This window comes from Hylobates moloch, unplaced genomic scaffold (genome assembly GCF_009828535.3).
Source record: "Hylobates moloch isolate HMO894 unplaced genomic scaffold, HMol_V3 SCAFFOLD_14, whole genome shotgun sequence".
NCBI lineage: Eukaryota > Metazoa > Chordata > Mammalia > Primates > Hylobatidae > Hylobates > Hylobates moloch.
This window is the reverse complement of record NW_026652289.1, coordinates 84,947,529-85,019,617: the sequence shown is the minus strand read 5'-3', so window position 1 is coordinate 85,019,617 and position 72,089 is coordinate 84,947,529. Positions and strand designations below refer to the sequence as shown.

At 39.6% G+C, this 72,089-nt stretch overlaps 1 long non-coding RNA gene across 1 annotated transcript; it reads right to left on the bottom strand.

The window, feature by feature from the left end:
- Positions 1-27,584: 27,584 nt before the first annotated feature.
- LOC131381086 (uncharacterized) lies at positions 27,585-42,263 on the bottom strand. The gene is made up of 5 exons (XR_009209536.1): positions 42,192-42,263; positions 31,498-31,603; positions 30,544-30,640; positions 29,291-29,394; positions 27,585-27,690 (listed from the first exon to the last, which is right to left on the bottom strand). It is a non-coding gene; the product is annotated as an uncharacterized LOC131381086 (long non-coding RNA).
- Between the last annotated feature and the right edge of the window lie 29,826 nt (positions 42,264-72,089).

Here is a 72,089-nt window from a genome sequence, read left to right as displayed (position 1 = left end):
GGAACTTAAGCATTAGCTGCGTGATTCTCCTTTCTTGACACCATGCACATAAACACCTCTTTTTCTCCCACTGCAAACATCAGTGAAGATATCTGGGCTTGCTGCCCTGTGTGAACAGACCCCAGTTCGGTTCTATAACAATCCACTCACTTTGTGTATGAGCAATATCCAGTGGGCTGAGGGCCCAGAAAGAACGAAAAAGGAGTGAAAATGATTTTGCTCTCCCTCTCTCCTGGAGCTGGCACACTCTCTAACTCCTGCTCTTGGGCATCGTAACTACAGGCTCTCTTCCCTGGGACCCCAGAACTTACTTCTGCATCCCTCCACATTCTCAGGCCTTTAACCTCAGACTGGGAATTACATTGTCAACTTTCCTCATTCTGAGATTTTCAGACTTGGAATGAGCCATGCTACTGGTATTCCAGGGTTTCTAGCTTGCAGAAGATCTGCCTTAGGTTCCATAATCATGTGGCCCAATTTCTGTAATTAATCTCCCTCTATCTGTCTGTCTATGTATGTATCCTATTTGTTCTCTCTCTCCAAAGAACCATAATACAGATTTTTTTTTAACCATGAATGGGTTATAGGGAACAAAACTTTAAGGATAAGTTTTTTTCACTGGTTTAGGGGTTTCTAAAATTTTGGATCAGTAATCTGGTGATACCTAGAAATGCTTAATAGTCTACTTCTAATAGTAAAGAGAACACACTGCTAGTCCATTTCATGAACTGCTTAAGAGACATGCAAACATCTGCCTTTGACACGCAATCAACCACTGATAAGAGGCAAGGAACTTGGTGACTCTGAAAGCATATCTTTAAATATCAGTGGAAAATTTAAGGACTCTGTTTCTAGTGTTGCTGAGCAAAGGGATGAATAAAAAAAGATAAACTAAGAGATTCAAATTTCAGAATCCAGCTCCACATAAAAAGCCTTACAGTGCTCTGAGAGAGAACTGTATCTCCTGTAGTCATAGGGCTGAAAATGCTGAAAATGAAACACAAGCCATCACCAAGCAGTTAGCTGAATTACTGTGAAAGTTGTGTTTGCAGCCTAGCAAGGTGTCTACTGTAAATTTATAGCACTGTTCAGGAAAGAATGAAACCCTGTAAACTGGGTTAGGAACATGTTGGGAGACTGTGTGGAGGTTGGAGACACTGAGCTCTGAAATTCTGATGTCTCTGCCAGTGAAAATGGCCCCCTACACCCATCTCCACGGCAGTGGTCTCCCCACCCACATTGGTATATGCAGTTCCACCTCTGTTTGAAGGGAGTAACCCAGCATTGCCTGAGGAAAATATAGTGGACTCCCCTGAGGCAGTTGCTGAGGAATGCAGTGCTGCTTCTCCTCAGGCCCCATACCCACCACTCCCTTTTTACTTCTGGACCTGTAAGTAGACTCGAATTCCAACAGTCCCTTAAAAATGAGATATAAAGTTTGACCCATAGGAACTTCATTACAGTCCAAGAAACCTATTTGACTTTTCTAATTTATACAAGCAGAAATCTGGGGAACACATGTGGAAAAGGATATTAAGAGTTGGGATAATGGGTGGAGAAAACATAAAGTTGGATCAGTCCAAATTTATTGATATGGACCCATTAAACAAAGACACTGGTTTTAGTGCTGCAGTATGGGGAGTTAGAAAGGGCTCTAATTGTTTGGTTGGCTGAACCATGAATCAAAAGATGGCCCTCCTTTATCCAGTTGGATATGTGTGATCTCCCTTGGCCTAATGTGGACGAAAAGATTCAAAGGCTTAGAACAAATGGGACTCTGGAGTGCATTTGTCATTTGAAATTTACTCACCTACCCTGGGAGTGTCCAGAAGACACACCTTTCAGCAATACTTTGAGAAACAGATTTGCGGGGGGAGCCCAGCATCCTTGAATAACCTCGTGACTGCTTTCTCTGCAGAATGAAGCTTATAATGAGAACCACAGTCGCTCAATAAAAAATTTAAATACATTGAGAATAATTGGATCTCAGGGGTCCCAGGGCCAAATGGCAGCTGTCAACCTTCAAAGTCAAGGTGGGCATAGTTACTATAATGGTCAGCAAAGGTAAACCAACAGTCAGGTTAGTCTGACTCAATTTGATCTATGGTGTTGGCCAGAAAATCCTGGTACTCTTAGAAGTGAAATACGTAAGAGCCTAATAAGTTGTTAATTGATCTGAATATACTGAAAACATTCATGTTAAGTTTACAGAAGTTTAACTCAAAACAGAAAAGTAGAGAATCACAGCCTCTACTCAAATCCCAGATTAGAGCCAGTTTACAGTCAAGAATTCCTTGAAGGAGGGAGCAGCCAGGTCCCCTTGATGAAGGACCCGGGTATACCACAAAAACTTTTATTCTGTTCATCTTTCTCCTATCCTTCCTAAAAGGGAAACTACAGCCTTTTAACAGGCTGTGTTTCAGGGAAAGGAATATAGTTAAGAACTTTGGGGAACTACTAGACACCGGCTCTAAGCTCACATTGATTCCACAAGACTCAAAAACATCACTATGGATGCTAGTCAGAGCAGGGGCATATGGAGGTCAGGTGATTAATCAAGTTTTAGTCAGATCAAATCACAGTGGGTCTAGTGGGTCCAAAAACACATACCCTGGTAATTTCCCCAGCTGCAGATGCACAGCTTGATAGACATAGTTAGCACCTGGCCCATTTCCCACATTGGTTCCCTGACCTGTGGAGTGAGGTCTAGTATGATGGGAAATCCTAAATGGAAGGCACTAGAGCTACCTAGGGAAACAGAAAATCAAATTCATAACCACATCTCTGGAGAAATTTCAGAGATTACCACCACTATCAAGGTCTTGAATGATGCAGGGGTTGTGATTTCACCACACACCTGTGTAATCTGGCCTGTGCAAAAGACAGATGGATCCTAGAGAGTGACAGTAGATTCCCATAAGGTAAACCAAGTGTTCCCTCTAATTGCAGCTACTATATCAGATGTTATATTATTGCTTGAGAAAATTAACACATACCCTGGTACCCTGTATACTCCTATTGATCTAGTGAATGCTGTTTCTCTATTTCTCTCCATATGGTCCATCAGAAGCAGTTCAATTTCAGCAACAATGCCAGTAATATACCTTCTCTGTCCTACCTCAAAGGTGTTATCAACTCTCCTTCACTAAGTCACAATTTGCAGGGAAGTTGATCACCTTCCCCTTTCAAAAGGTATCACACTGGTCCACGGCATTGATGGCATTATGCAGATTCAACCCAGTGGATGTGCAGTAACAACTACTCTGAAAATATTTATAACATATTTTCATTTCAGACAGCGGGAAAATCTCTTAAGAAGACAGCTTTTGCCAAAAGCAAAAAGCAGTACTTCGTGGCCCTATGCCAGAATAAGGGACTGCAAAAGAAGTGTAAATTGACTTCCACAAAGATAAAACCCAGAGAAGGCAAGCAAATATTTCCTGAATTAGACTCTCCCCCTGAAGAACCTTACGATACCTGGTCTTTCCTGAGACCCACAGCCTCCTTAACACCAGCAGCTGCTGTATCAGACATGGTATTATACAGCAGTTGCTGTAGGTGACACACCGGCTCCCTAGCAGTAACCCCCAGAGAAGTCTTCCTAAAAAGAAGAGAATATCCAGGATGGCTTGAAAACTCCCAGGGACAAGTGATTTCTCGAAAAGCCATAGCCACCCAGGTAGTTAAGGAGGCCCAGGAGAGCTCAAATTATGGTAGAGAACCCTGTACAATTGGCTCCTTCAAATGATGACCACTCTCAACCTTGGAGAGACAGCACAGCAAGTGATCAAGGGTTACTCTCTCTGCCAGACTAACAGCCCACTAACAGACCACCCCCAAGGCCTCATGTTAAGCCAGTACAACTCAGGGAGTTTACCCTGGTGAGGACTGACAAATACACTTTACAGTCATGTCCCAAACTTCCGGGAACTTTAGATACCTTCTAGTTGTGGGTGATATCTTCCCAGGATGGGTGCAGGTGTTCCCAACTCACTCCGAGACTACCTCCTAGGTAGCATGCCATCTCTTAAAAAATTTTTTTCTGGCCGGACACAGTGGTTCACGCCTGTAATCCCAGCACTTTGGGAGGCCGAGGCAGGTGGATCACGAGGGTCAGGAGTTCAAGGCCAGCCTAGTCAACATGGTGAAACCCCATCTCTACTAAAAATACAAAAATTAGCTGGGTATGGTGGCATGTGCCTATAATCCCAGCTACTCAGGAAGTTAAGGCAGAAGAATTGCTTGAATTGAGACCTGGGAGGCGGAGGCTGCAGTGAGCTGAGATGCAGCCACTGCACTCCAGCCCCGGCTACAGAACAAGACTCCGTCTCAAAAAAAAAAAAAAAAAAAAAAAAATTTCCTGGCTGGGCATGGTAGCTCTCACCTGTAATCCCAGCACTTTGGGAGGCCAAGGCAGGTGGATCACGAGGTCAGGAGTTCAAGACCAGCCTGGTCAAGATGGTGAAACACCATATCTACTAAAAACATAAAAATTAGCTGGGCGGGGTGGCAGGCACCTGTAATCCCAGCTACTTGGGAGGCTGAGGCAGGAGAATCGCTTGAACTCGGAAGGTGGAGGTGGCAGTGAGCAGAGATGGTACCACTGCACTCCAGCCTGGGTGACAGAGCAAGACTCTGTCAAAAAAAAAAAAATTCCTATGTTCAGACTGACTGAAGCCATACAGTGACAGCAGGCCAGCTTCTATACCTGAACTTATGCAAAAGTTAGTCCAAGGCCTAGAAATCCCCTGAAAACTCCACACAGCATGGAGATCCTAGTCCTCGGGAGAAATGGAAAGAGTCAACTAAAGCTTAAAGAGAATGTTGGCTAAACTGTGCTGGGAAACCGAGGAAAACTGGCTTCCTCTCTTGCCATAGTTCTCCTTAAAATAAGGACTGCACCCCCCAGAATAATTTTAACTGAGTGCATTTTAACTCGGTGTTCAATGGATGGGAGATCAATCCCAGAGGCAACCACAGGGAAGTGGTTGAGGCTACAGGAACTGGAACAACTAAAATATGTATTATGTATTAGGAGCGTGGCCCATGTTCTTGCAGCTTATAGAAACCAGGATTCTCCATCACTGATAGACCTGGTTCTGCATCCTTATGTCCATGGATATTGGGTATATTTGAAAATCTGGAAGGTTCAAAGTCCAGAGAGGCAATTACGTCCAAAATGAATGGGGCCATACGTGGTGATTCTGACAACACGTTCTGCCTTAAAGCTTCAGGGAGTCACCCTGCAGCTTCATCACACATGAGTGAAATGAGTGGATGCACCAGTGCAGTAAATTCCCTCGTACAAGGCTGAACCCATCTCAGATTTAAAATTGCTGTTCTGAAAAACCAACCTGACTCCCAAAAATATAAGTACAGGATACTTTGACCCATCTAAATGGTCGCTGCTATAACACTTAAATGTCTCTACCCACCAAGAGTGTTCTTGATGGCACTTTTGGGCCGTCTGATTGCATTAGGGCTTGTCCTGTAGTCCTCAAAGCTGGTCTCTGGCTTAGAGATCTGTTTCCTTTTATTCCAGATAATATTGATCACGTATCCCTGACTTGTGGCCCTCCTGGCATCTTGATAGAAAATTACATGTATCTTAACTATACACCTTCAGGATTCCCTGATAGTCCCATGGTGTTTCCTTGAACTGTCTTGCCCTCTACCTCCTCATCTCTTAGCAAACTCAGGATACTTAAGCTAGGTAAATAAAAATTTACTCTGACTTTGTTCTTGTATCACTTGGTCCTTTTAGTCCTCAGCATCCAAGGGTCTCTGGGACACCATCACAACAGTCAAATTTTCCCATGTTATATAGCCAGTTCGAACAATCTGTCTGAATGCTATATAACCATAGCTACCCCAAGATTGGGGGAGCAGGGCCCAGTATGTACCTTCGGGAAGGTGGTTTCAACCTCACAATGCTGCCATGAAAATCTAACCACCCACACCTGTTGCTGTCTACCTGAGAAATTCTCAGCATATGGGGTGCATGGATCCTGCTCCTAAAATCAACTACTTTTGTAGTCTAGTACTCACCTCAGGAAATGAAAAATATTGTTGACTCTACTATGCACCCCCTCCTCCAGCAATATTTCCAGCTCCAATAAGAAATATAAATTTCACCTGAACTCAAGAGGGTCCTCTGTCATTGTCAGAAGACTTCCCCTCCCCCTTGAGGCTCTCAATTACTTTATGGGCTAAACTTCCCCATTCCCACAAGAGTTTGTGCATCCCCAGAGTATGTGGTCATTTGTGGCTCTCCTCACCACCACCTCCCTAACAGCTCCTCTGCTGCTACTTTTTCCTCCCCATTGCTAGTGGTAGATCACCCTTCTGTAGATAATGAAATACACATAGGACAATGTACAACAGGTGTTATGGAATACAGTGAGATAACCATTCATAATACAACTTGCCATTACAGTAAGCCAAAGATGAGTCTTGGGCTGCTCCTGGCTCGAGGACTTGCTGTAGAGTTGGCTGACCCATGAGTGGGGAAAAGCACTGTACCTACATGAGGATACCCTAATAAATACAACCCAAACAAAAAATCTAGCAAGTAATACCAGCAAGGTTATTCAAAATATACAAACTTCTTTCAATTGGCTATCCAATGTAGTGCTGGACAATCAGTTAGCCTTAGACTAGCTCCTAGCAAAATAAACAGGAGTATGTGTGATCACCAATACCACCTGTTGCACCTGAGTTAAACCCTCTATGGAGACAGAAGTTAAAATAAAGTAAATATTCAAACAAAAATAACGGCCTCATTCCTTTGTGGTGACCAAGAGCAGCTCTAAGGACATCTGGAGTGCAATAAAGAGTCTCCTGTTCAACCATACTTTGTTCCTGAACCTCCTTGGCCTGCTGGTGATGATCCTGTTTTTATTAATTTTTGACCCTGGTATTCAGGTTAAGAATGAGACTGGAAGCAATGAAGCTGCAGAGGGTAATCACCCAGGGATATGAGCAATTGGGGTTGCAGCCTAGAGACAATCAGATCTACCTTAGAATAGCAAGGGAAAGGTTTGACTCCTCTAATTTATCAAGTGACAATACCCATAAACTTCAGGAAGTAGCTCCAAAAGTTGGACCCCTGCCCCTCAGCAGCCCTCAAGAATGAGGAGAAAATAAACAGAGCTCATCTAGGACAGACCTGATGAAATAACTGGGAATGTTCCTTTTTCCTACTGTTTTTTTTTCTTTTATTATTATTATACTTTAAGCTTTAGGGTACATGTGCTATTTATAGGCACAGCTGCTGAAGGAAACCAGATGGCCTAGGAAGATGCCAGAGCATCCTGACCCCTGACCAGATACCAGAGAAAGATAAGACTGTGAAACTGAAGCAGTCTGGAACATGTGACCTTAAGTTATCTTCAGGTCATTAACATATCATTATAATGCTAAAATTCCTACCCGTAAGAGTATCTCTGCTATTCCGTGCACATGTGATGTATGAAGACATATGTTTACGAATTGAGCCTGCACATCTGAAGTCCCACCCCACACATGCTAATATTCCTTTCATTCCCCCACAGCTAGTCCTTAAAAACCCCACGCCTTTTGTTGTTCATGCATTTAAAGAGCTTGTCTTCTCCAGTCGCTGGCCATCAAATAAAACCTAAGTGTCTTTTTCAATTAAATGTTCTTTCTGTACAACTGATAAAAAGTGAGGAAAGAGCTCAGTTTACCAGTGATACGTACAGGTGAATTCAGAGGCGGCCCTTCAGATTTTGCAGCAAGGCCTTGCCATCATCCGCAGATAACTACTATTATTTTCATAAGCAGCTCTTGGATTGTCACTGGGTCTTAACAAAAATGAAATGCATGACTGTGGGCCATTAAGTTACCAGGCAGCCTCAGCTGCCCATTGTGAACTGGACATTGTCTGTCATACCAAGACATAAAGTTGGATGTGCACAGTACCATCATCACATGAGAGTAGTATATACAAGATTGGTCCCAAAAAGGCTGAGGAGGCACAAATAAGTTACATGAAGTGTCCAAATGCCCATGGTCTCCACTCTCATTACACCACCTTCTCTCATGGCCTCAACTACAACCAGTTGAAAGAAAAAGAGAAGGCTAGAGCCTCACTTACTGATAGTTCTGCACAATATACAGGTTATCACTCAAAACTGTACAGCTGCAGAACTACAGCCCCCATCTGGGCCATTGCTGAAGTTTAGTAGAAAAGGGAGATCTCAATCAGCAGAATGTTAAGGACGGCATATAGTTGTGCACTTTGCTTAGAAGAAAATCTGGTCAGAAGTATAATTATACAATGATCCAAGGGTTGTAGCCAATGGTTAGGCTAGATGGACAGGGTCTTTAAAAATACAGATTGAAAAATTGGTGACAAAGAAATTTGCAGGAGTGGTACAGGAATAGACCTCTCTGAGTGGCCAAAAATTTAAAACATCTGTGTCCGATGTAGATGCTCACCAAAGGATGGTCACCTCAGCAGAGGAGGACTCTAATCATCCAGTGGATGGGAAAATGCACTCTATGATACTAGTCAGCTTCTTTCCCCACCCACCTGTGTCATCACCCACTGGACTCATGAATAAAGCAGCCAATGTGGTAGGGACTGAGATTATGCATGCACACAGCAACCTGGAATTCCACTCACCATAGCCAACCAGGTTACAGCCCCCTCTGAGGGCTCACACTGTCAGCAGCAGAAACTAACACCCACTGAGCCTCTCATGTGGCACCATTCCCCAGGATGATCTGGCAACTCCCTGGTGGTAGGCTGATTACCTTGGGCAGCTTTCATCAAGGAAGGGGCAGCAAGCATTTTGTCCTTCCCTGAATAGTAAGATAGTTACTCTTTCTATAAATTAGAAATTGATAGAAATAGCACATAATTATTCTGTGAAAACTACCATCAATAGATATACAGAATACCTTATCTACCATCATGGCATTTCACACAGCATCACTTCTGAACAAGGAACTCACTTCACAGACAAAGAGGGGCAGAAGTGAGTTCATGCTCAGAAACTTCAGTGAGTTTACCATGTTGTCTGTAATCCTGAAGCAACTGGCTTGATAAAATTACAGAGTGTCCTTTGGAGGCTTCGGTTCCAGCACTTGCTAGGTGACAGTACTTTAGGAGACTGTTGCAAGGTTCTCTAGAAGGCTACACATCCCGTGAATCAGCATCCATTATATGGTGCTGTTTCTCCCCAAACCAGAATTTACATGTAGTTCAGGAATCAATAGATTATAATGAGAATGGCCCACCTAGCCACTTTCAAATCTTCAGGTCCCTGAACCAATGGCCTAAGAAGGGGGGCTGCACTGTTGTTTGGGGTAATTGATCCAGATTACCGGGGGGAAATTGAACAAGTACTCCACAATGGAGGAAGGAAAAGTATGTCTGGAATACAGGAGATCTCCTTGTGTCTTCTGTGTTTGAAATATCTGTCCCCTACCGAACTCATTTTGAAAAGTAATTCCCAGTGTGGCAGTATTCAGAGGTGTGGCCTTTAAGAGGTGTTTGAATCAATCAGGACTGACCTGCCCTCAAGGATTAATCCATTCATTCATGGATACATAAATGAACGGGTTATCATGTGAGGTCCATTGGTGGCTTTGTTAGAGGAAAAGAGACCTGCATTAGCATGCTCAGTCCTGCCAGAAATGGTAAGTTCCTCTTCAAAGCTTCCTTGGTCTTTCTGGCTCTGTATATAGCTTTTTCTGCTTGATCTGTAACAAGCATATTTCTCTGCTTAATCTTTAACTAGCAAATCTATTACTCTGTAAACAAACCTTCGCTGTGCCCACACATGACTTGTATTTGTTCTGTAAACAATCCTTCCCACCTTAGCAAGGAACAGCCTCTCCCTTCCTGCCTAATTAACCGTATTCAATTTCCAACAGTAGCCAATCAGGTTAGCTTAGATTGTGTGGTCCAACTCCAGCCAATGGGGAAAGGACACAGAAACAGGAATTGCATTACAGATAAAAACCCCTGCCCTATTCCACTTGGTGTGCTCTTGCTATTGGACGGACACAGGCAGCACCCTTCTGCAGAAGTAAATGTGGCTTGCTGAGAAATTTTCTAAGTGCTGGTTTTTCTTAGCAACACCAAGCACTTGTTTCTAACAGCTCCCTAACCAGCTGATATCCTGCGTGTCATGAGGACTCTTTAGAGAGTCCCCACCAGCAAGAGGCTCTCACCAGATGTGGCCCCTCAGCCTCGGACTTATCAGCTGATACAAATTATCAGTGTATTATCGTAAGAAATACATTTATTTTCTTTATAAATGACCCAATATTTTGTATCCTGTTATAAGCAGAAAAAAGAGACTAATACAGAAAATTGGTAATAAGAAATAGGTTGCTGTTGAAACTGAATATCTAAAAATGTGAAAGTGGCTTTCAAACTGGGTTGTGGGCAGAGGCTAAAAGAATCTTGAGAGGCAGACTGGAAAAAGCCTGTGTTCTTGTGAGGATTCAGAAGATAAGAAGACTGGGAAATATTTGGGAGTCCTTAGAGATTGATGAAGTGGTTTTGACCAGACTGCTGATAAAACTATGGAGACTAAAGGCTATTCTAACAAGGTTTCAGATGCAACTGTTATAGAAGTTATTAAGCAAATACAGAGAAAAAGGGGTCCTTGGAAAGTTTTTGTGTCTTTTAAAGCAGCTCCAGAAATGTTTCTTGTCTAGCAGGAAAGCCCTGGCTCTTAGAGCCAGGCCTGCAACCTTTGATATGCAAATACCGGCCATTAGAAACTGGGTCTACCCAAAGATGGTGATTCCTGCCCTCTTCTTCCTTGCCTCCACATCTGCCTGACAACATGGCCACCCCCACACATCCCCACGTGTTTAGAACATCATGGTGCCCTGCATTTGCCTATTAAAAGGCTAGGGTGGGAGGGCCAGTTTTTTTGAGGGCTACTTGAGTGACTTGCCTGGTCAAACCAATCCCCTGAGCCCTATGCAAATCAGACACCACCTCCTCCAGCCTACTCACATAAGCAGCCACTTTTCCATGGCACATGGGGTCTCCTCTCTTGGATTTGGAGTCGCCCTCCCTCTGTCTTCATTCTTTCTTTTCCCTTCTTGCCTATTAAACTCTCCACTCCTTAAAACCACTCCACGTGTGTCCATGTCATCTTATCTAAGTCGGGTGAGAGAAGAGCCCTAGTGTTCCTCCACTCATCGGAGCTGTATCACAACTAAGGAAAACCAATATTGGAAACTAAAGAACATCTCTATTAAAAATTGGCAAGTAACTTTGCTGAACTGTGTCCCATGCCAAGGGCTTTGTAAAGACACTGACTTCTGACTGAAGAACTAGGTAATCTGGCAGAAAAAATTTCTAAGCCACAGTGTTCACATTACTTCTAAGCTGTGTGTGCGGTTACTTCTAACTGCTTAAGGTGAACTGCTAGAGGAAACACACACACACACACACACACACACACACACACACACACACACAGAAAAATTCTAAAAATTTTCAGCCTAGCCATGTGGTAGAGAATGAAAGAGCATTTTCAGGAGAAAAATACAAGGATGTCACAGAGCCATAGCTTGCCAGAAATTACAATGGCTAAAGCACAGTCAGCTGTTAGTAGTCAAGACAATGGGAAAGAGGCCCTACAACCATTTCAGTCATTTTCCAGGCTGCCTCATCCATTGCAGGCCAAGAGGCCTAAGGGGACAGGGTGGTTTCTGGGGACAGCCTGGGCCACTGCCCTGCACATTGTTAGGATGCTGCTCTGCTCATTCCAGATGCTTACCATAAACCCAGGTAGAGCTTATGTCCCAGAGCTCTGGGAGGCACAAGCCCTAAACTTTGGAGGTGTCCATGTGGTGCTAATTATGTAGCCTTACAGAAATGAAGATATGTAGAGGCTTGGCAGTCTCTACAAATTTCAAAGGATTTCTTTGAAAGCCTGGAAGTCCAAAAAGACACTTGTCACAGGGCCAGATCCACTGCAAGAGAGTCCCAAATAGAGGGATGCCAAACACAAACGTGGGGTTAGAGCTGCTGCAAAGAGTCCCCACCAGGGCAATGCCAAGTGAAGCCACAGCAGTGAGGTCACTGCAGAGAGTTCCATGTGGGTAATGCTTAGCAAAGTTGAGGAAGTGGTACCACTACTGGGACCCCCCAGAAATGTGTAGTCACCTACAGCATGCAATGTCTGCCCAGGAAAACTTTATGTACCTGACTGCGACCTGTACAAGCACCCACAGAGAATGTACCAGGCCAAGCCATAGGAGTGATAGTACCTGAGGGCCTGTGAGTCCAACCTTTACCCCAGTGTGTTCAGGAGTCAGAGACAGAGTCAAAAAAATATTCCCCAGCTTTAAGATGTAATGGTTGCCCTGCTCGATTTCGAATTTGCTTGAGGACTGTTACTTTCTTTTTGTCCATTTCTCTCTTTTCGAAAGGAGATGTGTACATTATGCTTATCCTGAAATTGCCTTGCAAAAATGGTAACAGTGAGAAAATTATGACAGTAAAAGAGAGATGACCTAAGTTGATGCCATCTTGGCTTTAACCTCTAAGCTGCCCTTGTTCATTCCTGGGCAAAGGCCAAACTAACTATGGGAGGAATTTAGTTTCTAACTTAACTTTGAAACAAAGATGACAAGAGAACCTCCCTGAAACAAATCCCCTCATTGTTTGGGGACTAGACCACCCCTGCAAACACACGAAAATAACCACAAGATTACAAAGTATTACTCAAGAGTCATAAAGCCAGAGGCCACAACATTAACCTCCCCAGCAGCTCCTATAGATAACCTATTAATACAGTAAAACCTAAGACTGGTGTTTGAGGGATTTTTTGGACCTCGTATTCTGATGAATCAGCTGGTGCTTCCCACAACAGTAACCTGGCTCATCTGGACTTGTGGCCCCCACCCAGGAACTGACTCAATGCAAGAGGAGATGTCCTCCTGTTGCCTGTCTGTCCTCCTATCTGCTTTCTATAATTTCATCTCTGACCCAAATAATCAAAATTCCCCATTCTCCAGCCTCCTGCATCCCAAATTATCTACAAAAAAATCCTAACCTCAGATTTTTTTCGGAGCTTGTTTTGAGTAATAATATAAATCTTGTCTCTTATTTACCTGGCTCTACACGCATTAAACTTTTTCTCTATAGAAATTCCCCTCTTGATAAATTGGCTCCATCTGGACATCAGTCAAGATGAACCCATCAGGCCATTACAAATTTAGGAGCTCATAATGATATATCCCTGTGTTTACCAATCTCTCACTAGTGGCAGATCTGGAGAACAGCCCAATTTTCTGCCTAGTTCTCTTCAAATAAAGGCTGTCTCTGGCACTGTATCTACCAGCAGGGGTGCTACTTATCCACAGTGTATGGATCTAACTGGAATAGAGAAATAATTCCTGGATGACAAATGTTACCCTGGTTTGGTGAGTATTCCACTTCTCCTGATCCGTTGGCCCCTCTAGAGGCATTGCAGCTCTATCATGGGAACTGTCCAGCTCTCCCTAGACTGTAGGAAGAGGCTCTGTTGGCCTCGAAGGTACTGTAGCCCCATCATGGGGTCTGCCTGTATCTCCCTGAATTGTATTAAGAGTCTTGGTTTGAGGAGATTTATCTCCAGTTGGAAGGGAATAGGGGACACGTTTGGAGGAATACTCTTCTGTTTTGGATTTGACCAGAAATTTGGTTTGGAAGGCCTTCTGTTTTTCTGTATTTCGAGAGAGTTTTCATGTATGGAGGAGATCTCTGAAGAAATTGTTGATGGAATTACTGCAGGCTTTCCTAGTTTGTCTGATCATTTGGGTGTAGTGAGCCTTAAAGGAACTGTTAGCAGGAGCTGAACAGGTCTAACTGAGTGTGACCATCCACCCTTCCATGTTACCTGGGGAACACCCATTGAAACTACTTTTCAGAGGTCATCTCTCCCTATCTTGAGTGGATCAAAGATGACAGGGGCCAATGGCAACAAGTTAAAGCTTTGCCAAATCAATACTTTGATGGTGAGTGGGGTGATTAGTATCTATATTTTGTCACATGCATTTTGCTCCAGCCAAAATGAGAAGTGTTAATTTGGTTCCCATTGCAGCCCACTGGGTGGCATCTTCCAACATTTTGTAACACAGCTTGGCCCCCACAGATGTGGTGCAGAAAACAGGGTCATTAAAAGTTGCTCCATTCTCCTGGAAACTGCAGACAAAGGGAACTTGGAAAACTGGCAAGCTAGCAAAAAAGTAAAAATTTCTTACCAGCCAAGCTCTACCTGTGCAAAACCAGTGGAATGAATTGTAAAAGTCACTGTTTGTCTATTGAGATAATCATGTGGGTTTTGTCTTTGGTTCTGTTTATATGCTGGATTACGTTTATTGATTTTCATATGTTGAACCAGCCTTGCATCCCAGGGATGAAGCCCACTTGATCATGGTGAATAAGCTTTTTCATGTGTTGCCAGATTTGGTTTGCCAGTATTTTATTGAGGATTTTTGCATCAATGTTCATTCCTTTGACAAAATTCAATAACCCTTCATGCTAAAAACTCTCAATAAATTATTGATGGGACATATCTCAAAATAATAAGAGCTATCTATGACAAACCCACAGCCAATATTATACTGAATGGGCAAAAACTGGAAGCATTGCCTTTGAAAACAGGCACAAGACAGGGATGCCCTCTCTCACCACTCCTATTCAACATAGTGTTGGAAGTTCTGGCCAGGGCAATCAGGCAGGAGAAGGAAATAAAGGGTATTCAGTTAGGAAAAGAGGAAGTCAAATTGTCCCTGTTTGCAGATGACATGATTGTATATCTAGAAAACCCCACTGTCTCAGCCCAAAATCTCCTTAAGCTGATAAGCAACTTCAGCAAAGTCTCAGGATAGAAAATCAATGTGCAAAAATCACAAGCATTCTTATACACCAATAACAGACAAACAGCCAAATCATGAGTGAACTCCCATTCACAATTGCTTCAAAGAGATAAAATACCTAGGAATCCAACTTACAAGGGATATGAAGGACCTCTTCAAGGAGAACCACAAACCACTGCTCAATGAAATAAAACAGGATACAAACAAATGGAAGAACATTCCATGCTCATGGATAGGAAGAATCAATATCGTGAAAATGGCCATACTGCCCAAGGTAATTTATAGATTCAATGCCATCCCCATCAAGCTACCAATGAGTTTCTTCACAGAATTGGAAAAAACTACTTTAAAGTTCATATGGAACCAAAGAAGAGCCCACATTGCCAAGCCAATCCTAAGCCAAAAGAACAAAGCTGGAGGCATCATGCTACCTGACTTCAAACTATACTACAAGGCTACAGTAACCAGAACAGCATGGTACTGGTACCAAAACAGAGATATAGACCAATGGAACAGAACAGAGCCCTCAGAAATGATGCCGCATATCTACAACCATCTGATCTTTGACAAACCTGACAAAAACAAGCAATGGGGAAAGGATTACATATTTAGTAAATGGTGCTGGGAAAACTGGCTAGCCATATGTAGAAAGCTGAAACTGGATCCCTTCCTTACATGTTACACATAAATTAATTCAAGATGGATTAAAGACTTACATGTTAGACCTAAAACCACAAAAACCCTAGAAGAAAGCCTAGTCAATACCATTCAGGACAAAGGCATGGGCAAGGACTTCATGTCTAAAACACCAAAAGCAATGGCAACAAAAGCCAAAATTGACAAATGGGATCTAATTAAACTAAAGAGCTTCTGCAAAGCAAAAGAAACCACCATCAGAGTAAACAGGCAACCTACAGAATGGGAGAAAATTTTTGCAACCTATTCATCTGACAAAGGGCTAATATCCAGAATCTACAATGAACTCAAACAAATTTATGAGAAAAAAACAAACAACCCCATCAAAAAGTGGGCGAAGGATATGAAAAGACACTTCTTAAAAGATGACATTTATGCAGCCAAAAAACACATGAAAAAATGCTCATCATCACTGGCCATCAGAGAAATGCAAATCAAAACCACAATGAGATACCATCTCACACCAGTTAGAACGGTGATCATTAAAAAGTCGGGAAACAACAGGTGCAGGTGAGGATGTGGAGAAACATGAACACTTTTACACTGTTGGTGGGACTGTAAACTCGTTCAACCATTGTGGAAATCAGTGTGGCGATTCCTCAGGGATCTAGAACTAGAAATACCATTTGACCCAGCCATTCCATTACTGGGTATATACCCAAAGGACTATAAATCATGCTGCTATAAAGACACATGCACACGTATGTTTATTGCGGCACTATTCACAATAGCAAAGACTTGGAACCAACCCAAATGTCCATCAGTGATAGACTGGATTAAGAAAATGTGGCACATATACACCATGGAATACTATGCAGCCATAAAAACGATGAGTTCACGTCCTTTGTAGGGACATGGATGAAGCTGGAAACCATCATTCTCAGCAAACTATCGCAAGGACAAAAAACCAAACGCCGCATGTTCTTACTCATAGGTGGGAATTGAACAATGAGAACACATGGACACAGAAAGGGGAACATCACACACCAGGGACTGTTGTGGGGTGGGCGGAGGGGGGAAGGATAGTATTAGGAGATATACCTAATGTTAAATGACAAGTTAATGGGTGTAGCACACCAACATGGCACATGTATACATATGTGACAAACCTGCACGTTGTGCACATGTACCCTAAAACTTAAAGTATAATAATAATAATAAAATAAAAAGTCACTGTTTATCTTCTCTGCAAGTTTTGATTCGAAGGAAAAAAAGATCTGTGTGACTAAGCTTTTTGTCATTCTGTGTCAATCTGTCTGTACCGCAGAATAGAAAGTAGGCCTAAGACCCCTAAAAGCTCGATGTCTGAGCTGGCCCTGCAGACTGGTTACAAACTTTGCTGCAGGTTCCTGAAAAAAAAAAAAAAAAAAAAGAATGTGACATTTTCCTCTTTTCTCATTTTTTGTCCAGGAGAACTTGACTTTGTAACCATGTGAGAGTACTCTCCTTTTTTCTCCCAAATATGGAGGGTTGGAATTTTTTGATTCATGTCAGGCAGCCAGTCTGAAAGGACACATTAAAGTCACAGCTGCTCTATGTCTATTTATTGATATGCTTCATAAGTATAGCATTTCACTACCAAAATATTTAAAAGAGCTCTAACGAATTGGCATGTCTATACAATGCACTTAAATATTTTATCAGAAAAAAATTAACTACATTGTCTTTTAGTTCACATGACTCTAATAATCTTTGAATAATAATGACAGTTTTACAGATTATTGGTAAAATAAAATTAAAATGTCTTCAATATTTAAATATTCGGTCTAAATTAGGCAGGTCAGATACTGTCTTTGCCAAATGATTTAAGGTTATAAACTGCTTCTAAGACTTTTTATAATTGCCTAAACCTGCCTGCCTTAGAGGCATTAGCTTCTCGGTAAGGACTGGGGACATGTTGAGTTAGCTATGCCCTGTAAATATGCTGGAAGGGGTCAGATATTATCTAAAGTTCTATCCTGTGTCCTAGGCTCTGCACTTGGTACAAAATTAACATTGCATTCACTAAAAATAAAAGCTGTTAAGACTCTATGTTGTAATATACATAATTGAGACTACTGAAAAAAGATTTACATGAAAGGTATACAAAAATTATTAAATGTATTTTGGTAAAAAATTATACAAAGACATAAAAATGTTAAAATAATTTTGTCTAATTTAGAGGATTTTAAAAAATTGTCTCAAGTTAAAAAAATAAGAAAAAACTGAAGGTTTAAGCAACTTATAAAAGATTTATAAAAGATTGAACTTGTAAAGAAAGTTCTGTGGATGAGCAAGCTGCCAAAATTTGAAGGAGATTACTTAGTTTTTCCTTTTTTTTTTTTCTTTTTTTTTTGAGACGGAGTCTCACTCTGTCGCCCCGGCTGGAGTGCAGTGGCGTGATCTTGGCTCACTGCAAACTGCACCTCCCGGGTTCATGCCATTCTCTTGCCTCAGCCTCCCCAGTAGCTGGGACTACAGGTGCCCGCCACCACGCCTGGCTAATTTTTTTATATTTTTAGTAGAGATGGGGTTTCACCATGTTACCCAGGATGGTCTCGATCTCCTGACCTCGTGATCTGTCCACCTCAGCCCCCCAAAGTGCTGGGATTACAGGCATGAGCGACCGCGCCCAGCCAGGGATTACTTAGTTTTTCTACAGACTAAACATTAAAATAAAATGTACACTGATATAGGCCCAGAGTCTGCAGCCCTGTGTGTGATAAACGGAGTTTTCATGGAACATTAATCTACTCTTTAGCATACAATTGTAAAACGCTGTGAAATATTTATGAAACTCTTACTTTATAATCAAACTGATTTAGATTGGATAATGTGTTTATAAGGTTTTATATAAAAATTGGGTTTAATATTAATAGTACACTAATGAAGTAGAGAGAATAATAATAATAATAGAAATAGTTAAAATGAAACAGTAATGACATAATAATAGTTTCTTCCATAGAATGCTGTCTAAGCCTGGGCTAAGAGGGCTATAGTTAACCCCCCACCCCGAAAATGGAGTTAAGAAAGAATATTAATTGCCCGTCTGTGAAACACTAACCATATCTACCCTCTGCGAATTTTGTAAGTTCCTGTTTTTCTAGCTGTGCAGCTGCAAGGCCACAAGATAAGCACAAGCTGCAAAACATGTTTTTTCCCAAGATGTAAGACATGTCATAGGATGATTAACTGCTTTTATTCTCACTTCTGTAAACCTGCTTCCCGCTTCATGTTTTTCCTGCCCCAAGATACATAAAAGGCACGTGCTTTCTTTGTTTGATGCTCAGACGTTCTGGATGCAAGTCCACTGAGCTGGTGTACACCTTAAATAAACCCTCCTGAACACCTTCAGTCTCTCCAGTTCTCTTGATTTTCCCGCTACACTAATGCAAAGGTAATTTTTTTTTTTCTTTGAACAAGGCTTCTGCCTAATATTGAAGGATAATAAAATATTTTTGTTTGCCTTCTAAATAAACTGAAAAACAGCAAGAGAGAAGAGACAGATGCAGTCAGCCTCATGCTGTCTTTATTGGGTCTTGTTTGGAGAGATGAGTCTCCCCCTTCTCTATCAATGAGTAGAGATTTTTGCCTTTTTGAAATTGAGTTATCGTTTTCTAAATAAATGATATGTGGTTATCTGGGATTCCATTTTGTGATATGAAGTGTTTTAAACCTTTAATATTTGAAAAACTTTGAAATATCAAATTATAAATTAAGTCTTTTTTTTTTCTACCTAATTAACCTTTTAAGTATTGGGTCCCCTGAAGTTCAAGAGATGTATTTGCCTTATTTGGTATATTAACCACACAGAAAATATTGTCAAATACTAAACAGTGTTTAATTTTTCCTGGATTATATTTATATAAATATAAGTATGTATTCCAAAATTATATGATTCCTATAATCCTCGTATGTTTCATTGTATGTGATTAGTAATAATTATGATTATGTTAAATTATTATGTGCCACAGAGATGACCAGATTTTCTTGTTGACTGTGTCTTTAACAATGGCTGTCCACATTAGGCATGGTGGCTCATGCCTATAATCCCAGCACTTTGGAGGCCAAGTATGGAGGATTGCTTGAGCCCAGGAGTTTGAGACCAGCCTGAGAAAAATAGTAAGACCTTGTCTCTATGAATAAGTATAAAAATTAGCTGGGTGTCACCAGGCGTGGTGGCTCATGCTTGTAATCCCAACACTTCAGGAGGCTGAGGCAGATGGATCACCTGAGGTCAGGAGTTTGAGACCATCCTGACCAACATGGAGAAACCCCAGGTCTACTAAAAATACAAAAAGTTAGCCAGGTGTGGTGGCGCATGCCTGTAATCCCAGCTACTTGGGAGGCTGAGGCAGGAGAATTGCTTGAACCCAGGAGGCAGAGGATACAGTGAGCCGAGATCGCGCCATTGCACTCCAGCCTGAGCAAGAGCAAAACTCTGTCTCAAAAAAACAAAAACAAAAACAAAACAAAAATTAGCTGAGTGTGGTGGCACTTGCATGTGGTCCCAGCTACTCTGGGGACTGAAGTGTGAGGACTGCTTGATCCCAGGTAGTTGAGACTGCAGTGAGCCATGATTGTGCCACTGCACTCCAGCCTGGGTAACTAAGTAAGATGCTGTCTCAAAAAAAAGTAAAAGTAAAATTAAAAATCAATGGCTGTCATTAAACGTTTGTCATCCACAGATAATTGTTGTATTATTTTGATCCTTTTCAAAAAGTGATTTGCTTTGTGAAAGGTTCTTTGAATACAGGTTTCTGATAGAGACTGTGCCAGTGAAACAGAAAAAAACATACTTTCAATAGAAAAACATAGCTGATATTTTCCTGATGACTACTGGCCCAGTGTCAGGCAGTACAAGAGTTAATTACATGGACTGAACTAACAGGAGACTGAAGTAATCCTTTCATGATTTGTTGCTTAAAATGTTGCTGATCCAGCCGGGTGTGGTGGCTCACACCAGTAATCACAGCACTTTGGGAGGCCGAGGCAGGCAGATCACCAGGTCAGCAGATCAAGACCATCCTGGCCAACTTGGTAAAACACTGTCTCTACTAAAAATACAAAAAAAAATAGCTGAGTGTGGTGGCAGGCACCTGTAGTCCCAGCTACTCGAGAGGCTGAGGCAGGAGAATCGCTTAAACCCGGGAGGCAGAGATTGCAGTGAGCCGAGAAGGTGCCACTGCACTCCAGCCTGGAGACAGAGAGAGACTCTGTCAAAAAAAAAAAAAATGTTGCTGATCCTTTTTTGTTGTTGTTGTTTTTCAGTGTCAAGGAAGCTTTTTTGTTTGGAGAGCCTTTTTGTTGTTTTTCAGTGTCAGCTGAGCTTTTAACAATTGAGTTTTGTTCTGAGCTTTTAACAACTGAGTGAAGTATACTCCTGTGAGTAAAATTTGAAGCACATTTCTTTCTCTCTCTGCCTGATTTCTCCAGAATTTGAAAATTATTTATTTTTTTAAACTTATGGATAATTCATTATTTACATTTAAGAATTTGTTTTCTTTTATAACAGGAAACAACTGGATACGCTGGTTATTTTACAAAAATATGCTTATTTTACCAGTGGAATGACACACTTTCACATATAACAGAATTCAAATTGACTAATAGAGATGATGAAAGCCCTGAGGGGAATCTGGCCTCATACCTCATCTGTGCAGTCTTTGTATGGGGTTCCTAACCAGAGGTAGGGAAAAATGTTACTTTCTGACAGGTCTAGGATCCCCATGTTTTCTTGGGATGTCAAGAAAAGAGGAATTCATCCAATCCATACACGCATTTGTAGGCACAGATAAATCCATGGGTTGACTCAAGGCTTTTAAAAAAGTCTAATCTAAGATTCCTTATGGAACAAAGTTCCAGCAAAGCCAATTTAGAAAGAGCTAATATGGCAAATAATTATTCTTGCTTCACTTTGTGCAAATAATAAGGCCAAGTATAATAATGCCAAAACTTATTTTGTAAATAAGTGTGTCCTACTATGTGTCTTTAATAAAAATGAGAACTAGAACAAGAAAAATTGTATTTCAGAAAAATACTATGGCACACCTATTGTTAAGATTCTAGTCTTGCCAATTGTTTTTGAGCTTATTATTTTCTGCATTTTGGGATGAATCCTGAACTCTTTCGGAGCCAAATATCCCCAAACTAACACTTTCCAATTTTTCTTCCGTTTTTACTGACCTGGACTCAATGAAATTACTAGTACCTCTTTCCTGAAGCCCTGCATGCAGATGCTTATTTCTTGTGATACAGGTGAGAAAATATGTCAGATTGCCATTGCCTTAACAATACTTGAGTTTATCATGTGGATACACTGTGCCCAACATTAACCTTTGTAGTTTTTTTCTATTTCTGTTCAAATGCCTGTTATTAAAATTTTTTCTGCCTTCATCACAGATACAGGCCTAGTCCATCTGTAATTCTACTCTCTAAAATGAAACGTAAATATTTAACTGAATGAATCTATTTGCAGGACTAGGAAATTAACTAAAAAGATGTGGAATGGTATATATAAATTTACTCTTTACTATTTATTCCAATTTGTCTTTCTAACAACTTATGACTCAAATCTATCTTGACTACTGACCCCATGTCTGACTGGTTCTTGGGGCTATTCCCCTGAATCCCTCAGGAATTTAGATGAATTATATAAGGACTTATGAAGCTCGGACTTCTACTTCTTGTATTAGGACTCATTGTCCTACAGTTTGCTGCTCACTTAAGTGCTGTACTAAAACCGTGGATGACAGTACTAACATCTTTGTCATGCAAGCCTAGGAACACCAACCAGGCACCTGTGAATACATCCAGACAGCTGCAAAGCAGTTCTATTCCATTTACCCTGGGGCCAAACCCTATCCCAAGTACAAGCCCTGTTGGCAGGAAGAAGTTATAGTAGTCTTCAGCCTTTTCCCAACTGCCTGCCTCACACCTTAAGAATAATGTGCAGTAAAACCCCAAAAAGGGAATTAAAATCATCTTTGTAAAAACTGTAACACTGACAAAATTGTGACAGTGAGAGAGATGACCTAAGTGACTTCATCTTGCCTTCAACCTCCAAGTTGTCCTTGTTCAATCCTGGGCAAAAGTCAAACTAACTTTGGGAGGAATTTATTTTATAGCTTAACTTTGAAACAAAGATAGTAACAGCTCTTTCCTGAAACAAAACCGCTCATTGTTTGGGGGACCATATTGCCTTTATAAAACTCACAAATTAACCATGGGGTTATAAAGTGTGGCTCAGGAGTCCTATATCCAGAGGCCACAATATTGCTAACCTCCCCAGTTGCTCCCATAAATAGCATTACTATTGTAAAACCTAAGATTTGTGTTTGACATATTTTTCTGACCTTGCATACTGATGGATCAGCAGGTGGCCACCCAAACCAATAAACCAGCTCATCTGGACATGTGGCCCCCATCCAGGAACTGAGTCAGAAAGAGAAGATGACTTTGACTTCCTAAGATTTTATCCCTGACACCCACCAATCAGCCTTCCCCTTTCCCTAGCCCCTTGCATGCCAATCTATCTATAAAAACCCTAGCCTCTTAATATTTGGGGAGGCTGTTTTGAGTAATAAGAAAACTCTGGTCTCTCCTTTAGCCAGCTCTACATATACTGAACTTTCTCTACATAGCAATTTCTCTGTCTTTGTAAAGTGGCTCTATCTGGGCAGCAGCCAAGATGAATCCATTGGGCCATAACAATCTAATCACTGAATTTTGTATGAAGATAACTTGTTTTGATTTCTTAGGCTGACAGATGAGAGTTTGGATTTTGGAACTTTTAGTTGGTGCTGGAACAACTTAAGCCTTTGAACTACAGAAATGGAATAAATTTTTTATAAGTGACAGGGCATGATTTTTAGAAAGCCAGAAGTAGAGGGCTCTCCTCACAAACTCATGTTTAAATTTCATTCCTAATGTGACAGTACTGAGATGTGAGACCCTTAAAAGATGACTGGATCATGAAGAGTTTGCCCCTATGATTAAGTTAATCCATTCATGGATTAATACACTAATGAGTTTTAGATTAACAGGTTATTATGAGAGAAGAACTGATAGCTTATAAGAGGGGAGACCTGATCTTCCATGTTAGCAAGCTCTACCTCATTGCCATATTATACCCTGGGTGGCTTCAGGACTCTTGGAGATACCCAAGAAGCAACAGGACCTCACCACACGTGGCCCCTAAACTTTGGACTTTTCAGCCTCCATAACTGTAAGAAATACATGTGTCTTCTTTATCAACTACTCAGGTTCCAGGTATTCTGTTGTAAGTAATAGAAAATGGACTAAAACAAAGTCTCTTAGTACTACTATGCCCTGTTATTAAGTTCAGTGGAAAACTACAACCATTCCCGGCAACAGTACAAATGGTCCAGATCTTTCAGGAATGAAGGTTTGCATCATGCTTCCAGGTAAAGACCTCAGACCAGCTGAGCAGCTTGCCGAACACAAAGAGAATACACAGTGGGGAGCAGTGGAAGGAAGTTATAAATACCAGTTAGGACCAGGTGAACAGTTACAGAAACAAGGATTAAAATTATCACTAGTATTTCCTATCTACTTTAAGAATACATTTGCATGTTTATATGCATACATTAGGCAAACAGCTTTGTTTTCATCCCTCTCTTCTTCTTTTATCACATAACCCAAGAAGGCATTGATCTGATAGTAGCAGTTAAGTATCAGTAATTTAACATATTTGTATTGAAATTATGGGATATCAGAAGAATAGTAAACATCACCCACAAACTTTTACTACTCTAAAAAAACAGATTAGTATGTTTTGGTTGTATACAGAATAATTGCATCATGTTGCCTTATTACTTTCTATATTTCGAGATTAGTATGGCTTAAGGTGATACATATAGGTGCCAGGTAGAAAGGTGATGGGCTTTTCACGGTTAATTTAATGTAGATTAAGGAATACCTAGAGAACTGGTAAAGCATTACTTCTGGATGTGTCTGCCAGGGTATTTCCAGAGGAGACTGTTGTGTGAGTGAAGGAATTTAGTGAGGAAAATATACCCACAATGGAAGCAGGCACCATACAATCCCCTTGAAGACCCAGTATAACCTAAAGTGAAAGTTTAAAAAAAGCTATCTCCCTCTCTCTCTCCCCCAACCCCCACCCACCCCCTTCAGCAGGTACAATTCTTTTCCTGTCCTTGACAGAACTCTAAATTCTCTGAACTTGAAACTCCAGGACTTTTAAGAGGGAAACCTGTGGATTCTCAGGCCTTTGGTCCTAAACTGAGAATTACACTAACGGCTTTCCAGGCTCTGAAGATCTCAGGCTTATAGCCATGCTATAACAGTCTACAGTCTTGAACTTACAAATGGGCTGGGCGCCGTGGCTCACGCCTGTAATCCCAGCACTTTGGGAGGCTGAGGCAGGCAGATCACAAGGTCAGGAGATCGAGACCATCCTGGCTAACATCGTGAAACCCTGTCTCTACTAAAAATACAAAAATTAGCTGGGCATGATGTTGCAGCCCTGTAGTCCCAGCTACTCAGGAGGCTGAGGCAGAAGAATGGTGTGAACCTGAGAGGCGGAGCTTGCAGTGAGCCAAGATCGCACCACTGAACTCCAGCCTTGGCGACAGAGTGAGACTCCATCTCAAAATAAATAAATAAATAAATAAATAATAAACTTACAAATGGCTGTCCTGAGAATTCTCAGCCTCTATAATCACATGAGCAAATCCCCAAATAAAAATGCCTCTATTCTAACTATTATCTTGTTTTCAACTATCTTGCTATCAACTATCTACGTATTGATCTATCGATGTATCTAACCTACCTACCTAGCCTACCTACCATTTGTTCTGTCTCTCTAAAAAAAAAACTGACAAATACACCCATAAAGGCTTCAGCCCACTGGCCCATTACTCTGTCTTCTGTAGTTGCTCCCCCACCACCCATGCTGTTTGTGAGTGTGTGTCCTGGAGAGCCCTTCTCTTCCTACTGGTGCTTCAAGGAATGCTGCCCTCCTCTCTTTGATTGGTTAATAATACATTACTAATGTCATTACACACCTTTTGTTGAGTTGCCTCCTCTGTGTTTCGCTGTACAAACACATGAGGACCTCACTTTTTTTTTTTCCTAGGCAGCACTCTCCTAGAGGTGGCTATCTTGTTAGAAATAACACACAGGTCAGACAGGAGCTACAAGGATGTCTTCCAGTAAAAGCAAGTATACTCTGTGAGAGAAATACCTGGATGCAAGTTGGATTATTAGGCTTTAGGCCAGCAACCAGGTTGAATAAACATCCCATGAAAGGCACACCCAGTACCAAACCCTGAGTTCTACAGGGCAAGGCTATAGGTTATAGCCACTACCCAGAGACAGACCTCAATAGCAAACAGAAATAAAAATGAAACATATGCTATGAGATAACTTTACAAACTATAATTCCAGAAATCCATTGAGAGGAAAATAAAAATGGCAAAGCAGTACTTGAAAGTCTGTGCTGGAGTGGTAGCTCTCTAAAGACATAGAAAAATCTGTATCTACAGAATTGCAGCCCTAAATATAAGCAATGATCTCTGTAACTTGTACTCTAAATAGAATTATTCATTTATTTTTTATTTATTTAATTATTTTAGAAACTGAGTCTCGCTATGTTGCCCAGGCTGGAGTGCAGTGGCTACCCACAGGCACAAGCACTGCACACTATAGCCTCAAACTCCTCATGTCAAGTGATCATCCAGTCCAACCTCCCAAGCAGCTGCAACTACATGCCCACAGCACCACACCTGCCCAGTTAGAATTTTTAAATCAAGAAAGTTGCATTTCTTTTTCTTCTTTCCCATGGTCATTTTAATCACATGGATGATGATCATGCAAATCATTTTAAGATCAGTTACTGCACATGTAGATGTACTATAGTTTCCATCTTTTGTGTTGTCTACTTGTTACATAGCTCAACTGTACTTCTGGATACTTTGGGAAAAAAATGGACTTCCATGTTCCCTGAAGAATAGAATGAACAGACCGGGTGCGGTGGCTCACGCCTGTAATCCCAGCACATTGGGAGGCCGAGGTGGGCGGATCACAAGGTCAGGAGTTTGAGGCCAGCCTGGCCAACATGGTGAAACCCCATCTCAACTAAAAATAAACACACAAAAAAATTAGCCCGAGGCGGGCGGATCACGAGGTCAGGAGATCGAGACCATGGTGAAACCCCGTCTCTACTAAAAAATACAAAAAATTAGCTGAGCGTGGTGGCGGGCGCCTGTAGTCCCAGCTACTCGGAGAGGCTGAGGCAGGAGAATGGCGTGAACCCGGCAGGCGGAGCTTGCAGTGAGCCGAGATTGCGCCACTGCACTCCAGCCCGGGCGACAGAGCGAGACTCCGTCTCAAAAAAAAAAAAAAAAAAAAAAAAAAAAAATTAGCCCGCCTGTAGTCCCAGCAACTCGGGAAGCTGAGGCAGGAGAATCACTTGAACCCAGGAGGTGGAAGTTGCAGTGAACCAAGATCCCACCACTGTACTCCATCCTGTGAGAAAGGGTTAGACTCCATCTCAAAAAAAAACCGGAGTGAACAAAATAGAAAATCATATCATTTATATTTTATAATGTTACTGCATTTGTACCATGTGTTTTAGGTTCCACAAAGGCTCAATTAAGTTAACAGCAAGTCCTGATCTCAAATATATGAGCAATGTCTACACTTCTATTTATTTTAAAATTTTAGATTTTCAGAAAATTGCTGAGACCTTACATAAAGTTTCATATACCCTTCAACTTTCTCTAATAACATCATACATAAACATAGAATATCTGTGAAAACTCAAGAACTGATAAAGGTACATAGAACTATTAACTAAAGTACTGACTTTCTTCATATTTTACCTGGTTTTCCCCAATGCCATTTTTCTGTTTTTTGATCCAATTCAGGATAACATATTACATTTGCCATCAAGTGTATTATTGTTTATTGCAGCATAGCCAATTACCATGTAGCTTAGTGGCTCAAAAGCACACACACATTACTCACAGTTTCTCTGGGTCAGAAATCCAGATGTAGGTGATGGCCAAGGCTGAGGTTTCACCTGAAAGATGAGATGGGGATGGATCATCTTCCAAGCTCACATGATTGCCCAGGTTGAGAAGACTTCACTGGTGAATTACTCCAAACCTTTAAAATATCAATGGCAATTTTTCACTAACTGTTCTCCAAGAAAATAAAAAACATACAGAAGAGACCAGTAAGCAATGCATTCTATGAGACAGTTTCCTCCGATACCACAACTAGACAAAGACAGTCCAAAAAAGGAAAAATTTAAACCAATATACTTTATGGATACCCAGGCAATAATCCTCAAGGAAATAATTTCAACACAAATCAGGATTATGAAACAGGGGTTACACATTACACAAAGAGTATTAATTTACTCAAGATTGCAAATTTGGTAAAACATATAAAAAGAATTATTGTAATATATCAATATAATACATGACAAAGCCTCATTATCACCTCTAAGGATGCAGAATAAGCACTTGACAAATCCAAAATCCACTCACAGTAAAAACACTAAATGACTTTTTCATAGAATGAAATGGTCTTTACATAAAAATGGCAGCATCAATAAAAAGCTCACATAACAATAGTATCAAGAAAGTCTCAGTAATTTCCCGAAAATTATAAACATAAAAAGGTTATCTACTCCCACTAAACATTATTCTTGAAGATTTAATTGATAAAACTAGCCTAGACAAATAAATTTAAGACTTCCAGATTGAGAGCGAAGAAATCAAAGTTATCTCTATTCGCCAGTAACATAATCTAGTGTATAGAAAATCCTAAGGAATCCACTAAAATAAGATAGGAACCATTAAAAAAAAGTTCGGTAATCCTGTAGGATGCAAGATTCATGTAAAAAAATTGCACTCTTATACAATTGGTAAGGTTTGACTCTGTGTCCTCACTTAAATCTCATCTGGAATTGGAATCCCCCTGTGTTGGGGGAGGGGCTGAGTGGGAGGTGACTGGATTATGTGGATTGTTTCACGATGCTGTTCTCAGGACAGTGAGTGAGTTCTCAAAAAAGCTGATCATGTTCAAAGTGTTTGGCAGTTTCCTCTTCACTCTCTTTCTTGCCACCTTGTGAAGAAGGTGGCTGCTTCCCCTTCACCTTCTGCCACGACTATAAGTTTCCTAAGACCTCCCCAGCCATGTGGAACTGTGAGTCAATTAAACCTTTTTTCTTTATAAATTACCCAGTCTCATATAGTATCTTTATTTACAGCAGTGGGAAACAAACTAATACAAAAATACAAACTAATCAAATAAAGAAACTAAAAAAAAAAATTCATTTAACATGGCATCAAAAAGGAAATATATTTGGAAATAAATTTAACGTAAGTTTGAGGCAGGCAGATCACGAGGTCAGGAGTTCAACACCAGCCTGGCCAAAATAGTGAAACCCTGTTTCTACTAAAAAATACAAAAAATTAGCTAGGCATGGTGGTGGGCGCCTGTAATCCCAACTACTTGGGAGGCTGAGGCAGGAGAATTGCTTGAACCCGGGAGGTGGAAGTTGCAGTGAGCTGAGATTATACCACTGCACTCCAGCCTGGGCAACAGTGCAAGACTCTGTCTCAAAAAAAAAAAGTACAAGACTATATATAAATATATATATGGTAAATTACAAATGGTATTGAAGTATTAAAGAAATCCTGAATAAATGAAAAAAAAAACTAGATTTTCATTGATGAAAACATTATTAGGTACTTACCAAGATGCTTATACTTTCCAAATGTATCTGCAGATTCAATACAATCCCTACAAAAATTTTAGCTTTCATGTTTTTCATTTTTTGCGATAACTGGACTGCAGGTTCTAAAATATACAGGAAAATGCATTTAGTCCAGAACACCCGAAAGAATGTATAAAAATGTTTAAAGAAATACAAATGATACACATGGAACTTTTGCTCATAAGGAGATGGAGCATAATTCCCTACTTCCTACTTATGTGTTGTTCATAATGACTTTTTTCCAAAAATACATCATGAAAACAGGAACAAATATTAATTTTGTAGTGGAAAAACTTGAGCTAAACTGCCTCATGCAGGTGATCAAATAACATTAACCATGATAAGGCAGGTGGGCATGGTGGCCCACACCTGTAATTCCAGCACTTTGAGAGGACAAAGTGAGAGGATCACTAGAGGCCAAGACTTCAACAAAAGGCTGGGCAACATAGGGAGACTACACCTATACAAAAGTAAAAATAAAAATAAATTAGCCTGGCATGGTGGCACATGCCTATAGTCCCAGATACTCAATAGGACGAGGTGGAAGAATCACTTGAGCCCAGGAGCTCAAAGCTGCACTGAACTAATATCATGCCACTGCACCCCAGCCAGGGCGACAGACAGAATGAGACCCCGTCTCATAAAAAAAAAAAAAGGGCGGGGGGGAGGGTGCGGTGGCTCACACCTGTAATCCCAGCACTTTGAGAGGCTGAGGCAGACGGATCATGAGGTCAGGAGATAGAGACCATCCTAACACGGTGAAACCCCATCTCTTTTAAAAATACAAAAAATTAGCTGGCCGTGGTGGTGGGCACGTGTATTCCCAGCTACTTGGGAGGCTGAAGCAGGAGAATGGCATGAACCCAGGAGGTGGAGCTTGCAGTGAGCTGACATCATGCCGCTGCACTCCAGCCTGGGCAAAAGAGTGAGACTCCGTCTTAAAAAAAAAAAAAAAAAAAAAAAAGGCATGTTGCTAGTATATACTGAGTCATCACTCAGCCTGTGCCCATCTCTAAGATCACGGCATGGAGGGTTGGGGGTATATCCTACGCTGCTTGTTCTTTTGTTTTTGTTCCCACTGAGCTTCCTTGACTTACCACAATGCATGTGTGTCACTCGCTAACATTCACCTGAGAAAATCGTGATGTGTAAAAATTTATATCCAGGTTTCTATATGCAGGGACTGGCCTATATCACCTTATTAGAAATATTTTTTGTACTCTGCTTACTACCTGCTAGCATAGAAGCTTTAGGAATGCCAATTGGCAACATAATTCCATGATATGAGTGTCCACAGAATGCATGGTCTCAAACAATTCCTGATGAAGTCTGTAGAGTTAAAAAGAAAAAATATATATATTAGTACGGTTTTCTGAAAGGTTTAAAAGTACAGTTGTCTTTTTATTACTTGTAGAAGAAATCACTGTACCAAGAAAACATTATCCTGAATGCAGAAATATGATTTATGTTCCCTATCACTGAAGTTTCTTATTTTTGGCTTCTAGTATCTGAGAGTCTATCTCCCAAAAAGGCTTTAGTGGGAGACTGCATATACACTGCTAAATGACGCCCACAGATGGGTCTTTCTGGCATATGTGAAGGAAAGGCAACTTTGAAAAAGGGGTTGCTGTCATTCAAACTGGTGACTGCGTAATGGGGACGGAGAAAGAGGATGACAGTCCCTGGAGCTTGATGGTACCTTCCTAAAGCAGGTGCACCTGGGTTTAGAAAGGTGACTAGATAAGAAAAGCCTGTTTGCTATTCTCTCCCTACAAGCTATTTTGTCTCTGGAGGCCAAATTTTTGGCTTATGTCTTTATTTCTATAAAACAAATTAATAATTTTAAAAAACATTTACTTTGAAATAACTGCACATTAACATAAAGATGCACTGGTAGTACAGAGAGTTTTGTATAACCTTCAGGTAACAACAATGTTATTGTCTATTACAACCATAATATAGTTTTAATGAAAACTAAGAATTTCACTGTTTTTCAAAACTATTAGCTGATCTATGAATTTTCTTCCTATTTTAACCATGATTTCTAACAATGATATATGTATCTATTCCAGGACCTAATCCAGAATGCCACCTTAAAATTATTGTCAGTTATATTACTTATTACTTGGTGCATAACAAATTACTATATACCTAAGTGGCTCAAAAACCCCACACGTATTACTCACAGTTTCTCTGAGTCTTCAGTCCAGATGTAGATGATAGCCCAGGCTGAGGCTCAGCTGGGGAAAAGTCTCCTTCCAAGCTCATGTGATTGTTCCTAGGATTCGCTTCCTTGCCCCAGTCAAGATAATTCATTAGTGAGTTATTGGAATCACTTAACAATTAATATTAATTTATAATAAATTGTTAAAAACAACAACAAAGTGGAGAAGGCATCGCATTTCATTTATACTATGAGTTGGTTTACCCTGATACCACAACTAGACAAACAGATTTCAAATAATGAAAATTAAGAACACACCTTATGAATATAGAGCCAAAAATCATCAAGGAAATCCTAGCAAAACAAATCAGCAACATGTAAAAAGTATTATAAAATATGTCAAGGATATTTACCTCAGGAGAGCAACATTTGGTTCAACATTCAAGTACAATTAATGCCATGTACTATATTAATATAATAAAAAACAAAACCACATAATCATCTCAAAAGATGCAGAAACACCTGAGAATTCCTGAACTCACTATGATAAAAACATGCAGCAGGCCGGGGGCAGTGGCTCACGCCTGTAATCCCAGCACTTTGAGAGGCTGAGATAAGCAGATCATGAGGTCAGGAGATCGAGACCATCCTGGCTAACATGGTGAAACCCTGTCTCTAATAAAAGTACAAAAAAAAAAAATTAGCCGGGTGTGGTGGCGGGTGCCTGTAGTCCCAGCTACTCAGGAGGCTGAGGCAGGAGAATGGCATGAACCTGGGAGGCGGAGCTTGTAGTGAGCCGAGATCGCGCCACTGCACTCCAGCCTGGGCGACAGAGCGAGACTCCCTCTCAAAAAACAAAAACAAAAAACCATGCAGCAAATAAGGCAGATAAGGGAAGTCAAACTTTTGTTTGCAAATGACATAATCTTATGTATAAAAAAATCCAAAGGACTCTAATAAAATATATTTAAAACTTAAAGATGAGTAACAAACTTGCAGTTTATAGGGTCAACATATAAAATCCTTTGAATTTCTATACACTAGCAATTAACAACTTAAAAACAAAACGCAGAAAACCATTCCACTTGAGATGGCATCGAAAATAAGCATATCTATCAAATTAAGTGTAAGATATGTACACAAAAACTAGAAACATATTGAACAAAATTAAATAAATAGAAAATATTTGAATGTTCACTGCTTAGAACGGTTAGTACTGTTAGGATGGCACTATTTTCCAAATAGATCTATAGATTGAACACAACCTCTACCAAAATCCCAGGTGATATTTCATTCCCCTAAATTAACAAGGTTATTTTAAAGTTCATATACAATGCAATAGACCCATAGCAGCCTAAATAATCTTGAATAAGAAGAAAAAGGTTGGCATCGCAGACATCTACTTCCTGATTTCAAAACTTAACTATTAATACAGGCCGGCACAGTGGCTCAACACCTGTAATCCCAGCACTTTTGGAGGCTGCAGTGGGTAGAGCACTTTAGGTCGGGAGTTTGAGACCAGCCTAGCCTGGCCAACATGATGAAATCCCATCTCTACTAAAAATCCAAAAATTGGGCATGGTGGCGCATGCCTGTAATTCCAGCTACTTGGGAGGCTAAGGCACAAGAATTGCTTGTGCAAGAATTGCTTGAACACAGAAGGTGGAGGTTGCAGTGAGCCAAGATTGCACCACTGCGCTCCAGCCTGGGAGACACAGCAATACTCTGTCCTGAAAAAAAAAAAAAAAAAAAGAAAAACTTAACTATTTATACAAAAGCATACGAATCAAGATTTATGGTACTAGTATAAGGATTTGCATATTGATCAACAGAATAGAATACAATGTGCAAAAACAAATCCTTACATTTATGATGAAATAATATTAGCATGTGGCCAAATAAATTAGGTATGGAGTTTTTTTTAATCAAATGTTTCTGGAAAACATAGATATCCGTAGGCAGGTCAGACTTCTGCCTCATGCCACAAACATGATTGACTCAAAATAATCATACATCTAAATATAATAGCTAAACAGGACCAAACCATACAAAAAACACAGAAGTACATCTTTGCAATCTTAGGTTAAACAATGTTTTCTAAGACATGACACTGAAAACACAGGAAAAGAAGAAAAAACAGATGTACTGAACTTCATTACAATTAACAACATTTTGGGATTCAAAGAACATCATCAAAATTAGAAACCCAAGGAAAGAGAAAATGTATGTAAATTTTATACGTAATAATGATTTATTATTCAGAATATATGACAATATCTTAAAACTTCAAAATAAAAAGGCAAATATACCAATCAAAAATTGAAAATTATTTGCATAGCCATTTCTCCCAAAAATGTAGTCATATCCAAAAATGACATGAAAAGACACTCAATGCGTTTTGCCATTCTGAGGCGGGAGAACGGCATCACTTGTTTTCTGTTAGCAACCCTACTGACCAAAACAAGATCTGTTCCACACAGGATAAAGTGAAGAAACCAACAGAAACCAGTAGATAGAGACAAAAGCGATCCTGGCCATCCTCATTAGCATAAAACACTCCATCAGCACCACGACTGTTTACAAATTCCACGGCAACAACCTGAAAGTTACCAGCCATTTCAATGGCAATGACCCCATTAGTTACTGCCCATTTCCTAGAAAGTTCTAAATAACCCACCTCTCAATTTGTATTGATCCAACCCTCAATTTTCATGTAACTGAAAGCAGATTTACTTAGTGTAAATACAGTTGTCAAGAGGCCATAGATTGCCAACTCTGGATAGACTGCTTAAGAGTTAGCCCTGCTCTGCAAGGTAAAGTACCATAAAATAAAAAGATTGCTAACACCACCAGTTCACCCTTAAATTCTTTACTTGGCAAAGCCAGTAACGCTCCAGGTGAAGCCCCAATTTTGGGTCTCACCTATCCTGTAAAAATTAGGGGAACTAAAATCTAAACAGACACGGGATTATACTTCAAATTCTAAAAAAAGTATTGCTAACTGAAAAGATGTAAGTTGGTAAAGGCAAAATACTGTGTAATTTCATTTATATGACTCTATAGAAAAAGCAAAAGTTTATCAATAATGAAGAGTTTCGTAGTAACAAGGGGCTTGAAAGAGAAAAAGGTGGAATCAGTTAACTATCAAGACTTCTTTTGGGCAGTGAAATTACTCTCTCCGATCTGTAATGCTGGAAACCTAATCACGTTTTCCAAATCCTGAAGAACTTTGTAACACAAAGAGTGTACCTAAGCTATGCAAATTAAAAACCTTATTTAGGAGGTAGAGGCTTTCCAGGGAGGAATGCCCACAATATAACTATGTAATGAATATATGGAATAACCTCACTAAAGAAAATGGAGGAAAGCAGCTGACCTAAGTAATTTAGGAAATAAGGGGTCATTTTGAGGCCAAAAGCCAAAGGATTTACACTTAAGCACTACAGTTTACTTGGTAAAGTTGTTTCCCATAGGGGTATAATTACAAATTCTCAAACCACTGTATATGTATGCTCACGTAGTATGATTAAGTGAACAGCATCAACTTGCTCACAGGTAGACTGGCAGACAACATACAAATAAGAATAAGTGATCCATTCATACGGTGCTGGATTAAATCATATGGTATCAGAAACATTAGTAGAAAATACACAAATAGCCTGGAGCACAATTAAATACAGTTAGCCTAAAGCACCTAGTAGTGACTGAACAAAGAAAATGCTAAGCAACAACAAAACCAACCAACCAACCACACAACATCTAACCATAATTATGGAGGTATTTCAAAATGATACCAGAGACAACTAAAAAAACCTTCCAATCGCGAACACTGGAACAATTTGAGCAATAAAATAAATAAATTAGCATATATAAAGTGTAAAATATCCATGTTTTGATAATGATATAAATATATGATTTATGTATAAATAAATGTGGAATAATTAAAACATAATAGAAACATGTTTATAGTGAAGGTTCAAATAAATTTGTACACACTCTGCCAATAAGAAAGTAGACCATGAATCCTTCACTTAAGTTCATGTTTTGTATAGTGACTTTGTTCTGCAACATACTACATGGAAAGAAAAAAAAAAGGCTAATTTCACAGTGTGAAAATTTGATAGGAATGACATCATCTATGTGATCACATTAACATCAACAGTGATAAGGCCTGTTGATAGCCTGTGTCCTTGGTATGATGTGAGGAGAATGGCACCTTTTCTCTGTCATCTTCCTTTCCTAAAGCCACAAATCCAGTCTTACCCTAAAAGAAGTATCAGAGAAATCCCAAATTAGGAATGTCAATGTCATCCAAGAAAAAAAATTCTGAGAAATGGTCACAGTCAGAGAAGTTGAAGGATGTGTGAAATCTGTGATGAGGTATCCTGGATGAGACCTTAGAACAGAAATTGGACATTAAGTGAAAACTAAGAAAATCTGAATAAAAATGAAAAGTAGTTAATGGTAGTGTATAAAATTGCTTAATTATGATACATGTCCTACATTAATGTAAGAAGTTAATGAAAAGGGAAACTTTGTGAGATATATGGAAAGTCTATGTACTACATTTACAACTGTTCTGTAAACCTAAAACAATTCTTATATTTATGAGGTATCTTTTTCTTTAAAGTAACTGCTGACCTTATAAAATAGAACACTAACAATATTTTGATGACCCTTAGTGCATCTCCTTAGCTTCATCATGTTCCTTAATCACTGAAGGTCGCTATTACTGTGAATTATTTCTTATCCTCTAGTTTGTGTTTATTGTTTATCTATATGTTTATATTTCTATTATCTATAATGTTTAGTTTTTCTTGTCTTTGAACTTAGAAGAATGTATTTCATGGATTCATGTCCCTGGCTTAATAATGAGAAATCATGAGACAAATCCCTATTGTGAGACATCCTACAAGCTAACACTTTTATTTTATTTTATTATTATTATACTTTAAGTTTTAGGGTACATGTGCACAACGTGCAGGTTTGTTACATATGTATACATGTGCCATGTTGGTGTGCTGCACCCATTAACTCGTCATTTAGCATTAGGTATATCTCCTAATGCTATCACTCCCCCCTCCCCCCACCCCACAACAGTCCCTGGTGAGTGCTTTAAATGTTAGACCTAAAACCATAAAAACCCTAGAAGAAAATCTAGGCAACAACATTCAGAACATAGGCATGGGCAAGGACTTCATGTCTAAAACACCAAAAGCAATGGCAATGGAAGCTAAAGTTGACAAATGGGATCTAATTAAACTAAAGAGCTTCTGCACAGCAAGGGAAACTCCCATCAGAGTGAACAGGCAACCTACAAAATGGGAGAAAATTTTTGCAAACTACTCATCTGACAAAGGGCTAATATCCAGAATCTACAATGAACTCAAACAAATTTACAAGAAAAAAACAACCCCATCAAAAAGTGGGTGAAGGATATGAACAGACACTTCTCAAAAGAAGACATTTATGCAGCCAAAAAACACATGAAAAAATGCTCATCATCACTGGCCATCAGAGAAATGCAAATCAAAACCACAATGAGATACCATCTCACACCAGTTAGAATGGCAATCATTAAAAAGTAGGGAAACAACAGTTGCAGGTGAGGATGTGGAGAAACAGGAACACTTTTACACTGTTGGTGGGACTGTAAACTAGTTCAACCATTGTGGAAATCAGTGTGGCGATTCCTCAGGGATCTAGAACTAGAAATACCATTTGACCCAGCCATCCCATTACTGGGTATATACCCAAAGGATTATAAATCATGCTGCTATAAAGACACATGCACACGTTATGTTTACTGCGGCACTATTCACAATAGCAAAGACTTGGAACCAACCCAAATGTCCAACGACGACAGACTGGATTAAGAAAATGTGGCATATATACACCCTGGAATACTATGCAGCCATAAAAAATGATGAGTTCATGTCCTTTGTAGGGACATGGATGAAACTGGAAACCATCATTCTCAGCAAACTATCACAAGGACCAAAAACCAAACACTTTTCAAAAGGATCAATAAAAATAAGACCATGAAACTTGCAGAATGGAGAAGACCTGATGTATCAGACAGACCCTAAGATGGTGCCCAATGATTCCTCCTGTATAAAATACCTGTGCTTTGTTGAGTAGCCTCCTCTGTGTCTCACCTGACCAACATACATGAACTTAACTTTTTTCCAATTCAGAGCTCTCCTAGACAGTGGCTGTATTGGTGGGAATGTAGTGGACACAGGTCTGACAAGTGCCACAAATGCATCTGACAGTGTAAACAAATATCCTGTCAGAAGGTTGCCTGGGTCAAGGATTGTGCACTTAGGCCTTGGGTCATCTGCCAAAATAAGTAACAATCCCATGAAAGGCACACTGTAAACATCCGGGACCCAGTTTCTTGGAGTCCTGTTGGGCGCGGCTATAATTTATAGCCATTGTCCCAAGAGAGATCTCAAGAGAATATTAGACATAACAAAAATATAGCAGAGATGGAGAGATAATTTTATAAATTATGGCTCAAAGATCCCATGGAGGCCAGGTGCGGTGGCTCACACCTGTAATCCCAGCACTTTGGGAGGCCGAGGTTGGTGGATCACAAGGTCAGGAGTTCCAGACCAGTTAGGCCAACATGGTGAAACCCAGTTTTTGCTAAAAATACAAAAATTAGCTGGGCATGGTGGCAGGCGCCTATAATCCCAGCTACGTGGGAGGCTGAAGCATGAGAATTGTTTGAACCCAGGAGGCTGAGATTGCAGTGAGCCAAGATCACACCACTGCACTCCAGCCTGGGTGACAGAGCAAGACTCCATCTCAGAAAAAATAAATAAAAATAAACAATTTTTTAAAAATCCCATGGAGAAAGAAGAAACAGCACTAAGTTTGCAGCAAACTGCAGCCCTCTGAAGACAGAAGAATCTGTATCTTGGGACTTTCCCTTAATGTTAGAAATGTAAGCAGAGATTAAGTTGCTTTCCAAATCCAATTCTTCATCCAGTTCAACTATATATTTATCTTTTTCTTCCTCCCCTTTCATCCTTTGTATCTCATGATCTCTCAACGATGGTCATGTGAATCTCACTGTAAGGAGGGACTGCAGACGCATGTGTGTTCTGGTTATCACGAAATGCTTGTTCTGCAATCCCAGCACCTTGGGAGGCCGAGGTGGATGGATCACCCGACGTCAGGAGCTTGAGACCAGCCTCCCAAGGTGCTGGAATTGCAGGCGTGAGCCACTGTGCCCAGACAAAAGGGGTAGGTGCAGAGGCAGATGTGTCTCTCGTCTTTTCCACATGAAAGGAGGAGTGGCATATTCTGGAAAGAGCTGAAAGCAAGAGGCTTGCTTCCTGGTATTGCTTAAAAGAATTTAAAAACTATTCAGAAAGTAAGTATATTATTTTTAAATATCCCTTCTGAAGATATTCTAGACCTTCTCTTTTCTTTTTTTCATTTCCAAAAATCTTTATTCACTTTTTAATTGATATTTAATACACATACATACTTTCAGGGTACACGTGATAATTCGATACATTCATATAATGTATAAAAATCAAATCAGTGTTACTGGGCTATCCATCACCCTAAATATCTTTTCTTTATTCTAGGAACATTCGAATTATTCTCTTTTAGTTATTTTGAAAGGTACAATAGATTACTGTAAACTATGGTCACCCTACTAATTTTATTTCTTCTAACTGTATATTTGTACCCATTGATCAATCTACCTGTCTCTTTTGTAAATAGCCTTTATTAATAGAAAATTGTACATATAAATAAATCCACTTTTTCAACATGGAAAAAAAAATGCTTGTTCTGACCACTTGTTACTCTTGTCAGCTCCACTTCTTGATACTTGGAAAATGAGACAGGCTTTGGTGTTCTCCAAATAATGTACTGAATGAAGAAGTTCATATAATGTATAATTTAGAATGTGGAGTATACTCGCACGGAGAGCTTCAGCTTCCACAAAGCCTCAATTTGGTGATGCCCTAATCTCAAAACAGCAGTCATGGATCCTTTAAATTTTATTAAATATTCACACTAAAGGGCAGTGACAGGGTTAGGTTCTTCCCTCATGATGTGTCAGATGGGATCTTTTCAATGTTGTCACTCTTTTTAAAAAATGTTTATTTTCTTTTTTATTTTAGAGATGGTGTCTCACTATGTTGGCCAGGTTGGTCTTGAACTCTTGGCCTAAAACAATCCTGTCACCTTGGCCTCCCAAAGTGCTAGGATCACAGGCATGAATCACATCTGGCCCTCAATGGCGTCTTTCTGAGAATTTTGTTGGTCAATCCAGCCTCAGTACAATCTGGTCACAGGTGGTTTACTCTATCATAGGAAATCATATCTTCCATGCTATCATGGTCATGATTGGGAGCTCAGTGCTCAGCACAGTGTCCTCTGTGCTTGGGACATCATGTTAGCACAGTCTTTTGTCTATTACTTTCGTATCTTAACCCTGAGCACTCAGAACTCATTGACCCATCTGACAACTGAAGATGAGTCTGTCCTTCTACACATCTACTTCTCTCTCCTTCATGGCCTGCCACTTGGTGATTTTTTTTTTCCTTGAGAATTTGGTCATGGATGATCTTCACAGTACACATCATAACAGACCATATATATACATTGAAATGTAAAGGCAAACGGCACCTGACAAGTCACTTTCCTTAAAGAAACTCCTGTTATAATGAAGTGAAAAGAGCAAATCTCCATGTCTTAGGATTGTCAGTTTAAATGAAGCTGGACTTTCCTATGGGGTAAACTGTAAGCCTGGAGGGTAAATAGGTTTATTGAATTATAAATGCCCCAAATAACAGCACCTGAATTACTGCTAAAATCTCAGAAGTGAGAAACATGGTCAAGTTCAGTTGTATCTCTCACTCTAGGTCTCCAGGATACAGGAGTTTGTTTTCTGACTGAAGCTATGAATGTGGTATGGAAAATATATCCCATGATCATGGTCTGAAAAAGCAAGAGTCTTGACTGCATGGATGTCCCTGGGAGTGTAGTATGCAGTCACATGGCTTAGTAAGCTTTGTAGGCATGGTTCCTGGAACAACCCTGGTGCTCTCCCATAAAGTGGTGTGGCCTGTGAACATGGAGGTGTGTGGAAGATGAGGGGACAGTCCTCCCTGCTGTGGGGATCATTGTGTAGCCAGCACATATGCAGAGTCAGCACTCAGCCTGTGTCCATCTCTTAGATCACTGCATGGTGGGCTGGGGTTATGTTGTACTGTGCTGTTCTTTCCTTTTTTCTATTAGGCTATTTCCACCTCTGCACGACACACTCTGTATCACTAACATGTCTCATCCTCATAAACCTTGTGTCTAAAGGTTCGTTTCCAGATGTCTGTAAGCAGGAATTAGCCTACAATGCCATGTTTATAAACTTTTTTTTCATATCCAGTTAACCTCCTACCATGATAATGTCTATTCTGTGGCTTTTGGGCTTGTCACTGGATGATATAAGTCTATGATGTCAGCGTCAAGTAAATATGTGGTCCCATGAATTAATGATGAAGTCTGCATGATGAAAACTGAATTATCAGTGTTTTCTCAAGGGCCTAAAGGTATTGTTCTCTTTTAAAACTTGAAAAAAGAATCCCTATACAAAGAAAACACTCCTAATGCAGAAATATGATTCATGTTCCCCATCATTGGCATTACTCAATCTTGTCTTCTAATGTCTGGAAGTTCTGTCTTTTAATTTTTTGTTTTTTGAGACGGAGTCTCACTCTGTCGCCAGGCTGGAGTCCAGTGGCATGATCTCAGCTCACTGCAACCTCCACCTCCTGGGTTCAAGCGATTCTCCTGCCTCAGCCTCCCAAGTAGCTGGGACTACAGGCACCCGCCACCACACCCAGCTAATTTTTGTATTTTTAGTACAGCTGAGGTTTCACCATGTTGGCCAAATAGTCTCGATCTGTTGACCTCGTGATCTGCCCACCTCAGCCTCCCAAAGTGCTGGGATTACAGGCGTGAGCCACTGCGCCTGGCCTAAAATGTCTTTTTTTGGGGATCCTACAAACACACTGCCAGGAAGCCCTGAAAATAGGGCCTTCTAACCTATGTGAGAAAGTCACCTTTCTTTAAAAAAGTCGTTACTGATGCAAGGAATTGGTGACTGGGTAATGGGGAATATGACGGGAAAAAAAAAAATGGATGAGAGTTCCTAGAGCTTGATGGTGTCTTTCTCAAGCAGGTGCCCTGTGTAGGAATGGGGGATAATGAGGCAAGCTACTTTGCCTTTCACTCTCTGCATCTCCACTCATCCTCTGATCCAAGGTTTCTTTGTGGTTTATGTCTGTTTTTTTTTTATAAATAATATATTTTAAGAAACATTTTTATTTTGAAATAATTTTAGATTTACAGAAAGTTATGAAGATAAGTTTCACATATCCTAAAGCTTCCTGAAAAGTTAACAGTTTATATCAACATATCTATGAAAGCTCAGAAATTGACAGTGGTACAAAACTAACTAACTGAAATACAGACTTTCTTCATATTTTACCAGGTTTTTCAGCAATGTCATTTTTCTGTTCTAGGATCTAATCCAAGATACCACATATTTACTGTCAGGCATATTACCTACTGATTGCTCTATAACAAAGCACTACACAGCAAAGAGGTTCAAACCCACCCTTAAATACATATTACTTACAGTTTCTCCTGGTCAGATGACCCAGGGGGAGATTTCAAGGGAAGGCTCACCTGGGGAAGGATCACCTTCAAAGCTCCTGTGATTGTTGTGAGGATCCAATTTCCATCCAGGCCAAGATGACTTCACTGGTGAATTATTCCAAAGCTTTTGAGATTTAATAAAACAATCCTTTACTAATTTCTTCCAAGAAAAACAGAGGAGTAGAGAACCCTTCCCAATGCACTGTATGAAGCCAGTGTTCCCTGATACCACAACTAAACAAAGACATTCCGAGAAAGGAAAACTACAGACCAATATGAAACAGAGGCAAAAATTCTCAAAAAAACAACTACCAAAATAAACCAGTAACATATAAAAAGGATTACACACTATCGGCGAAAATACTGATTTCCTGGAGTGTAAGTTTGGTTAAACATACAAAAACAATTGGTGTTATAAACTATACTAATAGAGTTTAAAAAACGAAAGCCTCATGGTCACCTCTAAAGACGCGGGAATAAGCATTTGACAAATCCCAAAACCACTCATGTTAAGAGCTCTGGGAAAATTAGGCATAGAAGAAAACTTTCTAAACCAAAAAAGTGCATCTATGAAAAAGTCACATAACAACATAAACAAAGACATATAAGCCAAAAGAACAGAGTACTCCAAAATCAATCTTTAGGGCAAACTTATTTTCAAGGTTGAAAAATTAAAGATGGAAAATTATTTTCTCAACAAATGTTACTGGGTGAAGGTGATATCCACATGGAAGTTAAACTCTTTTCTGCACCGCATATGTGTCTAACTCAAAATAGAGCATGTGTCTAAATGTAGGAGCTGAAACTAAAAATCCCATAGATGAGAACATAGAAATACATTTTCATGGCCTTAGGTGAAACAATGGATTCTAACATGTGACACGAAAATACAAGTGAGAGGAAAAAAAAATAGATGCATTGAATTCCATGTGGATTAACACATTTTGTGATGCAAAATACGCCATCAAGACAACCCAAATAATGGAAGAACATATTTCTAAGTCATATAGTTGTTAGGAGACTATTGTCCAAAATACATGAAACATTTTTTTTTTTTTTTTTTTTTTTTTTTTTTTTAGACCGAGGCTCACTCCGTCACCAGGCTGGAGTGTAGTGGCGCGTTCTTGGCTCACTGCAACCTCTGCTTCCTGGGTTCAAGCAATTCTCCTGCCTCTGCCTCCCGAGTACCTGGGATTACAGGCTCGTGCCACCATGATCAGCTAATTTTTGTATTTTTTTAAGTAGAGACAGGGTTTCACCATGTTGGTCAGGCTGGTCTCAATCTTGTGACCTCATGATCCACCCGCCTTGGCCTCCCAAAGTGCTGGGATTACAGGCATGAGCCGCCGCGCCTGACCACATGAAACATTCTTAAATGCAACATTAAAAAGACACCTAGCCTAATCAAAAGTAGGCAAATTGTATAAATGAATAGACATTTTTCCAAAAAGCTGTAGAAATGTCCAATAAACTCCCAAAAAGATGCTTAACATCTTTACTCCTCACAAATCTAAGCTACCATAGGATACACTTCACAAATCTTAAAGGCATATTCATAAATGTTTGAAGAAATATTTAAAAGTCTATGTAATATGCAATTTCATTATATGACACTGTGGAAAACGTAAAATTATAAAGAATATAAAAATATGAGCTATTACTAAGGTCTTAGAAGAGAGAAAGTTTGATTAGGAGAAATACAAAAGATCATTTGTACATTAAAATTATTATCTGGGCCAGGCATGGTGGCTTACCCCTGTAATCCCAGCACTTTGGGAGGTGAGGTGGGCGGATCACTTGAGCTCAAGAGTTTGAGACCAGCCTCGACAACATGGCAAAACTCCATCTCTATCAAAAATACAAAAATCACCCTGGCATGATCACATGTGCCTGTGGTTCCAGCGCTGCAGGAGGCTGAAATGGGAGGATCAGTTTAGCCCAGGAGGCAGAGGCTGCAGACTGCCAAGGCCATGCCACTGCAATCCAGCCTGAGTGACAAAGTAAGACCACATCTCAAAAAAAAAAGAAATTATGATGCTGTGATGGTGTTAACGATACTATTTTTTTTAACCCTACAGAATTTCACATCACAAAGAGCAAACCCAAATAATGTATGTAAATTACTTTAAGAAAACAATAATTATTAAGTTGGGGGATCCCAGAGAGAAATTCAAACAAAGTAAGATAACTATATAACCAAAGTATAGAATAACCTGAGTGAAGAGTATAAGAAAAAAAGGTTTACTGACCTAAGTTGATAAGATTCTATGTTCAAAAACCAAAATATTTAAACATAAACTCTGCACTTTAGTTGATCAAGTTATTGCCCCTGGGAGTATGGATTACCAATTCAGAAACTACAATACTTGTATTTTGGGACTCAATGGTTACATAAACATTACTAACTTTCTCACACAGTGAGAGGTAACATAAATGTAGTTGAATCGGGTACACTGATTCTTGTGGTACTGGATTATACCATGTGGTCCTGGAGATACAGGTAGAAATTCGTGTCTAACTTCATACAGACATATATAGAGAACTGAAGATCTATACATATGTATTTGTAAATTGGTATAAACACATCCCTTTACCCTCGTTAGCTGAGATAACCTAGAATCAACAGATCCCAATTACAAATGAATGAAATCACTGCCCAGATCTTTGTTTCTAATACAATTACCACAAAGTAATGGAGATTCCTTGAAAATGTTTAATACTATGCTTGAGCTGAAAATCAACAGTTAATCTGGAGCAACTTGTGGTGCCACCACGTAAGAAAAAGTGAAACAATAATACAACAAAATATATGAACAAAATCAAAGCGCGATGATGCTGATAGATCAAAACGGTAAAGGAGTATATAGAGACCTTCCAATGGCCAACACTAGAACAATTTTTTTTTTTTTGAGACAGAGTCTCGCTCTGTCGCCCCGGCTGGAGTGCAGTGGCGCAATCTCGGCTCACTGCAAGCTCCGCCTCCCGGCCTAGAACAATTTTTAATAATAGAATATAGTAGTATAATAAAATGTAAAACTATTATGACTTCATATTATAATTCACACGATATAAACAAATGATTGAATATATAATAAGAATAGATAAGTTATCTTTGGTGAAGAAATACAAATGATTTAGAAGAAGATCTGCTTATGAGGAAGTGGAGCATGTTTTTCTACTTCTTTAGTATGTATTGTGCATAGCAACTTCTTTTTAAAAAGTGCAACATCGGAAGAAGAAATACGTAAGTTTTATCCAGATGATCAATAACATCAACAGCAATAAGGCATATTGTCAGTATATACACTGTATGATGTAATGAGAATGGCACTTTCCCTCTGTGGTCTTCCTCTCCAAAACCCACCAGTCCAGTCTAACCATGGTAACATCAGAAAAATTCCCCATGAGAGATGTTAATGTCATCAAAAACAAGGAAAGTCTGAGAAACTGGCCCAGGTAAAACCAGCCTAATTAGACATGACATATAAACATTATATAGATCCTAAGTGGGATCCTGGAATAATAAATGGACATTAAGTGAAAGCTAACGATATACAAATGATGTGTGTTAATGAATGACACTGTAACGTTCCCTTTAACTGTGACAAATATTCCACACTAAGAGGTTAATAATAAGGAAAATTGTGTTGGATATCAATAAACTCTCTGTACTGATTTCCAACTGTTCCGTAAATCCAAAAGTATTCTAAAATAGAACAGTTTCTCTTTTTTCCCCAATTAACTCCTGAGCTTAATAAAAGAGAATACTATCAATATTGTTAATGCCCCTGAGTGCATTTCTCAAATTCTATTTTCTTCCTTAAACTGGTGAAGGTTACTATTATTTTGTCTCTGTCATTTATTTTTCTTATTTTTCTATGTAAGTTGGCTTTGCTAAGTAATATACTGTGCAGTTTTTTCATTTTTCCAACTTAGAAAAATGTAGTGCCTAAATTAGTCCATAACTCTAGTCAAATCATGAGAAACTACTTGGACAAATCCATATCATGGTACATTGTACAAAATACCTGACTGGTTCTTTTTTTTCCCCACAAGGACCAAGGTCAGCAAAGTAAGTGAAAACTGAGAAACTACTTCAGATTGGGCAAGACCTGATGTGGTAGATAGGCCCTAAGATGGTAATTCCCACCTCTAGGGATACACAATCTGGTATTCTACTTTTCTCCTTATGAGTGTAAACAGGAATTGTGACTTGCTTGCTAACAATTCAATAATGCAATCTTGGTACTTACAATGGTGATTTCTGTCTTGCATACAAGCTCTCGCCCTTGATGACCAATATAAAATAATCTCCCTGTGAGAGAAGCCAACATGGGAAGGAACTAAATGCAGCCTCTGGTCAACAGCCAGCAAGGAACTGAGGCTCCTGGTCAAAGAGCCTGCCTGCCCTAAAGTTTACAACTTACATTCATGACTATCCCAAGCCCCCTTTCAAATAGCAGTATATCACTTAAAAGGTAGTGTGAACACCTTATAATAACAGAATAATCATAATTATTGTATCATCCTTTGTATCATTCCTGTCATTAATATCAATTGAATAAAACATACTTGTATGTATACTCATGTACAGGTATGTAAGTGTGACATATACATAAGAATACATAATCATATGTTGTTGCTATTATTGTATTTAACAACTAGCAATTAAGTATCTGAAAAAAATAAGTTTTTACTCTAAACACTAAAAAACAAATTTAAAAAGTATGACTGATATGTTATTTAGGAGAGAATGAAATAATATAAAATGCCCAATTAAAACCACAAAAGGCAGAAAACAAGTAGATAACAAAAGTAGGAACAAAGGACCACAACTAGAAGATATTAGCAAATATAATAAATATTAATCCAACTATATCAAAATCCATGCTGAATGCCAAGGGTCTAAGCTTACAAATTAACCCATTACCTGTTTGCCCCAGGAAATGAGCACTGGCAGCAAAGCTGCACTTTTTTTTTTCTAAACAGGAAATTAGTTAAAAGATAAAATTGTCAGAGTGGATGAAAAAGCAAGGCACAACTGTACGTTTTTCATAAAAAATCCATTTTAAATGATTACTTTAAAGTAATGAGTGCAATAAAATATATCCTGCCAACACTAATTATAAAATTATAAAGATAGCTGGAGTAACAATATTGTCAAACAAAGTAGATTCTGAATCAACGAAGATTATCAGGGGTAACAAGCTGCTGCCCAATCCTTGGTGGGAGTGGTTTAGAGAGTAAAGGCCATACCCACTGTCATCTGAGCATGTGCAGCAGGATGCAGGGATATTTGCACAGCTTCTTCCCATCACGGACTGCTGAAGATGGAATACAACTTTGAGGAATTCTTTGCTCCAGAAATCAAGAAAGAAAAGGAGGCGGTGGCCGGGCACGGTGGCTCAGGCCTGTAATCACAGCACTTTGGGAGGCCAAGGAGGAAGGCTCACAAAGTCAGGAGATCGAAACCATCCTGGCTAACACGGTGAAACGCCGTCTACACTGAAAATGCAAAAAATTAGCCGGGCGTGCTGGCACCCGCCTGTAGTCCCACCTACTCCGGAGGCTGAGGCAGGAAAATGGCGTGAACCCTGGAGGCGGAGCTTGCAGTGAGCCGACATTGCGCCACTGCACTCCAGCCTGAGCGTCAGAGCAAGAATCCGTCTCCAAAAAAAAAAACAAAAACAAAGGAGGCAGCTTGACATTGAGTTTAATTCCCTAAGAATAAACTACCACCACCACCAAAATACAATACCGGCAGTGATATTGAAGATTCACAAGAATATTAGAGACATAAGTGTGAATAACAATGTTTTCAAGTTATAAATCCACCTAAATTTCTTCAAGGTTAAACTGGGAATATTGGTTAGATCCAAGACGTACGGATTTTATTTCTTCTCTCTCTTCATTAAAGAATAGCTAGATGATTAAAAACGGGCTCTGGGCCGGGCCCGGGGGCTCAGGCCTGTAATCTCAGCACTCTGGGAAGCCAACGAGGGCGGATCACGAGGTCAGGAGACCGAGACCATCCTGGCTAACAAAGTGAAACCCCGTCTCTACTAAAAAATACAAAAAATTACCCGGGCTTGGTGGCAGGTGCCTGTAGTCCCAGCTACTGGGGAGGCTGAGGCAGGAGAATGGCGTGAACCCGGGAAGCAGAGCTGGCAGTGAGCCGAAATTGTACCACTGCACTCCAGCCTGGGTGACAGAGCGAGACTCCGTCACACACACACACACACACACACACACACACCCGGCTCTGGCCAGGCGCGGTGGCTCACGTCTGTAATCCCAGCACTTTGGGAGGCCAAAGTTGCAATGAGCTGAGATTGCGTCACTGCACTCCAGCCTAGCGACGGAGTGAGAGACTCTGTCTCAAAACAAAACCAAAAAAAAAAATAAATAACCCAGGGCTCTGGAGCAAGAATTTTGTGTTAAACGGAAATCTCTCACTAAGACAATACGATATTTTCACAAAGATGAAGAACAACGACAAAAGAAAGCTCAGACATTATGCCTAAGTAAATGAATAAATCCTACAGAATTTTATAACAAAGAGTAAACATAAAAGTATACAAAAGGTAAACATAAAAGTAAACTAAAAACCTTATTTATCACCTTATTTATAACCTTTATTTCAACTTATTATCAACTAAAAACCTTATTTTAGAAAGTTAAACAGCAAAAAAAAGAATAATCCCATTAAAAAGTGGGCAAATGAACAGGTATTTTTCAAAAGATGACTTGTAAATGGCCAAACACATATGAAAAAATGCTCAACGTATCAGAGAATACAAATTAAAATCGTAAGATATCACCTAACCCTAGTCAGAATGGCTATTCAACAGTCAATAAATAATAGCTATTGGTGCGGCTGAGGTGAAAAGGGAATGCGCTTATACACCCTTGGTGGGAATGTGAATTAGTACAACCTGTATGGTAAAACAGTATGAAGATTTCTCAATGAACTAAAAGCAGATCTAATATTCAATCCAGGAATTCCATTACTGGGAATACACTCGAATGAAAAGAAGTCAATACATCAAAAAGACATCTACACTTTTAGGTTTATCACAACAGATTTCACAACTGCAAAAATATTAAATGAATCTAAGTGGCCCTCAATGAATAAGTAGATAAAGTAAATGTGGTGTATATATGTATATATATCACAAAATACGTATGTATCACAAAATACATATATCACAAAATACATGTATCACAAATATATATAGCACAAAATATATATATCACTATATATACCACAAAATACTACTCAGCCATATAAAAGAACAAAATAAAGTATTTTGCAGCAATTTGGATGGAACTGGAGGCCAATATCCTAAGTGAAGTAACTCAGGAACAGAAAAACACTGCATACTGTCACTTATAAATGGGAGATAAATTACGACTAAGCAGGAGCATACAGAGTGGAATCATGGACATTAGACTCAGAAAGGAGAAGGGTTGGGCAGTGAGAAATGAAAAACTACCTACAGGGTCCAGAGTTGGTTCGTGGTCTGGCTGACTTCAGCCGGGAACCTTCAACAGACGACCTTCGTAATTAGAGTTACAGCTCTTAAACATGGCACGAACTCAGCAGCATACCTTACACAGTGAGTGTTACAGCTTTTAAAGATGGCACAGATCGAAACAACCACCGGCAGCAAGGTTTACAGAGAAGAGCAAAAAGACAATGCTTCCACCGCCTGGAAAAGGACCCGACCAGCTTGTGGCTGCTGGGGCGGTGGTGGCGGGAGGGCGGGGGGTAGCCAGCTTTTATTCCCTTATTGTCCCCGCCCATGTTCCATTTCTGTCCTATCAGAGTGCCCTTTTTTCAATCCTTCCCACTACTGGCTACTTTTAGAATCCTGCTGATTGGTGCGTTTTACAGAGCGCTGATTGGTGCATTTTACAGAGTGCTGATTGGTGTGTTTTACAGAGAACTGATTGGTGTGTTTTTAAAGAGCACTGATTGGTACTTCTTACAGAGCACTGATTGGTACGTTTTACAATCCTCTTGCAAGACACGAAAGTTCCTGATTGGTGCGTTTTACAATCCTCTTGTAAGAAAAGTTCCCCAAGTCTCCACTTGACCCAGGAAGTCCAGCTGGCTTCACCTCTCACTATGAGGTAAAATACACACTTTTCAGGTTACAGGTACACTAAAAGCCCCAGACTTCACTACTATACAATTCATTCATGCAACCCAAAACCACTTATAATCCTAAAGCTACTTCAATTTTTTTAAAAAAGCAGTGGTGCATGATTCCCCCACTTTTTAAGTGTGTGTTGTATATAGTGACTTTTTTTCATGCATACAACATGAAAAGGGGGGAAAGGAGTAATTTTACAAAAGAGATTTGTTAGTAACTATCTCATCCAGGTTATCAAATTAACATCAATAGTGATTAAAGCCAGTTGATACCCTGTGCCCGGGATATTATGTGATGAGAATGGCACATTTCCTCTGTGATCTTCCTCCCCTAAACCCACAAATCCAGTCTCATCATGAGAGAAACATCAGGGAAACCACAAATTAGAAATGTCAATCCCATCAAAATCAAGAAAACTCTGAGATATTATCACATTCAGAAGAGCCTAAAAATACATGATACCTAAATGTGGTGAGGTATCCTGGATGAGATCCTAAAACGTAAACTTAACATTAAGTGACAACTAAGAAACCTGAATAAAGTGTAGATGGTTCTTAATGATAATCCATGATATTGGCTGGTTAATTTGACAAATGTCCCACACTAATGTACAAGGTAAATAATAAGGGACACTGTGGGTGGGGTATGTTGGAAACTCTTTAATATATTTACAACTATTCTATAAATGTAAAAGTATTCTTTAAAAAAAAAAAAAAAAACGGCCCGGCGGGATGGCTCATGCCTGTAATGCCAACACTTTGGGAGGCCGAGGCGGGTGGATCACCTGAAGTAGGGAGTTAGAGACCAGCCTCACCAACATGGAAAAACCCCGTCTCTACTAAAAATACAAATAAAATTGGCTGGGCATGGTGGTGCATACCTGTAATCTCAGCTACTCGGGAGGCTGAGGCAGGAGAAGCGCTTGAACCCAGGAGGCAGAGGTTGCAGTTAGCCGAGATTGCACCACTCTGCATGCAGCCTGGGTGACAGAGCAAGACTCCATCTCAAAAAAAAAAAAAAAACCAACAAAAAAAAACCTATTCTTTAAAAAGAGGTTTTTGTTTTGTTTTGTTTTTGTGAGACAGATCTTCCTTCTCTCACCTAGGAGGCCAATTGGCCTCTGCCCGGTTCATCCATCCATTCTACCTCCGATGAAACTACACCCCCACCTGCCGGCTAATTTTGGTTTTTTTTTTTTTTTTGAGATGGATCTATGCAGGGGCGCAATCTTGGCTCACTGAAAGCTCTGCCTCCCAGGTTCACGCCATTCTCCTGCCTCAGCCTCCAGAGTAGCTGGGACTACAGGTGCCCGCCACCACAGCCGGCTAATTTTTTTGTATTTTTAGTAGAGACAGGGTTTCACCATGTTAGCCAGGATGTCTCGATCTCCTGACCTCGTGATCCACCCGCCTCGACCCCCCCAAAGTGAAAAAGTGTTTTCTTAAATGTCACTCCCAAGCTTAAGAAAAATAATCAGTAGCAATATTGTTGATACCTCCTTCGTGCATCTGCTTAATTTCATAGTTTTCCTTAACCACTGAATTAAAACTATATTGTGAATTCGTTGTCATTTCCCATTTTAAAAATTATTCTCCTCTGAGTTTTTAAATCTGAATACTATATTGTTTAGGTCTTTTTTGTCTTTGAACTTAGGTGACTGTATTTAATTCCATCCATACTTACATTGTCATCATGAGAAATCACACAAAACCATATTGTAGGTGGGACATGCTATAAAATACCTGATTGGTACTTTTCAAAAGGGTCACTTTAAAAACAAGTGAAGACCAAGACACTGTTCCACATAGGAGAATATCTGATGTGTCAAGTAGATTCTAAGGTGGTGCCCAATTAGCCCCATCTTCTCCAATGCATAACCTTCTATTCTAATCCCATCCCGGTTAGTGTAAGCAGGAATTGTGACTTGCTTTGAAACAACAGAATAGTGCAAAGGTGGATAAACGTGACTTGGATTCTTATATACGATTATGATACTGGTTTTGCTAGAAATGTCTCTTGCTTGATGGAGTTTATGAAGCCATGTGAGAGAAGTCCCATTGGCAAGGCACTTTATTCAGCCAATGGCCAATAGCCAAAAAAGTAATGGGCTTTTTATGCAATAGACTGTCCTACAGTTGGTAATATTATATTCAACACTGACTCATACTGCCCAAAGATGTTTACAGATTCAATGCTATTCCTATCAAACTACAAATGACATTCTTTAAGAAGTAGAAAAAACTATTTTTTTTTTGAGACAGTCTTGCTCTGTCGCCCAGGCTGAAGTGCAGTGGCATGATCTTGGCTAACTGCAAGATCCGCCTCCCAGATTCATGCCATTCTCCTGCCTCAGCCTCCCGAGTAGCTGGGACTACAGGCGTGTGCCACCACGCCCAGTTAATTTTTTGTATTTTTAGTAGAGATGGGGTATCAGCATGTTAGCCAGGATGGTCTCGATCTCCTGACCTTGTGATCTGCCCACATCGGCCTCCCAAAGTGCTGGGATTACAGGCATGAGCCACCACTGCAAGTCCCAGCCTAGAAAAAACTATTTTGAAATTCATATGAAATCACAAAAGAGCCCAGACAGACAATGCAATCCTAAGCAAAATGAACAAAGCCGGAAGCATCACGTTGCCCGACTTCAAACTATACTACAGGGCTACAGTAAAAAAGACAGCATTGTACTGGTACAAAGGCGAGCACAGACCAAGTGAACATACTAGATAGCCCAGAAATAAGTCCACACACCTATGGCTATCTGATCTTTGACAAAGCAGACAAAAACAAGCAATGGGGAAAAGACTCCCTATTCAATAAATGGTGCTGGGAGTACTGGTTAGCCATATGCAGAAGATTGAAACTGGACCCCATCCTTATACCATATACAAAAATCAACCCAAGACTTAAATGTAAAACCCAAAGCTATAAAAACCCTGTAAGACAACCTAGGCAATACCATTCTGGACATAGGAATGGGAAAATATTTCCTGAAAAAAACGCCAAAAGCAATTGCAACTAAAGCAAATACTCACAAAAGGGATCCAAATAAACTTAAGAGCTATACAACAAAAGAAACTATCAACAAGTAAACAGACAACCTACAGAATGGGAGAAAACAGAAAATATCTGCAAACTATGCATCTGACAAAGCTCTAATATTCAGCATCTATAAGGAACTTAAACAAATTTACAAGGGAAAACCAAACAAATAACCCCATCAAAAAGTGGGCAAAGGACATGGACAACTTCTCAAAAGAAGACATACATGCGGCCAACAAGCATATGACAAAAAAGTTCAGCATCACTGATACAGAAATGCACATCAAAACCACAATGAGATACTATCTCAAACCAGTCAGAATGGCTTTTATGAAAAAATTAAAAAGCATATAAAAAAGCTCAATATCACTAATCAGAGAAATGCAAATCAAAACTACAATGAGATACTATCTCACACAAGTCAGAATGGCTTTTATTAAAAAGTCAAAAAGCATATTTACAAAAGCTCAGTATCATAGATGATTAGAGAAATGCAAATCAAAACCACAATTAGATACTATGTTATACCAGTCAGAATGGCTTTTTAGTAAAAAGTCAAAAAATAAAAGATGCTGATGAGGTTGCAGGAGAAAGGGATAACTTATACACTGTTGGTGGGAATATAAATTAGTTCAACCAGTGTGGAAAGCAGTACGGGGACTCCTCAGAGTTAAAATCAGAACAACCATTCAACCTGGCAATCCCATTACGAGGTATATACTCAGAAAAATATAAACCATTCTACATGCATGTGAATGTTCACTGCAGCACTATTCACAATAGTAAAGACATGGAATAAACCTAAATGCCCATCAATGACAGGAAAAAGAAAATGTGGTACATATACACCATGGAATACTATGTAGCCATTAAAAAGGAGATCATGTCTCTTCCACTCTTCCAGGAACATGGATGGAGGCTGAGGCTATTAGCAAACTAATATAGGAATAGAAAACTACTGCTATGCTCTCACTTAAAACTGTGAACTAAATGATGAGAAATCATGAACACAAAGAAGGTAACAACAGACATTGGGGCCTACTTCAGGGTGGAAGGTGAGAGGAGGGAGAGGAGCAGAAAAAATAACTATTGGGTACTAGGCTTAGCACCTGGGTGATCAAATAATCTGTACAACTAAAACTGGCCTCAGTCCCATAGACAGTTATTTTTGGATAAACATGGAAATTGACCCTTCTGCTGTTAAACCTTGAAACTTGTATTTGTTTTATCTGAGTTCCCTCCTCAGGAAACAAACTTCAGGCCTCTCACAAAAAGTATCAAATAACTGAAACCAGACAATGACCCCAGACTTCAGACCTTTCTTTCATCATGATTACTTCCTTGCACCCTCCCTAGTTAGTATTTTCTTACACATTGTCACATTTCTTCCCTGCTACATAAACCCCTGGTTTTAGTCAGTCAGGGAGATAGATTGCAGACTGAGCTCCCATCCCCTTGACTGCAGCACCCAATTAAGGTCTTCTTCCTTGGCAATACTTTGTCCTCTCAGTGATTGGCTTTCTGTGCAGCCAGCAGCAGGACCTAGACCAAACCCCTGGTGTTTCAGTAGCAGACAAACCCTGGGACACGAGTTTACCTAAGTAATGAACCTGCATATGTATCCCCAAAGATAAATTTTTTGAAACACCAAAGTTATATTAAAAGATATCAAAATAATCAAAATAAAAAAAAAACTAACCCAAGCCGCTTTTCAAATACAACTACACTGCTTCACAGGTACTGTATCTTATAACAACAAAACAATTCTAATTCCCTTCTTTCTTTAGTAAAGTTATCAGGAATAAAGAAAAGCATTACATAGAGATGAAGAGCCACTCTTCCAGTAAGATGTCATAATTCTTAAAGCCTATGAGCCTGACAACAGAGTGTAAACTATGTGAAACAGAAAGCAACAGAACCACAAGGAAAAAGTTGTATTCACTATTACAGTTGGAAACACTAACATATGTCAAGTATGGGCAGATCTAGCAGGCAGCAATTCAGGAGGGAAAAGCTGAACACAACAGCACCACCAAGCAACTGGGCATAACTGACCCAGCCTACTTACCTCAACTACTGCAGATAACACATTCTTCTTAAGCTTGTATGGAATATTCAGCAAAATACATCACATTCTGGGACAAAAAAAAATACTCTAACAATTTAAAGAAAATGGAAATCATACAATGTCAGCTCCCAGACTACAGTGGAATTAAATTAGAAATCGCGGGATAACTGCAGCAACTGGAATATCACAAAATGCACAGAGATTAAACAACACACTTCCATATAACACACGGGTCAAAGAAAACATCCAGATAATTTTTTAATTTTTTAATTTTTCAACCTAAATGAAAATGAAAACACAATTTCTCAAAATTTGTGGGATGAAAGAAAAACAGAGCATATAGGGAAACGTATAGCACTGAACGCATACATAGGAAACAATGAAAGATCAAAAATCTGTCATCTTATGTTTTCAGCTTTGCAACTTAGAAAAAGAAGAATATATTAAATCCAAACTCAGTTAAAGAAAAGCTGTAAGACTATTAGCAGTAAAACAAAGTAAAAGTTAAAGCAACTGGATTTTTCACACAAATATTATCTTAGTTCTCAGAACACAGAGGCATCCAAAATTAACAGGGCAAACAAAGCACCCCAAACACCCCCCTTGCTTACGGGCATGCAGCCATGACCCTCTCAGAAATGAGGACCCCGCACTTCAGAAATGATCAGTCTCAGGCTACTGAGGCTGGGCACTTTCATTTGCTCCAAAGTCGTACTGAACATTTTAGAATTGCTAAATAACAGATTTTTAATATTCTCACCATAAAATATTGGTCAGCTGGTAAGCTGATTCATATGTTAATTAGCTTGATTAAATCTTCCACAATTAATATAAGAATCAAAACATCACATCATAATCCATAAATATACGCAATTGATGTCCATTAAAAATAAAAACTTTGGGCCGGGCATGGTGACTCACGCCTGTAATCCCAGCACTTTGAGAGGCAAAGGCGGGCAGATCACAAGGTCAGGAGATGGAAATCATCCTGGCTAATACAGTGAAACCCCTTCTCTACTAAAAAATACAAAAAAAAAAAAAAAAATTAGCCGGGCGTGGTGGCGGGCACCTGTAGTCCCAGCTACTCTGGAGGCTGAGGCAGGAGAATGGAGTGAACCCAGGAGGCGGAGCTTGCAGTGAGACGAGATCGCACCACTGCACCTCCAGCCTGGGCGACTGAGCGAGACTCCGTCTCAAAATAAATAAAAATAAATAAATAAAATTTAAAAATTAACACTTTGGTACTTTTTTTTTTTTTTTTTGAGACAATCTGACTGTGTCGCCCAGGTTGGAGTGCAGTGGTGTGATCTCGGCTCACTGCAACCTCCGCCTCCCGGGTTCAAGCTATTCTCCTGCCTCAGCGTCCCGAGTGGTTGGGACTACAGGCGCCTGCCACCACGCCCAGCTAATTTTTGTATTTTTAGTGGAGACGAGGTTTCACCATCTTGGTCAGGCTGGTCTCGAACTCCTGACCTCAGGCGATCCACCCGCCTCCGCCTTCCAAGTGCTGGGATTACAGGCGTGACCCACTGTGCCCAGCCACTTTGGTAAGTTCTTTGCAAATAATTCAAAAAGAGTTGGAACCAACCCAAATGTCCAACAACGATAGACTGGATTAAGGAAATGTGGCACATATACACCATGGAATACTATGCAGCCATAAAAAATGATGAGTTCATGTCCTTTGTAGGGACATGGATGAAACTGGAAAACATCATTCTCAGTAAACTATCGCAAGGACAAAAAACCAAACACCGCATGTTCTCACTCATAGGTGGGAATTGAACAATGAGAACTCATGGACACAGGAAGGGGAACATCACACTCCGGAGACCGTTGTGGGGTGGGGGGAGGGGGGAGGGACAGCATTAGGAGATATACCTAATGCTAAATGACGAGTTAATGGGTGCAGCAAAACAACATGGCACATGGATACATATGTAACAAACCTGCACATTGTGCACATGTACCCTAAAACCTAAAGTATAATAATAATAATAAAAAAAAGAAAAAACCTAGGTAAATAACTATTGCTACGTCCATAATATAAAAGGGCACACATGAGAGAAAGCACGAAGTTTAAATGTACCTTATGGTCTGGGAAACATGGAAAAATCCTGAGGTTTGTAGGAGAACAAGCAGGGACGACGACACTGGCAGGCACCACCTCAGGAACAAGCGGAAATTCGCAGAAAAGCGACCCTGAAAGCCCAATGCCTCTGACCCTGCAGAGAGCCGCCCTCAGTTCCCCTCTGGGCCTCACCGCCCCCACATTCCCATGTCAGCCTTGCCCTCTGCCTTCTGCCTTCTCTCTCCCTGTGGGCCTCACTCCCAGCTCTTGGCGCTCACTCACTCCTGCAGTCCTGCCGCTGTCCTCAGCCCTCACTTTCCTTGTAGGCCTGGGCCTCTCCGCTGCCCTCTGCCCTCTGCCCTCTGCCCCCTGCCCCTTGCCCTCTGCCTGCGGCCCTCACTCCCCACCTCACTGTGCAGACTTGGGCACCACACATCCTGTCAGGCTGCTCCCAGTTTCCGGTAGAATAAGAGGCAAGTATACAAAATATATAAGTATGTAAATAAAAACCATGTAAATAGAATAAAGTATTCGAAATTAATCCTTACAGTTACTGAAAAACGACTTTTAAAGGCTGCCAAGATAATTTAGTATGGAAAATATTTTCTATAAAATTACTGGGACAAGTTGATATTGGCATGAAAGTTGACTCCTCCCTCACAAAATATACTTAGCTGACTCAAAATAGATCATAGACTCATATGTATGGGCTGAAACTACAAATCCCATAGAATAGAACATAGAAATAAATCTTTGTGGCTTACGTGAAACAATGGATTGACACCAAAATACAAGTCACGAAAGAAAAAAATAGGTAAATTGAACTTCACTAGATTTTAAAACTTTTGTGATTCAAAGTACACCATAAGGATAACTCAAACATGGGAGAAATGTTTGCAAATCATATAGCTGATAGGGGTCTATTGTCGAGAATATACAAAACATTGTTACAAAACAAAATAAAGAAAATATCATAACTAAATATGAGTAAATTGTGTGAACAGATATTTCTCCAAAGAAGCTACACGAATTAACAAAAAGCACATGAAAATATCTTCAACACCTTTAGTACTTATTTATTAAAATGCAAATCTATATTATCAAGAGATACACTTGACAGACTTTTTTTTTGAGACGAAGTTTTGCTCTTGTTGCCTAGGCTGCAATGGCGTGATCTCGGCTCACTGCAATCTCCCCCTCCCCTGTTCAAGCAATTCTCCTGCCTCAGCCTCCCGAGTAGCTGGGATTATAGGCATGCACCACCACACCCAGCTAATTTTGTATTTTTAGTAGCGATGGGGTTTCTCCATGTTGGTCAGGCTGGTCTCGAACCCCCAACCACAGGTGATCCACCTGCCTTGGCCTCCCAAAGTGCTGAGATTACAGGTGTAAGCCACCGTGCCTGGCCCACAAATCTTAAAAGCATATTCTTAAGTGAAAGAAGCCAGTTTGAAAAAAGTACTTTTTCAAAAAAGTGCAATTAATTACATTTATATGACATTGTGGACAAGGTGTAATTATAGAGTTAGGAAAAAGGTAAGTGATTAAAAGGGCCTTGAGGCCCGGAGCGGTGGCTCACTCCTGTAATCCCAGAACTTTGGGAGGCCAAGGTGGGCGGATCATCTGAAGTCAGGAGTTCGAGACCAGCCTTGCCGGCATGGTGAAACCCTGTCTCTACTAAAAATACAAAATTAGCCAGGTGTGGTGGTACATGCCTGTAATCCTACCTACTCAGGAGGCTAAGGCAGGAGAATCGCTTGAACCGAAAAGGCGAAAACTGCAGTGAGCCGAGATCGTGCCACTGCACTCCAGCACTCCAGCCTGGGCAACAAGAGCAAAACTCCATCTCAAAAAAAAAAAAAAAAAAAGCACGGGGTGCTTGAGAGAGGAAGGTTGAATAGGTGAAACAGAAACTTTGTATGTGTGCAGTGAAATAATTTTCTGTGATACTTCAATGGTATGTTAATTATACTATTTTACAAATCCTGTAGAATTTTACATCAAAAAGTATAAACCTACATAAATGTGAATTTTAAATGTCATTTAATAGGAGATCCCATGGGGCAATGCAATCAAAATAATATAAATGTATAACAAATAAATGAAATAACCTCATGGAAGGAAGTGGAGGCAAAGAAGACCAACCTAAGAAATTTAGAAAAATAGAAGTTCTTAGGCTAAATGTCAAAGTATTCGTACATAAATACTTTATTTGGAAATATTCTTTCCCATGGGGGTATGAATTACCAATTCTAAAACCACTCTGCATGTATTTTGGACTCAGCAATTACATAAAGGAGTCCAACCGTCTGTTAACATGGCAGGTTACATACAAGTAGTGGGGATGGGGAGATTGATTCATGTGGTACTTAATTAGATCATGGGTGCTAGAAACAGGAAGAATTCATGCTCAACTTTACATAGATACATATGGAGCAATGTAGACCTACAAATACATATGTGAGTATGAGTTACACACACACATATTTTGTCAGATGACAAAGCACAGAATTAATAGATCCCTAGTAGAAATGAGAACACTACTCCCCAGAGCTTTGTTTCTAATGCCACTCACCAAAAAAGGAACTAGGAATTTTTGGAGAAATGGTTAATGGTAAGGTTGGGCAGGGAATCAACACCATTAAGTTTAAGCACCTTGTATTGCCAGAAAGTAAGAACAAGTTAAACACCACAAGCAACCAACCAACTACACAAACAAAATCAAAAAGCAGTGATGTGGGTATTTCAAAGTGGTAAAGCAGCAGCTGACTGAAAGACCTTCTAATGACCAACACTACAGCAATTCAAGTAACACAATAAAGTAGTATAATTACAGTGGAAATAAATATTTATTATTTGCATAATATTCCATATGTTCTAATTAAATAAATATAAAATAAATGCTGAAGAATAGGTAAATTACCTATAATAATGAAATGCAAATTATATTTGTAGATGTCCTACCCCCAAAGAGGTAGAGCATAATTCTCCACTTGTGAAGTATGTGCTACGCATAGTAACATTTTTCCAAAATGTATGGCATGGAAAAGGGGAAGAAAGATTAATTTTAGAGTAGAGAAACTGACCTAAACTCCCTAATCTAGGTGATCAAATTAATATCAGTAGTTGATACAGCATTCTGATATAACATCATGAGTATCACACTTACACCTGTGGTCTTACTGTCCAAAACCCAGAACTCCTGTCTGACTGTAAGAAAAAATAATCATGGAAATCCCATATGCAGGATGTCAATGTCATCAAAAACAAGGAAATTGAGAGAAACTGACAGAGACAAAGAAAGCCTAAGGAGACATGATATCAAAATGTGATATGTTATCCTGTAAGAGTTCCTGGAACAGAAAATGGACATTAAGCGAAAAAAGGAAAAATAAATCTGATTAATATGTGGGTGTGTATCAGTGAATGAGAATGCATAATATATTGGTGTGTTCATTGTGACAAATGCCCCCCCCCAATGTAAGAGGTTAATAATAATGGAAACTTTGTGTTGGCTATATATTAACTCTCTGTATTGACTATGCAACTGTTCTGTAAATCCAAAGATAATGCAAAACAGAAAAGTTTTTTCTTCTCTTTCTAAATATTCTCTGCCAAGCTTGATAAACAGAATATTATCAATATTGTTAATGCCCCAAATGTTCATCTCCCCAGTTCCACAGTCTTTTTTACCCCCATGAAGGTTACTATTATTTTCAATTTCCTTTTTGTCATCCCCACTTTTTTCTATCTTTATGACTGTTTGTTTTTCTAAATAATATATTGTTCAGTTTGTATTGTCTTCCAATTTAAGTAAATAAAGGTGTTCTAATTGATCTGTAGTTCTATTCAAATAATGAGAAACCATCAGATGAATCCACATTGTGATGCATCCTACAAAATATTTGACCAGTTCTTTTCTGAAAAATAACTGAATACTGGGAAACTGCTGCACCTCAGACAGGACCTGATATCGCAGGTACCCTAAGACAGTACCCAATGATCACCACCTGCTGGTTTACACGACCTTGTATTGTAATCATCTCCCTGTGAGTTTGGGCACAAGATGTGATTTGCTTTGATACAATAGAATAATACAAGGAGATGGGATATCATATGGGTGATTAGGTTACATAAAAGTGTGATTCTTTTTTCTTGCTAGCAAGCTCTCTCCCTTGATGGCTTTGATGGCTCATTCTGCCATAAGGCAGAAGCCAATATGGAAAGGAACTGAATGCAGCCTCTGGTCAACAGCCAGCAAGGAACTGAGCCTCTTGGACCAACAGCCTGCCCTAGAGTTTGCAATTTATACTTCCAAATAATCCAAGCCCCCTTTCAAATAACAGCCTATCACTTGACAGGAAGTGTGAACACCTTATAATAACAGAATAATCCTAATTCATTTATCCCTTGTATCATTGTAGTCATTCATTTCACTTACATAGAAGAATACATACACGTGTGTATATATATATATATATATATATATATATATATATTAATTTAGGTATGACACATACTTAAGCATACTTAATTAAATACATTGGTACTGCTATTATTTTTAACAGACTTATTTGTTAGATCAATTAAGAATATGAAAAATAAAAGTTTTTATTGCCTAGGTTAACCACTAAAAAAAGTTTTAAAAAGGTATGGCTGAAATGCTAAGAAAGGAGAGAAGATGAATTCATATAAAATGCTCATCTAGGCTAGGTGCGGTGGCTCACACCTGTAATCCCAGCACTTTGGGAGGCCAAGGCGGGTGGATCACGAGGTCAGGAGTTCAGACCAGCCTGACCAATATGGTGAAACCCCATCTCTACTTAAAAATACAAAAATTAGCTGGTGTGGTGGCACATGCCTGTAGTCACAGCTACCCGGGAGGCTGAGGCAGGAGAATCGCTTGAGCCCAGGAGGTAGAGGTTGCAGTGAGCCAAGATCTTGTCACTGCACTCCAGTCTGGGAGACTGAGCAAGGCTCCGTCAAAAATAAATAAATAAAATAAAATAAAGGTCATCTAAACAACACAAGGTAGAAAATGAGTGAAATACAAAAAATAGGAACAAAGGCCAATAAACAACTGGAAGATAGTGACAAATTTCATAGATTTTTAATCCAGCTATGTCAATAATGATTTTGAATGTCAATGTTCTAAATGCAGTAGATAAAAGACTGAGTGAATCAAAAAGACCCAAGTATATCTTGGCTATATGAAACTCGCTTTAAATATGAAGACCTATATGACCTAAAAGTGAGTGGGTACAATAAATATAACATGATTACAAAAATCAAAGGAAGCAGGTGTACCTATATTAGTTTCCAAAGTCAAATGTACGTGGGTAATTTCATTCGTTTACTAAGATGGCAAATCGTTTAAGTACAAATAATCTACCAGTAAAAAACTTTCACAGGTAACAATTAGTACAAATATAATTTAAAAGGGGACATGTGATGAAAGAATAAATTTATGTAACATGTTACAATCTGAGAGACACAGAAACATCACGAGGACATGTAGTCACAGGTGTGTGAACATGTATATGTCCAAGGAGAAACATCTCTCCTGGATCATTATCCAGTGCCTCCACGGTCTGCCCTTCCAGCTCCTGCCTCCTGACATATTTCTCATCCCAGCCATCCTTTCAATCCACTGTCCTCTTCTCATGGCCTAGCCTGTGCCACAGACACACTGTTTGCTCTTCCCTTTCCCTCCCCTGTTTGCTGAACTGACTACTCCTTACTCTCCAGAATCTCCTCCAATGCTCCTCCTCCTGGAGGCCTCCCTTGCCCATCCCATCCCAGGCCTGAAACTTGTCCTCTGGGCTCCCAAGGGCAGTTCTTCCACCTACAATTTTGTTTCTGTTAAGTTTTCTCAGTGCCCACTGAACTGAACCATCAGCAAAGAGGGAAACTTTGTCTATGTTGTTCCCCTATGAGCCCCACACATGTTAATAGAGCAACACAAAGATTCTGCTTTATATTGAATTCTACAAATAAGTTTACAAATCTAACTCCTCACCTATATTCTTGTCTACTTCCCAATAAATTTCAAGTCTCTTCCTATCTGAAAATGATTTGAACTTGAAGATAAAGCTGGTTTTTGTTGTTGTTGTTGTTGTTGTTGTTGTTGTTGTTGTTTTTCTCCCTTCTGTTCTCAGGACAGAATCTGAATCCTAATTCCCCCTTAGCCTCTTCTCCAGCCTCCTCAACCTCAATACACTGCAGACCTCCTCTCATTGATCTGGCTGCTTCTACCTCATCTACTTGCTCCTCTTCTGTCCTTCCCACAGTTTTGCCCTCTGAGACTGAGAAAAATATTGTTCACCTCTATTCGCTCTGTTAATATGGCTCCTTTGATAAATATTTCCAAATCTTTATTGGTGACTACATTTCACCTTTTTTTTTTTTTTGAGACAGAGTTTCACTCTTGTTGCCCAGGTTAAGAGTGCAATGGCGCAATCTCAGCTCACCACAACCTCCGCCTCCCAGGTTCAATCGATTCTCCTACCTCAGCCTCCCATGTAGCTGGGATTACAGGCATGCACCACCATGCCCGGCTAATTTTGTATTTTTATCAGGTGAGGTTTCTCCATCTTGGCCAGGCTGGTCTTGAACTCCAGACCTCAGATGATCCGCCCACCGTGGCCTCCCAAAGTGCTGAGATTACAGGCGTGAGCCACTGTGCCAGGCCACATTTCACCAATTCTTAACTTTTCTTTAATGTTACAAATGCCAGTTCCCTTGTCTGCCTTCCTCACTGTGCTGGACTCACATTTGTCCTCACTCACCTTCACATGGCCAAGTAGAACCACTTAACTGGTGAAGAATCATGTCGAAGTAATTCCAGAAAAAATGAAACAAGATGTGGAATAGAGATTAGACAAGGCTTGCCAAATGTAAAAAACAAACAAAAAAAACTGGATGAATTACCTGTGAAAATGGATTCCAGACACTACACGTCCATCAGTGAAGGATGGCGATAAGTGAGAAATTTGAAAAATGGTCTGAGACCTACTATTAAGTAAGGATACTGCTTTAGGAGTTCCCAGGCTGTGCTGTAGCATAAATTGTGGAAGGCACAGTGAGTTTACAAGAGGGAACATAGAGTCCGGAGAATACAGTGGCTGAATTTTGTCAAGCCATTTTCCACATCTAATGGTAAAGATGTGACAGAGCATAGATGCCAGCATCCTTACTGACAGGGCTGTGATGTCATCATTACTCCACTAAAACATGGTGAACAGAACTATAGGAGTGGCAAATAAATAAAAGGCAAAGGCACAACCAAGTAATATGAATGAACTTGGTCTTCACCCTTTCATCTTATTCCTGAATGGAAAACGATGGGTTGTTCATGACAGTGATCTTGCACCAAGCTTGAGGATGAAGGGATGGCCTTAGAAATGAAGTAAATGATGTATTTAAGTAGAAGAACCACCCCATGTGAACACTAACCTGCCTTTTCTTTTTCTTTTTCTTTTTTTTTTTTTTTTTTTTTTTTTTTTTTTGAGATGGAGTCTCGCTCTGTCCCAGGCTGGAGTGCAGTGGCGCGATCTGGGCTCACTGCAAGCTCCGCCTCCCAGGTTCACACCATTCTCCCACCTCAGCCTCCTGAGTAGCTGGGACTTCAGGCACCCACCACCACGCCTGGCTAATTTTGTTTTTGTATTTTTAGTAGAGACAGGGTTTCACCATGTTAGCCAGGATGGTCCCGATCTCCTGACCTTGTGATCTGCCCGCCTTGGCCTCCCAAAGTGCTGGGATTACAGGAGTGAGCCATCGCACCCAGCCCACTAACCTGCCTTTTCTATGTTATCCTGTTAGTTGTGGTTGATAAACTCATTACATTATGAAATAACTAAAGTAGGGGCACGGTGTGGTGGCTCTCATCTGTAATCTCAGGACTTTGGGGGTGTACCATTTGCATCCAGGAGTTCAAGACCAGTGTGGGAAACAAGGTAAGACCCCATTTCTACAAAACATCAAAAATTAGTTAGGCGTCATGGTGTGCATCTGTAGTCCTAGCTACTCAGGAGCCTGATGCAGCAGGATTACTTGAGTACTGGGAGGTCGAGGCTGCAGTGAGCTATAATCATGCCACTGAACTCACCCTGGGTGACAGAATGAGACCTTGTATCAAAAAAAAAACAAAAAAAACAGTAAAGCTTTCTATTTAAAAGAGCAGAACAAAATTATCACCAAAAGAAGAAGAAACCAATGAAACTTTTTCTATTTGTTTCCCTGGAAATTCTCATTGTTTTTAAATTTGAGAAATATTTTTCCTTTCTTCTTCACTACATAAACACCAGTCTATCTGGTTTGCATGAAATATAGGGCTATTCTTTATATTCAGTGAAATTAAGTCAAATGATGACACACTGTAATAAAATAGATGGGTACTTTTTCTTCTTTTTACCAAAATCAGTCACTGAAATTATCTGTGTACACTATTGGAGCTCAAAGACTGACTGCTGTCATACCTGAGAAAACAAATGTCTATCTACCAATTTAGAATAAAAGCACCCATAAAATATGGGTAAAAGTACCCATAAAATAGCATTCTTCTTGCTCTGATGGTGCTCACATCTCGTATATCTTTATCAAGTGATCTTAATCCTCCCACATATATGTAAACTGAGCTTTTCAAAAAGAGTTCAACTATTTTCAGCTTCTATACATGTGGATCTTTGTCTGATGTAATTGTTACGATTTCGTGAGATGAAACACAGGCAAAATACATTAAAGTTTTTTCTCCTAAAATTTATCTCATTGAGGCAAAACTTGTCTGAATCACTTTTAAACCCATCTTGCCAATAACTAACCCCATATCATCTATACTAGTCAAAAGCACTGGTGATGCTGCATTTCTGATGGGATTCCTATGCTACTCTCTGTGAGATTATCTTTCCAATCTCCTGACATCCCTTCTGCAAGTTTTGATGATGATGATATCACCTGAAGATATCAATGGGAGGTTTTTAGAACAAGTTCATGTCAGTGTACATGAGGACAACCTCATTATGACTGTCTTCTGGCCAACAGTGTTTCAACACTATCAGATTCAAGATGCCTTTCTGTGAAGAGACGTGACTGTGTGCACCACAGCGTGAATAAAATACGCTAGTTTTCCCTGAGACTGCCCACTTCTCAGTGTTAAATCATCATGGTTGTGTTCCTGTCTGTTTTAAGTGCAAAGAAGTTTTTAAAAACTATCACTCGGCCGGGTGCGGTGGCTCATGTCTGTAATCCCAGCACTTTGGGAGGCTGAGGCAGGTGGATCACAAGGTCAGGACATCGAGACCATCCTGGCTAACACGGTGAAACCCTGTCTCTACTAAAAATACAAAAAAATTAGCCGGGCTTGATGGCAGGCACCTGTAGTTCCAGCTACTAGGGAGGCTGAGGCAGGAGAATGGTGTGAACCCGGGAGGCAGAGCTTGCAGTGAGCTGAGATCGCGCCTCTGCACTCCAGCCTGGGTGAAAGAGCGAGACTCTGTCTCAAAGAAAAAAAATAAAAAATAAATAAAAACTATCATTCAAAAAATCAATTAAAGAGGAAGACACAATTGTAAAGAGCTACTGGAAGCTTTCCTTGAAGTGTTAGTTTTTTAAAGACTTATTGAGTACACATGGCACAAAGATGGGAACAATAGACACCAGGGCCTACCTGACAGCAAGGGTGGGAGGAGGGTGATGGTCAAAAAACTAAACTACCTATTGAGTATTAAGCTGACTACTTTAGTGATGAAATCATTTGTACACTAGACCCTAGTGACATGCAATTTATTCAGGTAACAAACCTACACGTGTATTCCTGAAACTAAAATAAAAGTTGAAGAAAAGAAAAAATACTTAGAAAAAGCTTTAAATTGATAATTCCTGCCTTTATTTTAGAAATATTAGTAACGGTCATTGTAAGCTTCATTCTAAACTCAATTTTCCAACCTATAATATTTGTGTGTGTCTCTGTATCCTCATTTACATTTATGTTTTTAATCATGAGACTGATGAACCTGCAAGTCACCTCATGATGAGCCACTGCAGATGTGGATGCTTCCTGGTCCTCGTTAAACCTTTTCCAATGTCCCCTGTCTACTTTGTTCAACTATACTTTGAGGTACTTGGATATTGGAATTGGTTTTCCCATTTCCTCATGAATGTATTAAATAAAGAAGAAACTCATATAGTTCATGATTCAGAATTATGACTAAAATTTTACCTAGAGTTTTAGGCTCCAGGAAGACTAAATTAAGTGAATATGAAGTTATGATCTCAAAGATAGGAGCCATTCATTCATTGAACTCTAACTTCTAATCAGGCTAGGGTGTGCAGAGTGTTGGGCACTTGCCTCACGATGTGATGTAAGAGTTTGGCCTGTGTGCAATGATATATTTTTGAAAACTGCTGCGGCCAGGCCCATCTGTGTGAAATCTGGTGGTTTAGTATACTGTGGCAAATCATATCTTCCATGCTGTGGGAAGTTTTGTTTGGGGACTTGGTGCAACACACTGTATCATGTAACATCATGTCAGTACACTTTTGTGTCTATTGGCTTTTTTCTGTTAAGTCTGAGCTCTCACACCTGATTTTGATTTGCCAGTTTGAGGGACCACTCCTTGTCCAGATCTCTTGTGTCTCCTTTATGGCCTGCCACTCTGGTCTTTTTGTTGTTGTTCCATACTTTGGTAAGGTAGAGTGTTCACAGTATATACATCATGACAGATTATTATTATTATTATTATTTGAGAAGGAGTCTTGCTCTGTTGCCCAGGCTAGAGTGCAATGGCATGATCTCGGCTCACTGCAACCGCCACCTCCTGGGTTCAAGTGATTCTCCTGCCTCAGGATTACAGGCATGCACCACCACACTCGGCTAATTTTGTATTTTTAGTAGCAACGAGGTTTCTCCACGTTGATCAGGCTAGTCTCGAACTCCCGACCTCAGGGGATCTGCCTCTCTGGGCCTCCCAAAGTGCTGGGATTACAGGCATGAGCCACTGCACCCAGCCAGATTTTAAAATATGCATTGAAGCAAAGAGTAAAAGGAGATTTCACAAGCCATTAAAGTATTAATATATATCCACTTAAAATAAATAATCCTCCATGTGTTAAGATGTGGAAGTATAAATGAGGCCTTTTATATCTCCAAGAGTAAAGTATATGAGATTGGAGAAGTTAAGGATTTTCACAAATACAAATACTCAAGAAATAACAGCTCTTATTATCTTGATCTCAGACATGAGAAATGTGGTTCAGGTCGGCTGTATCTCTCAATCCAGACTCTAAGCTGTGAAATAATTTTCTCACTGATGCTATTGATTTGATGTGGAGAATATACCCCATGATTACAGACTTTAAAAGGAATTATGTTAATCTTATGGATCTCTATGGAGTGCAGTACGCATTCACACGGCTTTGTAGGCTTTTTAGGTATGCTTCCTGGGCACTACCCTGGTGTTGCCAATTGGATTGCTGTGGTCTGTGAATTGGGAGCTGTTGGTGGCAGGTCAGTGGACAGCCCTCCCTGCAGTGGGATTCTTTCTTTAGCCAGCACATATGCACAATCCTCATTCAGCCCATCTCCATCTCTTGTATCACAGCATGGAGGGTAGAGCACATGTTGTATATGGCTTATTCTTTTGTTTTTTCTATCTCATTGTCTCCACATGTATACGACACATATGTATTAGTCTCTTTTCAAACTGCTATAAAGACATACCTGAGACTGGGTAATTTATAAAAAAAAAAAAAAAGAGATTTAACTGACTCATAGTTCCACATGGCTGGAGAGGCCTCCAGAAACTTACACTCATGGTGGAAGGGGAAGCAGGTACATCTTACACAGTAGCAGGTGAATGAGGCAGGGAGTCGGAGCAGGGCAGAGAGAGAGAACAAGCAAGCGTGTGTCAGCAAAGGAAAAACTACCAGTTACGAAACCATCAGATCTCTTGAGAATTCACTATCATGAGAACAGCATGGGGGAACTGCCCCCATAATCCAGTGACTTCCCACCAGGTCTCTCTCTAAACATCTGAGGATTATAATTCAAGATGAGATTGGGGGAGGGACACAAAGCCTGACCATATCAACACATGACTTCACCTGCCAAAAACCTTGTGTATAGAGATTCATATACAGGTCTTTGTAAGCAGGGACTGGCCTAAAAGTTCATAAAAACGTTTTTTTTTTTGTAGCCAGCTCACCTGCGACCATGATGATATCTACTTTGTGGCTTTTGGGTTTGGCAAGGGACAATATAATTCCATATTATCAATATCAACAGGCTATAGAGTTCCAAATAATTCATGATTCAGTCTGTAAAGTGAAAATAACAATTTTCACAGAGTTTTCTTAAAGACTTGAAGGTATATCTGTCTTTTGAGCATGTAAACAAAGAATACTTGTACATAGAAAAAACATTCTCCTAAATTCAGAAATACAGTTTATATTTCCTATCACTGACATTTTTTTTTTTTTTTTGAGATGGAGTCTCGCTCTGTTGCCCAGGCTGGAGTGCAGTGGCATGATCTCGGCTCACTGCAAGCTCTGCCTCCTGGGTTCACATCATTCTCCTGCCTCAGCCTCCCAAGTAGCTGGGACTACAGGCGCCCATCACCATGTCCGGCTAACTTTTTGTATTTTTAGTAGAGACGGGGTTTCACTGTGTTAGCCAGGATGGTCTCAATCTCCTGACCTCATGATCTGCCCAACTCGGCCTCCCAAAGTGCTGGGATTACAGGCATGAGCCACCGTGCCCGGCTACTGACACTTCTTAATACTGGATTCTAATATCCTGCAGTCATGTCTTTCAATAAGTTTTTAGTGGATCCTGCAGATTCACTTCAAAATAGAGTCTGAAAGTGAGGCTTTCTGGAATATATATGTGAGGCACAAGCACCTATCTTTGAAGATGTGGTTACTGACACTCAAATTGGTGAATGGGGAGTAGGCAGTCTGATGGCAACAATGAAAGATGACTAGAGTCCCTGGAGCTTGATGTTGTCTTCCTGAAGCAACCTGTGTTCAGAATGATGGGATGCTCTTCCCTCCCTATACATTCATTCATTTCCTGTGCATGAGGTTATTGTTTATGGTTTGTTTTCTTTGTGCCAAAATAATTTCTACACATTTTACTATTTGAAACAATTTTAGATATACAGAAATATTCGTAGTACAGAGAGTTTTATATATCTTTCAGATATCTGGAATGATAACAACTAATATAACCATAGTATACACAGGAAAACAAAGAAGTTGTATGTGGTACTAAAATTTTAACTGAAGTACAGACTTCTATCATATTTTACTAGTCTTTGCAGTAATGGCATTCTTTGGTTCTAGGATCTAATCCAGGATGCCACATTACATTTACTATCTGGTATACTACTGACTAGTTTCCATATAACAAATTACCACATAATTAGTGCCTCAAAACCACACACATATTACTCACAGTTTCTCTGGGCCAGGAATCCAGATTAGATAATGGCCAGGGCTGGGCTCTCAACTGAAGGCTCAGTTGGAAAAGGATCCCCTTCCAAGCTCATGTGTTTGTTGTTAGGATTCACTGGTGCATATGTCCAAACCTTTTAAAAAATTAATACCAATCTATAACCAATAGTTCAAAAATATTAAAAATGGCACAAATAAAGTGGAGAAGACAGCACTTTGCAATGCATTTTATGAGACAGTTTACCCTGATCTCAAATAGAAATGTAACAAAGATATTTCAAGAGAATATTATAAATGGATATGTATTATGAATATAGATGTTAAATATGAGCAAAACAAATCAGTAACATGTAAAAAGAATTATACAGTATGACCAAAGATGTTTATACATCAGTAATGCAAATTTGGTTCAACATACAAAATAAATTAGTACTCATGCACTATATTAGTAAAATAAAGGACAAAATCCACATGATTATCTCAAAAATGAAGACTAAACACTTGCTCAATGCAAAATCAACTGATGATAAAAACATGTAGCAAGTTAGGCATAGAAGGGAACTTTCTTCACCTTAAAGACAATCATGAATAACTCATACAACATCATAATTTACTTGAAAGTTGTCCACTCTTGCCACTTCTATTTTTAACATTTTACTGGAAGGTATAGTAAGGACAAATAGGTTAGAAAAATAAATACGAATAATCGGATTTGGAAAGAAAGTCAACTATGCAAATGACATGGTCTTGAGAATGGAAAATTCTAGGAATTTTAATGAAATATAATTAGAAATAAAAAACGAGTTCATCAAGGTTGCAGTAAACAAGGTCAAAATAGTGAAATAAATGTCATTTATACACACTAGCAGCTGTTAGATACGTACATTGAAAACTATAAAATTTATTCAACAAAAATAATTAAATCCTAAATAAATGAAAAGGCATTTTATATTCACTGATTGAAAGGCTTAATATTGCTAAGACAGCACTATTTTCCAAATGGATCTACAGATTTAATGCAGTCCCCATCAAAATTCCAGATGAAATTTTGCTTAAATTTGCATGTTGATTATAAAACTGATATGTGAATGGAATAGATCCAGAACAAAGAAATTAATCTTGACATAGAACAATAA